The 72,089-nt window shown below is 37.8% G+C and overlaps 4 protein-coding genes across 5 annotated transcripts in view; 2 read left to right on the forward strand and 2 right to left on the reverse strand.

Moving 5' to 3' along the window:
• taco1 (translational activator of mitochondrially encoded cytochrome c oxidase I) overlaps window positions 1–1,107 on the forward strand; it is a 3,921-nt gene extending 2,814 nt beyond the window's left edge. The window contains exon 5 of the mRNA XM_082151113.1: window positions 704–1,107. Within this exon, the coding sequence (XP_082007239.1) occupies window positions 704–913 (210 nt within the window). The 3' untranslated portion in view covers window positions 914–1,107. The remainder of the gene's footprint in view (window positions 1–703) is intronic.
• A 146-nt stretch (window positions 1,108–1,253) lies between these two features.
• On the forward strand, window positions 1,254–17,031 carry kcnh6b (potassium voltage-gated channel, subfamily H (eag-related), member 6b). 2 transcript variants are annotated; one of them, XM_082151111.1, is made up of 12 exons: window positions 1,254–2,878; window positions 4,330–4,511; window positions 5,542–5,967; window positions 6,383–6,779; window positions 9,819–10,018; window positions 10,130–10,382; window positions 10,472–10,728; window positions 11,759–11,855; window positions 12,173–12,451; window positions 13,476–13,650; window positions 14,827–15,034; window positions 15,896–17,031. In XM_082151111.1, the coding sequence occupies exons 1-12, from the start codon at window positions 2,863–2,865 to the stop codon at window positions 16,163–16,165; spliced, it is 2,760 nt and encodes a 919-aa protein (XP_082007237.1). In that variant the 5' UTR covers window positions 1,254–2,862; the 3' UTR covers window positions 16,166–17,031. The 2 variants fall into 2 exon arrangements, with proteins under 2 accessions (XP_082007237.1, XP_082007238.1); XM_082151112.1 differs by having other exon boundaries at window positions 10,472–10,665.
• Window positions 17,032–22,637: 5,606 nt separating this feature from the next.
• On the reverse strand, window positions 22,638–56,203 carry erbb2 (erb-b2 receptor tyrosine kinase 2). The gene is made up of 27 exons (XM_082152319.1): window positions 55,916–56,203; window positions 46,132–46,283; window positions 45,234–45,423; window positions 44,366–44,494; window positions 44,214–44,282; window positions 43,759–43,874; window positions 43,529–43,670; window positions 43,283–43,411; window positions 42,592–42,718; window positions 41,600–41,673; window positions 41,347–41,437; window positions 40,660–40,862; window positions 38,461–38,593; window positions 37,499–37,589; window positions 36,277–36,431; window positions 36,125–36,169; window positions 35,503–35,641; window positions 34,129–34,251; window positions 33,607–33,705; window positions 33,246–33,431; window positions 29,379–29,534; window positions 29,182–29,257; window positions 28,943–29,089; window positions 28,482–28,579; window positions 27,888–28,076; window positions 27,427–27,799; window positions 22,638–26,045 (listed from the first exon to the last, which is right to left on the reverse strand). Exons 1-27 carry the CDS (start codon window positions 55,992–55,994, stop codon window positions 25,717–25,719), a joined length of 3,840 nt encoding a protein of 1,279 aa, XP_082008445.1. The 5' UTR covers window positions 55,995–56,203; the 3' UTR covers window positions 22,638–25,716.
• Window positions 56,204–67,043: 10,840 nt separating this feature from the next.
• The window catches only part of pgap3 (post-GPI attachment to proteins phospholipase 3), a 13,163-nt gene continuing 8,117 nt past the window's right edge, over window positions 67,044–72,089 (reverse strand). Inside the window, exon 8 of the mRNA XM_082152281.1 lies at window positions 67,044–71,060. Within this exon, the coding sequence (XP_082008407.1) occupies window positions 70,997–71,060 (64 nt within the window). The 3' untranslated portion in view covers window positions 67,044–70,996. The remainder of the gene's footprint in view (window positions 71,061–72,089) is intronic.

The following is a 72,089-nucleotide window of genomic DNA, read 5'->3' on the forward strand; positions in this document are numbered from 1 at the left end:
TTGAAAATTAAATTCAAATCACTATTTGTGGCATATTATACATTGATTACTAAAGACCCCCTGTGGTGAAAATCAAGTTTTTAACATTATTTATGTCTATGGGGTGACAAATCATGTGCAAATTCATAAGTCAACACCATTGCTGAGTGTTTTCTCCTTAAAACTGCAGTGAACCAAAGAAACCCTGTTGCGGGGCTTTTCCAAAGTGAGCACAAAAACACCTTTAAGAAGGGACAGGACAAATAGGGCACATATAGCAATATAGCGGGTGAATTATGTATATTATGTTACAATGTTGTAATGACCTATTATGCCTTTCTCTACTGAATTTCTATGATGTTCAAAGTGTTTCTAAGGATGCTGATTATTAGAAGGCAGCTGATTGACTCTGAGATGGTGAACTGGGACATCTGATAAATAGGCAACCCTGTATAATTCACTCTTCCTCTTCTTCTGAATCAATTTCTGGTTCAAACATGTATGGCTGAATTAAACCAATATTTCCACTTGCCATTGTGTCGAGTAGTTTACAACAGCTGACCCATTGAGTGGAGGCTGGGACTAATTTGTATATTCCGAGATTTTTATTTCAGTGACGTTATACTGTATACCTCCTGTTTACATATTGCCAGTAATTAGAGGATTGTGTAGAATTTGTCAGGAGAAATTGTCTCACTTATTAATAACCATCTGTCCCTTTCAGTTTGTCTGTGACATGACGTCTATGAAGGCTGTGCGGAATGCTCTAGAAAGTCTGGGCATTCACACACTGTCATCCGGACTGGAGTTTGTTCCTCACACACCCTCTATCCTGACTCAGACTCAGCTAGAGACAGCGTTCACCCTGCTGGAGGCTGTCAATGACTGCCCTGATGTGGTCCGGGTATGGGATAACATCCACACACAGAACTAGTGTTCACCGTACTGTAAGCCACAGATAGATGGACTAATTAATGCTCTACATGCCTTAAGAGCAACTGGAACAAAATGACCTGATTGGCCAAATTTGATTGGACTTTACTTGGATTTATTGTGTGATGATTAAATGCTTGATTGACCTTGTTGATATATCTTCATCATGGCAATAAAGAAGACATATTAGTCATAGATGTGCATCATTTTGAGTAGCATATACTGAATTTTGTGATCATAAAACTTTTGTTATAAGTTAAGATTAGGCACTAATCACAATTGAATATCGGAAAATAATTTACTGTATTTTTTGAAAATCAGTTGTGTATAAAAAGAGATAGAAAGGCAACTTGCAATGACTTTTTCCCAGAATCTGAAGAAAAAAAAGGAAAAACAAAGCTGCTCTATGCAAATGTTTATTGAACAGTGAGAATCAGGGTCAGGAATTAATCGTGGCTTGGGGCAAAAATGACAGTGAATGAAAGTGAAAAAAAACGGCCCCAGATATTTAAAATTTCTCATTTAAACATTTGATAGTTTTCATAATATTCTTGGCCTGTCTAGTTATGGGTTTAGTACCTCGGCAAAGACACTGTATTAATATCTGTATTCACTGTTTCAGAGGCGAATGTTGTCGAATGTATTACTACTATGGATTGGTTTTTGATGAGCTAATGGGGAAAATATCCAAATAATTCCAAAACCTGACAACACGTGTTTTGAAATTACATTAAAACCTACAACACTGGAACCAGACAATTATTTCAAATGTATTCTAGCAGAGCGTTTACCATGTTATGGTATCATATTTTCAGCAACTTTTGTATTTGATGATAATTGAATTTTTTGTGTTTTTGATAAGGTTAGGATTTATTTTCATAAAATTCAAATCCAGAGGCCATATATTGCTCCTTATTAAAAAACAAACAAAATATTACGTACAAGCTGTGTTTTAAATGGTAATGGTGTGTTCAAGTCATGTCGGAGAGACTGTATTTGCGAGTTGAAAACACATGAAAGGCACCACAATGTCGTAATTACGAGTCAGAAACTCTGAATTTTGCGTTGGAACCGTGGCAGTGAGAAAATATGGGGGATGCAATAGCATGTGTATTAATGGTTAATTAGTTGAAATTAATGAAATTATTTTTTGTGTAATTTAAAATAAAACTATCTTAAGTTTCATGTACAAAATATGACAGTATTGTACAACTACGATTTACGACCTTCAAAACCTCGAAAACATAGAGATTCTTTATTCATAATTTTATAAAAGTTTTGCAGAAAATATTTATTGTGATTGTGCTCCGACTTAAGTGACACACCAGATGTCATAAATACGAAATTCCCTGGATAACTTGAACGAAACTTAAGTTCTTCCATCTATGAAGATTTTAGACTTTGTATCATAATTAATGGCCTTCGTTTGGGACCTCATTATCAGACATAACTATGAATATAGCAATAAATATGCATATACAGTAGTAATACAGACTTGGCGTCCTGTGCGTAACCCAAATCATGGTCAGAAAATCCTGTTTCACTAATCAAGGCCACTTCCTGTCTTTAGTGATTGAATAATGATGAATTATCAATAGGTCAATGTAAAGCCCCATCAAAGACCTAGGGTTCAATCTATATGTGATGTGAATATTGATCCAACACAGAGTCTCTTCCCATTCGAATATTCATTTTTTTCTGGTAAGAGGTTGGTCCTGAAGGCAAAAACACTCTGTTGATTCAACACCGCAGCATGCAGCTAACTGGTTCACACTGACAGGTTTTTGTCCATGTGAGGGTTTGTTTGTCGATGTTCTGGGTCGAGTCACGAGAGGACGACCCTATCAGAGATTTCAATGTGTTTGTACAGGAAGGGCATGTGGATTATGTACCATATGAAGCTGGGTCTGTAACAGATTGCCCTGGCGGGTAACGGCGAGAACTGACAAAATGCAACACTTCCACGGTAAGAGAGAGTTTATTATATAACTTTACTGTACAGTGGAATGTCTCTCAGTTAAGGTCAGATGTAGAACGGAGACCCCAACAGTGACGTAGGAGGAGCTTCCACTCGTGAAGACACAGTTTCTTTGAAGGATTTACAACTGATTTTAGGTATGTTTTGTAAACTCATAGCAAAAAAAAAAAAAAACCTAGATCATTCATACGATGACCACAAATAGAAAATCTGCTTGTCATTCCAATAAATGGACATAATAACTGATTAATAAAAGCAACAGGCACTTTAATTCAGGCACAGATTTGCATCAGAACATCAGGAGAGCTGGTTTAGAACAAGACTACAGGAGGAACATTAATTGCACCAGAACGGGATATTAAAACTGTTAAATGTGATTTTGCTCTTTTTTTCTGGATGGATGTTCACATGAAGCTACTTCTCTGGAAACCAGGAATTTCTGATACAGAATTTGCTTTCATGAGTAATGATATTATTGTTCTATTATTATTTAATGTGAAGTTAACACTATTTGGGACAAACCGCAACTACTCTGGTTACAAAACAGTAGTAAGTAGATTTTCTTTTGTTAAGGGGGAGTAGCCTGGTTCTTCAAATACATATTTAAAAAAAAAAAAATGTTGTGGCTATAAGTCATTTCATATCTATAGAAAATAAAAATCACTAAGAGATCTCCTTAATATCTTAAATGTTTTTTTCTTGACACCAATGAAATTAAAAGTGCAAATGTAGTCTCCTGCTTCTTGTTCTTCCTGAGAAAAAGACCAATCTCATATTCTGTTGTGTTTAAGATGTTCTTAATAATTTTTTAACATGTGCTTAGATTTTCTAAGATACCAAAATCTAAGAACATCTAGCATCTCATCAAATCCTTCCAAGATAATTATCTGAGCCACGTTATCTACATTAATATACTACACCTGAATATCAGCAATTGACTTGTGCGTCGACTGTACTGTTTTTTTCTCCCAAGAGATTTCTGGGGAAATATCTGAGACAAAGTTGATACTGTGAACTCATTTTGTCTCCTGACCGAACTCATTTTAACTCTGCCTTGTTCTCACATTTTAATATAGTTCTTTATATAAAATGTATGTATCAAAATGTAATATTGGGGGCATTATCTTTCTTTGAATTGTATATAATATAAATTAAATATATTTAACTGATATTTATAAAACATTTTTTAATAATTTATAAATAAAACTACTGTATTTTCTGTTTACATATATATATATATATATAATTAAATTAAATTATATGTATATACTATATATATATATATATATATATATATATATATATATATATTTTTTTTTTTACTAAATTATATATATATATATATATATATATATACTATATATCTTTAGTAAAATGTCATCCATTAAATCACTGCTCTGAATTCAATCAAATTTTTTTTTTTTTTTTTTATCATAAAGGCTTGAAGACAAGTTTGTGGAACTCTACCTCCAGCTCTGAGCGGATGAAAGCTTTAAACCGATTCCCTTCATTCAATCTAAACTTGCGTCGATCCAATCACTCCACGGCAAACTGCAACATTGAGCTTGTTACGCCAAAGGTGAAGGAGCGCACACAGTACGTGACAGAGAAGTTCACGCAGGTAGGATGCATTGTTGGGCTTACTTTATATCTTAGATAAAGATCTTGATATTGAAACTGTTTTTGTAAAAACTTCTGGCTATTGTGCTGCTGTACATATTCAGATCCTCTCACATCAAAGTAGTCGAGCACTTGATAGTTGATGTCTGAATAATAAAAGCACTTGGCACATGGAAAACAATGTGGCAAAAAACCACTCGTGGAAAGATCGTTAGGACAGACACATGAACCTTTAGTGCAAGAGAAATGGCTCTTTGCCATGGCAAAAATCCATAACCCCTGTGGCCCCTGTTCCAAAACTGTAGAGTATCATCATGTAGTTGAAGATATATGGTCTCACACCACATATTGTTTAGAAATGAAAACCTTAATGTATCAGTCTGCCCAAATTCTGAGTGCCTTTTCCCCTAATTCTCCCTTCATTTCCTCTTTCTATTTCCGAAGAGAACACACACCTTTGGTGCTTCTACATCCATGTTATTCACATATCATTTCACTCTGTTTTTAGGGATATGTTATGGGTGATATATATATCTGAGTGAAATGGCTTCTCAAACGAGAAAAAAAATTAGGATGAGACTTGATTTTGTCCATCGGGAATTGAATGGATTGTTGGATGGTTGTGGTTTGCTATTGGTCGATTTCATTTGAGTGACAGGTTTTCCCAGCCTCACGCCAGTAAACACATCATCAAAAAAGAGAAAAAGATGATGCTGCAAGAAGTTAATTTGATTAAAGGTTACAAGGGCACATGAATGAAAATAAATTATAAATAAATAAGTAATGACATGCATGGATAAATAAATCATTTATGATAAACACTAATATTCCATAAAAAATAAGAACTGTCAATGTTTTTATGGTGACTTTAAGTTGAGCTTGCATTAAACCCAAAATATTCATTTTAGAACATCAGCTTAGGCTCAATGAAATCCCATCTTATTATTTCTTGTTTAGCTTTGAGCAATAGCACCTGACTTCAATTTGTTAAGACATTCTTGCTAAAACTGATGATCTCTTTCCATGCACAGGTATTGTCTCTTGGTGCTGATGTCTTGCCCGAGTACAAGCTCCAGGCTCCAGACGTCCACAAGTGGATCATGTTGCACTACAGTCCTTTTAAAGCCATCTGGGACTGGATCATCCTCCTGCTAGTGCTCTACACAGCGGTCTTTACTCCGTACTCTGCTGCTTTCCTCCTCAATGAGCTTGAGGAGGAGAGGAGACACACCTGTGGTTACACCTGTAACCCTTTAAATGTTGTGGACGGGATAGTGGACATTCTGTTCATCATAGACATTGTGATTACCTTCAGGACGACGTATGTGAATCATAATAACGAGGTGGTGACCCATCCCAAGCGCATCGCTATCCATTATATCAAAGGCTGGTTTCTCATTGACATGGTGGCCGCAATTCCATTTGATCTGCTCATCTTCAGATCTGGATCAGATGAGGTATGAACTTCTACTGAATGTTTTAGTTGTGTCTTATTTGTGAAACCGATATAAATATAGATATAAATGTATAAGGGATATTTCAAAGCAGTTACCTTTATATCAACATCATTCAAAACAAGAGATCCGCCTATGGGAAGGGCATCTGTCTCTGACCTAAGTCTGATTAACAGTAGTGTGTTATTCAATATTACATTTACAAACTAAATATATATTAAACAAACTAAATTTCAACTCAATGCCCTGTAAACATTGCATTGAGTTTGCAATTAACTTCTTTTAAAGTATATTATTTCTGTAATAGGCACTCATTTTAAAAGTATTTCGGTTTCACAAGGGATATCAGACTGGGACTCACTATTTGTGTCATGATGCTCACTATTCTTTCTTTGACCTCCCATCATCCAATTTGCAGACGACAGCCACTCTCATTGGCCTGTTGAAGACAGCTCGTCTGCTGCGGTTGGTTCGTGTGGCCAGAAAATTAGATCGATACTCAGAGTATGGAGCTGCAGTCCTCTTTTTGCTCATGTGCACCTTTTTGCTGATTGCTCATTGGTTGGCTTGTATCTGGTATGCCATTGGCCATGTGGAGAGGCCTTACATGAAGACGGGTTGGCTGGATAACCTGGCCGATCAACTGGGAAAGCTTTACAACGACAGCGATGCCAGCTCAGGACCCTCCAATCAGGATAAATACATCACTGCACTCTATTTCACCATCAGTAGTCTGACCAGTGTGGGCTTTGGGAACGTCTCTCCAAACACCAACTCTGAGAAGATTTTCTCAATCTGTGTCATGCTCATTGGCTGTAAGTAACTGTAAAAAGCTCTCTATTTCACACAGAAATATGCCATTTCTTTCCCACTGTCCTGAACACTTTTTCAATCCCTTCTTTAGACTACTTGGCTAGTAACATTTAGACCTAAAAAGCTAATGTTGGTTAACTACACTCTATAAAAGGTCTTTATTGGCATATTTGGTTCTATGAAGAACCTTAAACATCCATGGAACCTTTCCATTGCACAAGTTCTACAGATTATAAAAAAAGTTCTTCACACTAAGAAAAAAAATGGATCTTATAAGACCTGTTCCTTGAAAGGTTCTTTTGGGAACCCAAAATGTTTTTTTTAATGACATTGCTGCTGCTTTTGGAACCTTTATTTTTAAGAGTGTAACCAGAGTTAAAAGATTGACAGTTTTCATCTGTCAGTAAAATATTGAAACACTTGCTATTTTGAGTCTTAGTCCTTTAGCTTTTAAGCACAGTGGGAATGTATATGATGTGGGAAATGCTATATACCAGATGGTTATGGTTTTACTTTTAGTTACAGTTTTAAAGTTGCAGTAAGCAATTTCTGAGAAACACTGTTGATATTTGAAATCGACACCCAAGCAAACACACCCCTACTCAAAAGAAACACAACCCTCCCTTCATTGCTCCGCCCCCAAAAATAAGGAACACGCTATGCAATACAGGCAACTACAGCTGGCACATCAGCCAGCTCGCTTAAGTATGGATGAATCAGCTGTGATTCAACATCAACCGCATACTGGATCTTAGTTACGTGAAACAGCAAAAAACAATATTACTCATATCATATCGAGTTGAAACAAAGAAAGAAACCAAAGAAACCTCGGCATCCGTTTTCAGGCCTTCCCACTCTCTAACATCACTCCAGCACTGGAAAGCTTTTCCAATTTTAACGCGGGTCCTAGCTCTTGCCTAATTGTAACCATTAATTTTTCCAGTTATAACTGACTGTAACGCAGTTAGATGTTGTGGGAAGGAGGAGGCAGGAACCGGCGAATATTCAACAAACTTTAATATAAAAAATAAAACAAATACAAAATGAAAGTAAAAGACAGCAGCCCCTCACGGACGACTGCTGTCACATATAACAAAACCTAAATAAAATCCAGGCCTGGCCTCTCTCATGCTTCCGCTCCTCCGTGAGAGATACGAGACCGGTGCGTCTCACTGGTGTCGCTCATTAGCAATCACGCCACCGGCCTCGCGCCGTTCTCCCACGGCCCTCAGCCTGGTCCTGCTCGCCACACTGACCTTATCCTCTTTTGGAATATCTTAGCCATCTTTCTTTTTTTGGTTGCATTTAACTCCACTTTTACACATACATTCACAAACTTCACTAAGCACTTCCCCTCGGGGAATCCCCTTTGCCATTTTGAAGTGCCTTCATCTTCGTCAAGTGGGTGAGAGAAGTTTATTTGGATAGACCCCTCGATTTTGACAGAGGGAGCTACTCAACGTACACTTCAGGCAGATCCATAGAATACAATGCAACATAATTGTGACGTCAGCAAATCACTCTTACCCCCACCCCACACAATAACCACAAAGTTATTTTGACATTTAAGAGCATAATACTTGTAGCTACCTTAAGCTGACTGTTATAGTTTATTGTATTGTTTTCATTTTTGTTTGTGTCATTTTTATTTATTTACTTCAACAGCCCAAGCATACATTCAGGCCTATAGAATGATGAGTAAAACAAATTAATATGGGGGAAAAAAAACTGTAAATAATAAATCGGCTCCATAGAGGATTCCAAGAGCTTAGGGTGTTCCATTTAAACACATTGCAAGGGTTCCGCCAGTAGTGGGCACTCGTGCATCGGATGTACGAGACAAAGAGAAGGGTATAAAAAAGTATTTTAAGTATCTTGAAGTTTTTTGGCTTTTGGTATAAATATGTTAGTCTTACTGTTATCTATAAGCTAGTGTGCTACAAAACAATGACAAAATTCTCATTTAGAAGATATCGGCATTCAAAACTTACAGTCTCTCACTACCGCCAATATGGCTCAATGGTTTTGGTGACATCACACTGCACTTCTGCTTCTCATCAGATTTTCTGTCCAATCAAAGGCTCTCTAGAATCTACAGCGTCCTGCCACCAAATAGACACTGAAGCTGCAGCTAAAATTGGTCACTTGTTCACACATTTACTATTATTTACACATAGTGCACTATATAGGGTATAGGGGATGATTAAGACAGTTAAAATAAGTTAAACTTTTAAACGACATGTCTCGAGACCTTGCGGTTTTCCCCCATCCCACTGCCCGTGTCTGGCATTTTTCAAGGCAACAACACATTCTGTGTGAACGGCCCCTAAATATGCTGTGATACGTGAAACGCCACAGTGCCCACACAGTTTGCTCAAATCCAGAGACATAATAGCACAGAGCAGATCATTTGCGCGAGTCGGCACAGACTACAAAACGTATCGGACCCATTTGAATTCTGCACAGAATGCTAAATAAGTGATATGGAGGAGATTAGTTGGAGAAACTGTTGGATGTTAGGAGGAAACTGCGGCTTTATCGAGCTCAATGGCTCTGGTCGAGCTGTAATATAAACAAAACACTATTGGCTATTTAAAAAAAGGAGAGGATCTGATAGACATGTCCCGCCCTATCTTCCTTTTTCAGTGAAAATTACGTCAACACATTGAATAATCCTGCACGTTTCAAGACATTTCAATGGGCCTTTAAACACAGCCGTAGAAATGTCCCACTTGCTCACTCTTTCTCCTTCCCCATCAGGAGCACAATTGGCTACAAGGGTGTTTTGTTCTGTCCGATCCACTTTTTTTCAACTATTTTTACTGCCAGTACTTTGTACAAACAATATTTTTTTCAGCACACACACATAACAGACATCTAGCAAATATTCACTATATAGTTTGTTTGGGTGTTGATTTAAATTTTCAACAGCATTTTTTAGAAATTGTTTAATGCACCTTTAATAACCCTTATAACTTTGCTTAATGTAAAAAAAATTGGCACTGTTGACTTAATATTCTCCTATTGACTTTTTGTTTTAGCTCTCATGTATGCCAGCATATTTGGGAATGTCTCAGCAATAATTCAGAGGCTTTATTCTGGAACGACACGCTATCACACTCAGTTGCTGCGGGTTAAAGAGTTCATCCGCTTCCATCAGATACCTGGAGATCTGAGGCAGAGACTGGAGGAATATTTCCAACATGCCTGGTCCTACACCAATGGCATTAATATGAATGGAGTAGGTTATACTGATCTGGAATCAATAACCCAAATATCATTGTTGTCTACTCCTGTATAGGTTAATCTATATAATAAAAACCCAATCATACCGCTTATTTTCTAATTATAGGTCCTGAGAGGTTTTCCAGAGTGTTTGCAAGCTGACATTTGCCTGCATCTTAATCGTAGTCTGCTGCAGAGCTGTAAAGCGTTTCGTGGGGCAAGTAAAGCGTGTCTGAGAGCTCTCGCCATGCACTTCAAAACCACCCACTCCCCACCTGGAGACACACTCTATCATCACGGCGACATGCTCAAAGCTCTCCACTTCATCTCCCGGGGTTCCATTCAAGTGTCGCAACATAACACTGTGCTGGCCATACTGGGTGAGATTTATATTACACCTGAGCAAACAGCTTTCTGATCCATTGTTGGTTTGAGTCATAATAAAAACTTCTTCCTGTTTCATGTACAGGAAAGAATGACATCTTTGGCGAGCCCATAAATCTGTATGCAGATCCTGGTCGCTGTAATGCTGATGTTACCGCACTTACCTACTGTGACCTTCACCGTATCCAAAGAGACGACCTTATAGAGGTGCTGGACATGTACCCTGCTTTTGGAGAGAGCTTTTGGAGGAAACTAGAAATCACCTTTAACCTACGAGACGTGTGTAAACTCAACGTCCCAAACACATTTATACATACCCCTCACTGGTTATTGAGTACTGAGGTAAAAAAAAAACAAAAAAAAAAACATAAAGCATAAACATTTATCTTCCAAGGAAATAATTATTAATTGGATTAATTAATGTTAATAAAAAAATTCTCACAAAAGTAAATATATATTATAAACATTGATAAATCTAGCATTCACAGTTAAGAATGAATGAATTGAGAATATAGGATGGATTCAAACCAGTTTTCTAAACAATTTCTTTACAGTTTGTGTGATGGATTTGAAGTCATTATTATGACTGAAATAATAAGCACAATTATTTTTATTATTTTATATGCCTTTTGAAAAGAGTACACTACTTTCATGACTGTTTTTTAGCTCACTTTTAAGTCTTGTGTTAATAATCTTTTAGTGTTTTATTTGATTAAACTTTTAAAGTTAATACATTTTAAATGTATTACATTGCATCTTCATTACAAATGTGCAATTACAAATATATTTAAATACATGACATACAATACTAAGTTTCAATAGAGATTACATTACCATATTTCAAAGCCAATAAAAGTAAATGACATGTCCGGTTTCACAGACAAGGCTTAAGCTAGTCCCAGACTAAAATGCATGTTTTAACTGTTTTAACTGAAAGCAACTTGCACTGGCATGTCTTAAAATATTTCAGTGACACTGTTTTGTCTCAAGATGCACATCAGTATTGTTTTTTAATCGAAGCCCTGTCTGTGAAACCAGGCCATAAAGATGTCATTTAGTCCTACTTGAGTGAAAAATCACTCTATAGTTCAGCTAATTGCATTTAATATAAATTTAAACTATAAAGCATTTTGATTTAATTACAATTAACGTGCAATTACGGTAACTGTCCGAAAACATCACATTCATTTTGCACTGAAGTCTATTCTTTTATAGTATATTATTTCTGTAATAATAACGCTTTTGAAAAGTATGCTAAAGTGTAGTTTTTCCACAACGCATAACACATTATTAATATAATATAAATGAATCTAAAACATTGAGACAAATCCTCTCTGTACAGTAATCATTGTTTTAATTGGTATGTAACCAGGCTGAACAGATGATGGAAAGTGAAAATTTGGACTGCGGTTACCATGAAAGCCAAATACGACACAGACAAAACTCAATAGACAGGCGCAACCGGCCAGGTGAGTAGAACACTCACAAACAAACACTAAAATACCCATTGTGAAGTTGTGTCCAGAAGTAAAAATGTTTTAACTGTAGCAAACAAACTAAAACTTGACATATTCACCACAGTTCACAATTCACATCTACCCTCATTTTAGAGCCAGACATTTGACTATCGACAGAAATCAGAAGACAAGAGAAGAATTTAGTAGATTGTGTAAAAAAATATTTTAATCACATAACTAAAAAAAAACTACTGTATAATTACAAATTCAGCAAATAGATTGTAAAAGTACACTTCTTTTTTTTTATTGCTCTTGTCTTGCTACTCTAGATGGAATGGACCAGAATGACTCTTACCCATCTCGGACGTGTTCGGCGCTGGGTCATCACCATTCTCTAACTGCTCACATGCACTGGGAGGAGCTGTGCAGCTGTGCAAGCTCCACATTGCAGTCCAGTGAAAGCCTCAGCAAGTCTCCCATCAGCCATTGTGAGCTGTATACCTCTGAGGTAGACCATCTGGACTACCCCTCTCCTGTTGTGAGACTAATACCAGCGAGTGGTGCCTCTGGAATCAGCAGAGAGCCTGGCATGGATATGGGGCAGTTGGGTGGGTATACATACAATATTTATTTGACTTTATACTGATATCTTACAGGTGTGGATACAGCATTACAAAAATTTAAAATCTGGGTCCTGAAGCCAAACCATAGAGTGCTGTAGGGATGACATATATTTGTAGGCCAAAACCCGGAAACGGGTTAGCATTTTAGCCCTTCCAGTTCCATTTTCTTGAGGTTTTGGTTAAATGCCTGAAATAAGCTCTGTGGTTAACAGAAGCTCAAGATATTAGAAGCTCAAGTCTTATTCTTTGACATAAAATACAGTAATACTCCCTTGTGATTTTTTTAAAGCTTTTACTTGTCTTGAAAAAGCGGTTGCTAACAAGTGGTTAAGTAGGACTACAGTCTACAGAGGTTGTTGGGGACATTAAACGGCATCACGCCGAACTGGAAAACTCATCTATTCACTAGTTAAAGTCGTGCGAGCGTGGTGTAGTTTGTTTAAAGCATAGGTTTAGTTTTTTGTTTCTGGACATTCTATTTAGAATTTATTCAAAATTCATAAAAGTTGTTTTCATTTGTGAAGATTATTATGATGAATAAAATGTGTAAGTATCATAAACTTTGGTTATCACAGAGCTTATTTTCTGCAATAATCCAAAAGCCGATGGAAAAATCCTATTGGGTTTTTATCAAGGGAACGAGGGTGATGCTTAAGGTCCTTGCACACTGAATCCAAAATTCTCGTCCAAAATTTTTGCATGTTAACAAATAAATACGACCTCACATTATGTCAATCACGCTTACACACTGCCTCCGAAACTTTCATCCATCCTTAAAAAATTCTTCCGGGTTTGCCTACAAAAATATGTCATCACTGAAGGAATTTATTGAAAAATTTGGGGTCATTTTAGGTCATTGACTATTTTAGTGCTAAACTTTTTCACCGTTGAAAAATTACTGCACCCTTAAAATTTCTCAAATTTGAACTTTAAATGACATATTGTAAATATGAATGTTTTTCTTGAATTGTTGGATTTGTTAATATTAAAAATCTCCTCCTAACACAAGCTCCTCCTCCATCTGGATTGTACCATTACTGGACTGACCACCAGGCAGCTCATTTTGCTGAAACGTCTCAGTGCCTCCCCTCTGCCTGGACCTCATGTCCTCCACCACTCTTTGCAGATCATCATCCCAGTGAACTTGACTCCAGACTGGAGCTCCTGCAAACTCAGCTTATGAGGTATGTGATGCATCTTATAGGAACAGTTAAGGCTGAAGTACGTAGTTTCTGCAACACTAGTGGCACTTAGCGGAAATTACAGAAATAAAGCTTGCACGTGGCGCCTCCTCCAAGTCAAACAAAGCTCTAACGGTGCTTCTGAAGGCATGTTTCAACAGGTAAGAGTAGGCAACTTTCAATAAAAGCTCCAACATATTAGGAATACTTTTAGCTGTGTTGCTATGTGGCATGAGTAAGCAACTGAGTAGACTTAACACTCTGTACAGCGAACGTGAGCGTCTCGCTTATAATAAACCCAACCCTGAAAGCACGCGTACATCATGGAGTCGTCTATTTGATGTGCGTGTTTACATCTGGAAGACTCATCTCCAATACATCTATAGGATGTTTCCTGTCAGATGTCAAATAGACGTTTAGAAAATGTCTTTAAGATGTTTATGATTTAGAATGTATAAAATTGAAAATCTTAAAGACGTCTATCAGATGTTATAGCAACAGATGCTTTCCAGATGAACAGACGTACGTGTGCTATCTGGGAACCAATGTATCTGCACGGGCGCATTTTTTGATATGATGCACCAAAATGTTTTGAGGCTGTCTACACTGGACACATCAAAGTATGCATTATAAACTGGTACATTTGTCTTTCTGTATGGGTGTATGATGATGCTGTATAGTACTGAAACGTCCATTGTAGCGTGTTGCATCGCAATGCCCCGTTCACTTTGACGTGTTCATGACCTGTACTCTAAAGGTATAAATACAGCGATTTTTGGCTTGCATTTCTCTTACCGAAGCTGAACGTCTTTTTGTAGTAAGAGCCGTGCCGGTAAAACCTCACTCGCCTGGCTTCAAGTGGTGCACTAGCAACTGACCCTTTAGCGCCTCCCATGTCAGTTCGAATCCCACTTGGAGCAGAGTAGAGTAGAACCGGAGGGGTTACATTTTCCTGTGCATCAGCCATGGTCCCACAGCGACTAAACACCCTCTGTCTCAGCCTGTTACAGTAGCCAAGCTCCAAACCGCTCTCTTTGTTACAATGACACGCATACATCGACCAGGGGCTGTCAAGCTCTTGGTTCTCGCCACTGATTCTCACGTGTCACAAAACTTGATATTTGAATGGTTTAAGGTAAGATGTCCAGCAAATGCCGTTTTCTGCTCCCTTTCTCTTAGGCTAGAGACCAGAATGACAGCAGACATCAATGTGATTCTTCAGCTTCTCCAGAGACAGATTGCACCCGTGCCTCCAGCATATAGCTCTGTTTTACCTGACAACCACATTCCTGACCCCGCGACACTGTATGGAAGCAGCACACCGGTACTTCACAGCATGTTCCCCATTACAAATATTCAACTGGACAGTAGAAGCACTACCATTCAGGTAAAAGTGCTGTCCAATATTATTCTTTTTTTTATGTATATATATATATATTTTTTTTCAATGCCAGACTTCCGTTGTGAAAACAAAGTGTGCTTAATTGTATTGAATGTCCACTGTTTGTTTACTTCATGCCTTACAAGTATATTTAAAAAAGAAATAACTGTTCTTGCAGATGATATAATATTAATGGCCACTTAAGTAATTAATTATACTATTACATACTTTTAAAGGTATGTTCAAGTGTACTACTTTTTCACAAGTCAAGTCACCTTTATTTTTTTGCGTTTTATACAATACAGATTGTTTCAAAGCAGCTTTACAGTAATAACAGGACAATGTTTCAATGATGCAAACAGAGTTTAATTCGGCTGTACAGCAGCTCTAAAAAGAAAATGGTTTCACTGATTAGCTGGAGTCAGTTCAGAGTCATCGTCCATCACTGTTTTTGCAGAGCTGCTTTATAGCCGAATTGAACTAATTAATATAGCCGAATTGAACTAATAATTGAACTAATAACTAATGTTCTTTACAACGGAACTGTATCAACACTCAACTGACTTCAGCTGAACAATGACAACATTTTCTTTTTAGAGCTGCTGTACAGGAAAATTGAACTCTGTTTGCATCATTCACAAGGGTTAATTACTCAGAACTTTTAATTTTCCCTGATCTGAATGTTTAAAATTCTCCTTCCCTCTCTTACTCACACCTCCATGTTGTTCCAAAACCATCCTGATCCTAAATACTAACCTTTAGCTAAGCAATATTCACAACAAGCTGAAGTAAACGTTATGTGTTTTTGTTTTTTTTACAAGAATGAACAATAGACCAAATGAACAATCTTTAAAACTGTGTTTCCAGAGTTCAACCCAGCCAGAATCCATGTTCAAGTCAAATTCCCAGGGTTCTCTGTCCAGTGGCGTTCACATGGGAGCTGCGTCAGATGACTGTGAACCTGATAAACTAGAAGCGAATGCTGTTTCAACTCCAGCACTAAAGCCCATTTTTATAGATGCACCGCGGCTCTTTGCGTCTCTCCGCTTCCCCTCATTGCCTGGCAACCTGGACACTTCATCACACCCAGAAGACATTCAAAAACACATGTCTGATCCTTCCTTGCCAGTCAGCTAAAATCACAACACGCCATCAATCAGCTTTCATTACAGAACAATGAGCACACATCAAAACTCAATCGATAAAATCCCTGCTGATGTCACCAGTTTATGTTGTATTGTGGATGCTAGGAAGACCATGCGGTTCCATCATCTTGGTTAACTAAATGTTGCTGCCCACCAGATAGGAAGGCTCCAAACTAGCACTAGTAACTAGCATGAAAACTCAAACTGGTACTTTCAGCAGAGTACAAAAGCACAAGAAACACTAATGGACAAAATCCATCATAAGCCTCAGTCGTTTAAAGAGTTAGACTGGTAACCTGAAGGTTGCGGGTTCGATTCTCAATACCGGCAGGAAATGACTGAGGTGCCTTTGAGCAATTGTGTGTGTGTGTGTCCATGGTTTGTGGCTTGTGTGTGTGTGTGTGTGTGTGTGTGTGTGTGTGTGTTCACTATTCAATGGGCCAGATTTACTAACAGCTTGAGCCAGTACAAACCCTCTTTTAGTGTTAAAAAAGGCGACCTTTTTGAGAAAAATCTTTTTGTTGTAGACGGACATCAATGTCATGTTCTTCAGGCAGTGTGACTCAGGAAACAGTCACACTTGTCGACAAACCTTTGGAAAGACCTAACCAAAGAATGTCTCTGTATGACTGGGATTGAACTCTGTATATTCTGTGTATTTACTTTATGTAATTAAAACAATGTTCAATAAAAATAAAAATTCTTGGGACAGTTCTTTGAAGACCCACCACCAGATATATATTGGCTGATCGGATAATAAAAAATAAAAAAAAATGCTAAGTTATTGTTCTTGCTAAGTGTAACTATCAAAAATCTGGGTAAATCAATATATCAGTCGATCTCTGTTGTAGATTCACATCATTTAAAATATAAAATTGTGAAAAATATGACAATTAACATTGATGATGTGATGGAGATAATAACGGTCGAAATTAATTTGGAAAAAAAGAAAAATGTAGTTGTAGGCTGTGTATACAGAGCCCCGGGTTCAAATATCGAAATGTTCATGAACAGTATGGAAAGTCTGTTTACTAAGAATGATCAAAAAGCAGTGTTCGTTTGTGGGGATTTTAATATAGATCTTTTAAATCCCAATAAGCATAAACTGACAGATGAATTTATCGATTTAATGTTTAAATAAATAAGAAAGATTATTATAATAAAATATTAAATGATAATAAAAATGATATCAAGGGTATATGGAAAGTGCTAAATAATATTATAAGGAATGGACCAATGAATAAAAAATACCCTCAGTATTTTATAGATAATGAGAGGACTTTAAGCAACATGAAAGATGTAGTCAATGGGTTTAATAATTTCTTTGTAAGTGTGGGAGCAAAGCTGGCTGATGTAATTAAAAATCCACAGACTGAAGGTGAGGTGAAGGCAGTGGATTATTTAGACAGTAACCCTAACTCTATGTTTTTGAAACCAGCTGAGGAAATTGAGATTATTGAAATTGTAAACAATTGTAAGAATAAAAAGTCAACAGACGTGAATGATATTGATATGGTTTTAATTAAGGATGTTATTGGTGAAATTGTTAAACCATTAACTCATATTTATAATTTGTCTTTCAAAACAGGTGTATTCCCAAGCAATATGAAAATTGCTAAAATCATTCCACTATATAAATCTGGAGAGAGAAATCAATTCACGAATTATAGGCCATTGTCTTTACTCTCTCAGTTCTCTAAAATATTAGAAAAATTGTATGTAATTAGAATGGATAATTTTATTGAGAAGCATGAATTATTGGTTGATAGTCAGTATGGATTTAGGTCAAACAGATCTACATCAATGGCATTAATGGAGTTAATTGAAAACATTACCAGTGCTATAGATAACAAACAATATGCAGTGGGAGTATTTATTGATTTAAAAAAAGCTTTCGATACAATCGATCATCGTTTGTTAATCAATAAATTGGAAAAGTATGGTATCAGAGGAGTTGCATTAGATTGGATGAAAAGTTACATAACTAACAGACTACAATTTGTTCAAATGGGGGAGTACAGATCGGAGTGCTTGGGTATCACCTGTGGAGTACCACAGGGGTCAATATTGGGTCCAAAATTATTTATTATGTACACAAATGACATATATAGGGTGACTAACCTCTTAAAATTTGTGATTTTTGCTGATGATACTAATATATTCTGTTCAGGGGAAAATCTGAAGCAACTTTTGGAGGTGGTCACATCAGAAGTTAATAAGTTAAAAATATGGTTTGACTTAAATAAATTATCGTTAAATCTAGATAAAACAAAATTTATGCTGTTTGGTAATCGTAAAACCGACACACAAGTAAAAGTTATGATTAATAATGTTAAAATTGAAAGAGTGTATGAAAATAAATTTTTGGGTGTGATTCTTGATCATAAAATTTGTTGGAAACCCCATATCAAATATGTTAGAACAAAAGTAGCGCAGAGTACTGGAGTAATGGGGAAAGCAAGGCATGTATTGAGTAAAAAAGCACTTTTTATTTTGTATTGTTCACTTGTGTTGCCTTATTTAAATTATTGTGTTGAAGTATGGGGCAACACCTACAAAACCACCTTACAAACATTAAGCACAATACAAAAAAGAGCAATTAGGATAGTAAATAAGGTAGGATATCATGAGCATACTAATTTACTATATTTAAAATTGCACACTCTAAAGTTTAATGATCTTGTTAAATTTAAGACCGCTCAATTAATTTATAAAGCAATAAATAAACAGTTGCCTGGAAACATACAACAGTTATTTACAGATAGGGTTGGGGGTTATAACTTGAGAGGGGATTTAAATTTGAGTCAACATAGGACTCGGACAAAACTCCAAAGTATGTGTATTTCGATTTGTGGGGTGCTTTTGTGGAATGGTCTGAGCAGTTCGATCAAACAAAGTGTTAATATGTTGCAATTTAAAAAAAGGTACAAAAGTTTTATTTTTGATAAGTACAGAAGTGGAGAGGGTGAATGATAATTCATTATGGTTGTAAATGCTGCTTGATAATGGTTTTTTATTTATGCTTTTTTTCTTTGTCTTAATATTAAGATAAAGCATTATTTTAATTTAGTAGTTTTTTTTGTTTTGTTTTTGTATTATTTAAAACGTTATGTTTGATTTATCTTGTTCGATTGTGAATTGGTTTGGGTAGTTACTGGGGGTAGGTCTTGATAAGCCTAGGGCTTCTACCTATCCCTTTTCGAACAGGTTGATTATTAAGCTTAAAAAAAAAAAAAACTTGTTTATTTATTTGTATGGATATATTTCATACGCATTGCTGTCTTGTTTAATTTTTATTATTATTTTATTAATTGTTCGAAATAAAGATTTCATTCATTCATTCATTCATTCATTTGGAGAAAATCAGTGTATCAAACATCTTAACATCTGAGACCCTATTTTTATATATAGGCTACTTTAAAATAAAATCATCTTATTTCATTTAGTGGAAAGTTCAGTCTGGCAGTGGCTAGTATATCTGCTCTTTCTAATATTAAAAATGCAACTATTTTAATGCTGGAAAAGAATATATGTTGAAAATGGAAAACACAGTTTATGATCTACGTGACCTGACCACACCATTTGGAGATTAATCATGATAAACATGCTGCAACAATAAAACCAGTAACATCAAATAAAAACAGCGTATTGTATTCCAAATATTCCTCCCGCAGTAACTTAAGCAGCTTTCAGCCCCAGTTTAGCTATGAAACAACATAAATAGAAGTATGAGATTTATATAGTGACCAAAAATGAAATCAAAAATCAAAACTCTTACTGTATGTCTTTGTGTTTCCGCTAACATTCTCTCAGCCAATTTCATTACAGCCTGCATGAGATTCTTCTAAAAAGTAATTAGGAATGTTTATATAATGTATTGCATATTTTTCACTATCCAGTCCAATGTTATTTTTGTAAAGAAATTCATATGAACGCACAATTTAAATTTGTCTACATATGTTTTTGGTTTTTTTGTGTGCATTTTTTAAGCTTATTTTTTAAGCACTTCTATATTAAAAACTCATTTCAGTAAAGTGTTTCTGCTGGACCTTCACTGACCTCTGTGTGGCACTGTCTCCATAAGATCACAATATTTCCTGAACTGCTGATGACATGCAGCCAAACAGCACAGCATTTTCCCAACTTCCTCTTATCTTTAGTATGAACGTTATCTATCTTCTTCTGGTGTTTAGGAACAGTCTCTACTTCATCATTACCTCACTGTGACTAGATGACCGTGTTTATGAATTCTTCATTTGAACGTCACAAGGCCACAGATTTTTAGGGAAGTTTGTTTCTGCCACTGAATAAAAATAAAAAGGTAACCTATCTCGCAATTCAGACTTTTTTTCTCACAGTTGTGAGTTTATATTGCAGTTCTGACTTTATAACATGCACTTGTTTTGCAACGAGTTTCTATCTCGTAATTCTTAGAAAAAAGGCAGAATTGTGAGACGTAAACTTGCAATTGCGAGAAAAGTCAGAATTGTGAGATATAAATTCACAATTGCGAGAAAAGATTTAACTCGCAATTCTGACTTTATAACTCGCAATTCCAACATAACTCGCAATTGCAAGTTTACGTCTTGCAATTGTGAAAAAAAATTCAGAATTGTGAGAAAAAGTTGCAATTATCTTTTACATTTTTTTTATTCCGGGAACAAGCTTCTATAAAAACTTGCAATTGCAAGTTTGTATCTCAAAATTAGGAGAAAAGAAGTCCGATTTGTGAGATATAAACCAGCAATTTGCGAGAAAAAAAGTCAGAATTGCAAGAAAAAAGTCAGAATTGTGAGATGAAAAGTTTTGATACAGCATGTTTTCATGGAATATCTAACTTCTGTATATTTATCTATATATAAAAAATACATTAAAATAAAAATGTTCATAAAATGACCCCTTTCATTGTGAAAGTAAACAGTAACAAAGCATAATTTATACGTATTCCTGACAAATTATAAACATTAATCTTATGAAAACAAGCTTATTCTCACTAAGAATATGTATAACACAAACAAAAGTATGAATAGGTTATGCTGATGTTGCTTCGTAACCTTTGTGGGGCGTCCAGTCCAGTCATACTTCATATTCCTCAGCCAAATGTCAACATTACATAAATGAAGATGGATTGGTGCTTTAGATCCCTTGAAATCACATGAATTGGAGTTTTCTCTGATTTAATTTCTTTTTATTTTCTCACAACATACTTTTGTTTTGTAGAATAACAGAAAGAGCAGATGATTGTTCGACCTAATTTTAGGCATCAAGTAACTTTTTACCAAACTGAGTTAAAATAAGCCACTTGGCACTAGTCTGGTTACTCAGAAGCACTGTTAAAAAATATATCTAAGATGATTTTTGCACACTAGTACCATTAGAGTTCTCAAAGTTGAGTGTACAGATCACAGTGCATCCAGTCGATTACTATACAGTATATTTACAATTAAATTTGTTGGCTCACAAGAAGAAAAGCAAAATTACATCAAACTCAAGTCAACAATTACCATTCAACCACTAACAGATCTGGACAATATGCATATAAAAAGTACAACATTCAATTTTAAACATTCAGAATGTATATTTTCGTTAAAATCAAGGCAATAACAGATTTTACAATTCCTTCAGTGTGCTTGCATAGACTTTATATATCATTGGATCCTGAAATAATTTCGGTTGGCATCAATGCTGGTTTATGGCATTACAAATGGGCCCTGAAACTAAAACTGAAATGCTTGGTGCCTAATTCCATTGTCAAACTTTCTGACTTAGGCCTGGATACACTACACAACCTTTGCACAAATTCTTGCCTCGATTTGCAGTCTGAACAAGATGACATTTTGGCCAGTCCAACTTGAAATATTTCATAGAAGAACATGTAGGGTATGATTTTTAAGCTTCAGACTTTGATTCCGTGCAGTGGATATCAAACATATTTTCAGCTGATTTTAGAACACACTGTTTTTCGTTTGTCATGTGTTTCCTAGCAACGAGTCACGTTTCTGCAGTTTGTTGTGTTCGGAATGGAGTCTGGTAGTGTGTGATACTCAGGCGTTTAGTGTGTGATGCAGAGTTTTTCTCTGTAGCCATTTACAAAGTCAACAAGTGTGTGATCTCTAGTGTTTGAAAATCTGTTCAGATTTTAAAAGTTGTGTAGTGTAGTCCAGCCTTAACTGTAAATGCTGGAATTTACATCTTGCGCATCTAGGGAAGGGTAATAAAGTAAACATGCAAGAATAGCCAAGAAAGGCAACTAAAAGAATGGACAGGTCAAAGGGGAAGTGTCTTATTTCTGTATCAGAAGTGGCATCAAACAAAATTGCTAAAAGAATACATTTTATAGACAGGAAAGATATTGCCACAAGCTTCAATAAGATATATAAGACTAAATTAAATATAAAAGACAATTGCGACTTTTTAATCGCACAATTCTGACTTTTTTTCTTCAATTCCGAGTTATGTCCGAATTGCGAGAAAGAAACTTGCAATTGTAAAAAAGGTCAGAATTTTGATGAAAAACGTTTCGAGTTTATATCTCACAATTCAGACTTTTTTTCTTGCAATTCCAAGTTTATTTCTCACAATTCTGAGACAAAAACAATTGTGAGAAATAAAGTCAGAATTGTACGGAGCCCCTAAGGGGACATGGTGGTGGGGAAAAAAAATGTCAATGCTTTTGCATTCGCTAGCAAAACTTTTGTGTTCCTTGCGAGTGAACGCAAAGTGTCTCGGGGGAATGCAAAACATTTGTGAGAGAATGCAAAATCATAGCCAAATATTGTTTCCTCACATATCATTTTTTTTCCCCACCACCATGTCCCCTTAGGGGCTCCGTAGAATTTGCGAGGGAAAATAGTCCGAAATTTTTTTTTGTGCAATTCCAGGTTTTTATCTCTCAATTCTTTCTTTTGCACAATTGCGAGCTATAAATTCCGAATTACGAGGTATAAACTCACAATTCTAAGTGAAAAAGTAAGAATGGAGAGATATAAACTGTCAATTGCGAGAAAAAAACATTTGAATTGTGAGATAAAAATTCGCAATTACCTTTTTACATTTTTATTCTGTGGCAGAAACAAACTTCCATAATATCCTGTTGGTCGAAAAACTAGTGAAAATGTAGTCTGACCCTACATTTATATCGGGAATGCTCAAGAAGCCCGAACAGATTTTATTTTGATTTATTTTCATTTGTCAACTGGACCAATAGCCTGGACCAAAAAACTCTGTAGACTGTGTTGGCTATGCAGAGACGAGGCAGAAATTCAACAAAGCGTTTTTCCCCATCCCTTATTCTGAAACACAATCATGTCATTGTTTGGGCTGACGTGGAAACGCACTGGAGTGCCATTAGCACACATAATATCACTCTCTCACTTCACTCACAGTTCATCATCTGTGACTGCTGATTCACACACTCCCAAAGCTAAATTTCTCACTTCACAATCAGGAAAATCGACATCTGATTTTCAAACATCTGGAATTTGAGATGTGGTTTAGTGAAAAGGACTGCATAATGTATGCAATGGCACCACAGCATGCGTATTGACACGGCAAGGACAAAACATGCACTTCTTTCCTCAAAGAAGTGACATATTAACTGGACGCTGGAGTCGGGTATAACAAAAGGCACACGTTGTAATTTGGAACAATGGAGGCATTGAACGGGTGTTCGTCCACCCAGAGGCCACAGCTGCTAATATATGGAAATTAGACCACATTCTTAAACGTGAAGTATTTACTCCACAACACTGTGTTTAGTGTTAGCTGCCTTTCTGCGTATATGTGAGGCAAATTTAAATGAGTAGGAGGTGTCGTGCCTTAAAAAAGTCCTTATAAAATAATAATAATGGGCATTATGAACATGAATGATCACATTAAACATTGATTTCAAAACTAATGCATAATGATCTAAAATCATCTTCTCTCTTGCTTGCAACATCATTTTACAAATAAACCTGCCAGTCTGATAATAAGGGCCCCTTCACATCAATTCATACCAAATTGAATACACCACTGCACAGGAGCAACTCGGTTAGATAACATTAGAAAGTACAACACAAATATACAAGGAGATAAATGTTTTTCACCTTGAATGAATCTCTCTGTCCAGGTCATATTTTTGCTTAAAGAAAATCAATTTTACCAGTATCAGTAAGACTTTTGTCGTTATATATTGTATATATATATGTATCAAAAGTTCAAACGTTTATAAAAGTTTGGGACAACTTCTGCTCACTAAGACTGCATTTATTTTATCAAAAATACAAAAAATACAAAAAAATAAGTAATATTGTGAAATATTCTAACAATTTAAAAGAACTGTTTTCTAATATATTTTAAAATGTAATTTATTCCTCTGATGGCAAAGCTGAATTTTCAGCATTACTCCATTCTTCGGCGTCACATGATCCTTTAGAAATCATTCTAATGTGCTGATTTGCAGACCAAGAAACATTTCTGATGAATATCAATGTTGAAAACAGTTGTGCTGCTTGACATTTTTGTGGAAACCGTGACACATTTTTTCCATGATTTTTTGGATGACAAATCTTTCACAAAGTAAAAGTCTACTGTCCCTTTTGACCAATATTATGCATCTCTGCTTAAAGCTGCAGTCCGTCATTTTTTTGTTCAAAATTTACAAAATGTATATAATAAGCGAGTACATAATGAATCCATTTTCCAAATCGTGTTTTTGTCTTATCCTGAATCCCTACGCCACACCTATTTGTGAGTTTAAGCAAAAATCTTAACATAGGTATTATAATTTTCTTTATGTGCAATATTTCAATTTAGGGGGCAATGTGACCTGGACAGTATTTGAGATTCACCTCTTGCTCTACATACATCTGTAAAACTGTTACCCATCATATAATGAAGATAGTCATTGCTCAAACATAAGGAATTAAAAAATACCCAAACAAATGTGAAAACCTGTATATACCACAGATAAGAAATGTTGATGAATCTTCAGAGCCAGTTGCATGGCTGAACACACCACATCCGTTTGGTACGGCAATAATGTCAGTCTTTCATTCACTGGCACTGTAGCTGCTCACCCAGGGCCTTTACACACAGAACAGAGCAGCTTTGATTGTGTCCAGCTCTCACGCAGCGCTCTGTAAAACAGTGTGCACGGTCCTGGCTTGGAATTGAATTGAACCTCCGGAAAGAAAAGTTTTTGCGAGATGACCAAAAGTAAAAATTCAAATGAAAATCCTTAGTGTATTACATATATCCACAGACATCATCCAGTGTTAAAATCATTCAAGCAGTCTTGAAAAACGTACCATGTTTTTGTCAGATGCAAAAAAAAAGCTGATTTTTGGCAAAGACTGGAAGTGCATCCATCTTCAAGTTCAAACTCCACAGAATGCTACATAGGTTTTTGTTGTAATTTAATAGAAAGCCATTAGAAACCATTCCCATTGGGAACGTCCTTCACAAAATATGTCTTTTGCTCACTCGTTCGCTCACGCACACAACCTCACCAAAACATTCATCTCCACACGCTTGCACACAAACTGTACCGAATGATTCCTCTCAAGTATACTCCATTTGACCACTCCATGTCTCTGCTAAGCCCAGGTATTCTGGGTTTTCTGCTGTGGGGGTCATGTAGCCATTGGGCTGCCTGTGATTCGTACCTCCGTTTATGGACGCCCTGGCGACTGCCTGAGCTTTAGCTGCGATATCATGATAGTAGGGGTTGTCGAAGGCGGGAGAAGTGGGTGAGATGCTGCCCATAGGCACCAGGTACTCTGGATTCTCCACACTGTTCCCTGTACAAAGACCGTTAATGAATCTCCTCTCGCTCGCTTTGCGTGGAAGCGTGCTGGGACGCTCTGATGGGACGTCCTGGTTCACATACTCTGAGAACAAAGAAAACATTTAAAGATATTGTGTTGTAATCATGTTGTTAAGGTGATAAAGTCCGTGTGAAATGGATTTTGCACCTTTTTTTGTATTTACAAGGGAAACAGGATATTCAATATAAAGATAATAATTTATAATTGTTAGCGAATATTGCACAATATATTGGTACCAAATCTATACCAATATATCACAATGTATTGGTACCAAATATATACCAATATATTATTGGTACTAATATATTAGTACCAAAAAAAAAAACTTCTATGATTTCACTTTTTCTTAAAGGGGTCATCGGATGCAAAATTCACTTTTATATTGTGTTTGCATATAAATGTGTCTTTGCAGTGTGTGGACACAACCACCATACATTGAAAAAAATCCATTCACTTTTTTTTAATCCTCAAAAAGTCTAAACACTCTCAATAATCAAGCCATTTGGATTTTCTGAGCAATATGATGCCATATTGCTCATGCTCCGCCCACGACAACTGACAGACTGTCCCGTATTGGCATATATCCGCCCTCAGCCATTTGTATACTGTCCCCCAACGCAGTCTTGTGGCGACACCCCCCATGGAAGAGAGGGGTGAGCAGTTGCTCATTATCATTTAAAGAGACATGCACCGAAACAGGGTGCTGTGAACAGAGCTGTTTTTGAGGTAAAAAGGGTGTTGTTTTACACAACCATTGAGGAATTTTAACCAAAGAATGTTACAAACTTTACACAAAGACCCTAAAGAATCATACCAACTTGTGGAAAATGGGCATCCGATGACCCCTTTAATCCCTCCCTGTTCTAGCTTGTACTATTCTGGACGATATTTGAAACTTTGTATTGCTAGCACCGTAGCACGAAAATATGAATGAATAAATGTAAATGTGGTACCATGGCCAATATTAGACATTTTTTATAATGTCTAAAACAGCTATTTGGCTATTGGTTAACATATTCTCATTGTTGCAATACACTCTCATATCCCAGCTTGCGATGAAACCAAAGTAACAAAATATATTTTCTTCTGTATTGTGACGTATGTATTATTGAAAAAGAAAAAATTCAGGGCGGGGAACAGATGGTGATTGGATTTGGAGATGTGTCTGTTGCCCTCAAGCAGATGAACATGAGCTTGCAGGGGAGGGGGTTTAAGTTGAAAAATGTCCTGAATACGTCACCAGAGTCTTGACTGCATGGCATGTCTATATATATTTATGTCTTTGTCATATTTCATTAAAACTTGATCTGCCTTGGAAAATAATCTTTCTTTTGGATGACATCATAAAAAATTTGCCAAATACCATTTCAACCAGAAATAGGCCTATGTCACATTCCGGTAGTAAAATGGGTTGCCTTTACTGCAAATTATATGTTTCACTCACCAGGTTGTGTGTGTGCTCCACGTGGCAGTGTGTTTGAAAGGAAGCCAATAGGGCCATCCGCTCCAGCTCTCCAGGTCTCCAGCTCTCCATCTATGCCGTTAGGGACGGTGGGGTCTTTAGAATAACGACCAGGACTGGATGGAGGGCCGTTGTCCTCCACGTAACCGTCCAGAAACACAGAGTCCGATTGGCCTCCAGCGGAAAGGTGTGATATGCTCCGTACTAAAGTTGGGTACTGTGTCCCAGACCACATGGCATTGCCTGTTGCCCCGACAGGAAGAGTTGGGTACTGACTCTGCCCCAGCGTGCTGACGGAGGAGTACAAATCCCTCCCGTTTGGCATACCATCCACCTCTAAACCTTGGTCTGTACTCTAAAGAAGAAAAACAAAAAAAGTTACATGATTTTTAAAATGGGACAAGCATTATAGTAGCATTTGAGGGACTGAAATCATCACTGACCCGGTGAGAGTGGTGTCTGCTGGGTCCATTGGCTCTCATTTCTCCTTGTGAGCTGAAGATGCCGCCGGGCTGAGGCACCAGGTATTCTTCCGCATCCAGTAACTCTTTCACATTTCCCCCCTCCTCTGCCATCAGCATTCGGAAGAACTCACTATCAACTGGATTCGACAGACTCATCTGATCGTCATTCTGAAAAAAGCAGGAAAAAAATAGGAATATATTATTTTAGGGCTGCAACAACTCATTGATAAACTCAATAATGTAAATGGTTGACAACATATCTCATAATTGCTCAGTTTGTACTATGCACAAGAACATTGGCACTTTAAAGTAGAGAAACATTTTAATTTCCCATATTTATTTATATTTTGCTGTTATATTCTTATACATATTCCCATTTTGCAGATCATCTTATCTAAACAGGAAGTTAATGAACTTTCACAAAACTTTTATATACCAAACATTTCGAAGAAATAGATTATTTGTAACTACATACAGATTATATTTAATTGCTTATCAATGTAGTTGATAGATGCAGCCCTATATTATTCCTTACAAGTTACTAATGAAAAAAAAATATATATATTTACGCACTTGGATGACTACAAAACGTGGGGGATCACGTGACATGATGGTAAAATCCTCCACCAGGTCCTTAAATCGCGGTCGACTGTCAGGATCGATCATCCAACCTGGCATAAGGTCATATGGTCAAAAAAGTATTCTACATATTCAATACAAATGAATCCCCATGGACAGCTGCTGTGACATTGTGTTGATTGCCAGAGAAAATCATTTTGATTTGTCTCTTGTTTGTAAAACAAGCAAAATTCACTATACAGAAGTCAAGACAATCTATCAAACAACCAACAGCAATGTCCTGAAAGTGCCACAAAGCCACAGTATTTACTGTACACTTTTTGGGGAAAGTGTAAACTGAAAGATGATACTTTTTTTGTGATAGTCAGACTTAATTTTAATGTTTGAGATCCATATTTGAATCAAATAAGCACTCAAATGACTATGCAAATTCATCATTAGAAATGAACACTAACAATTGACCATGATCATGTAGACGTCCGTGGTACAGATTAACGGCTGGGGGAGTCTGTCTCCCCCCTCCAGTAGTTCTGGAATGTCCCGCGCTGGTATGAGGTCATATGGCTTCATGCCAAAGGTCATCAACTCCCATACAGTCACCCCTGAGATGGAAAGAGCCAAGCCTCAAAGGTTATTTTAAACCAGAGGGTTATCAATTACAGCAGAGCAACTGTAAACCCATGCAGATACTGACCGTAGCTCCATACATCACTTTGGTGAGTAAACTTCCTGTGTAATATGGACTCCAGCGCCATCCATTTGATTGGCACCTACTCAACACACAAATAGACTTATTCTCAATACATACAGGATAGTAGATTTAACCACATTCGAGCTCTTTTTCCAAATCTGTTTCGGCAGTTCAACCAAAGCAACATGTGAAACACACACCTTTCCCCCATCAGCGTGGTACTCCTTCTCATCTATGTCCAGCAGTCTGGCAAGCCCAAAGTCTGTAATCTTCACATGGTTTGGGTTTTTGACTAGAACATTCCTAGCAGCAAGGTCTCTGTGAACCAGCCTCACTTCTTCAAGGTAACTCATTCCCTGGGTACACAAAGAACCAAACATGAGAACATGAGCACAAGTGGCTTAGCCTGGTAATACCAAACTCTGCTACTTTGCTTTGCTTCGTAGACAGAGTCTGGAAGGGCATAATAGAAAAGCGTTTTCTTTCTCGCGGGGGGGCGCTTGTCTGAAGTTTAAAATCATTGGTTACCCGTAAGCCAATCACATAACGTTTGGTTATGACGTGTGTTATGCGCTGGCTCAGCCGCATCTAACTTCCACTGTAAACACATGTATGATGCGAAAACAAAACCATCGAGCGAAATACCGGAGTGAACATGGCTGTGAACGACTTTTGCAGATTATGTGAAGTAAATCTACGCATCCACGGTACAATCAGCGTCTACGTCACGACTCTCAGCCCGCCCTCTGTTCGTTGATTGGCCGGCTGTTTTCAGGCCGGAGGAAAACTGAGAGATAGGTCGCTATCTCAGACTGAGTACAGAAGCGAACTGAAATTGAGCGGGAGTACGAAGTCTGACGTAGTCAGGCTACAAGTGGCTGGGGAATAGCGAAAAGAATAGCGAATAGCGATTGTTAATCCTGGGTCATTCTAAACCCCGGGTAAATGGAATCCTGTGTTAACTTGCTTCATGTTTCACACTATATAATTGATCATTTAATTATAATATCATAATTTGCATAAATACAAAGTTCTGTCATTAAACTCTATATGGCACAGGCTGATGGGTCATTAACTCAATTTGTTAGCGATCACATCGTTATCTACATAGCGCAGCTGATTGGTTGCTGTGGCATCAGCAGCCAATGAGCTTGCTGCTCAACATTAAAATACTTGGCATTGTTTGCTGTTAGCAGTCTGCAGCGCGCTTTCAGAAACCCTCCACCTTCCCCAGCTCCCCCTGTATAGATCTGCTACGGGGTTTATTTCATGTATGTTTAGTTATATGTCTTACATGCTCACAGCAGCAAGTCTGTGAATGTATTGGCAGTACCAAGTCTCTATACTTGCTCTGCAGCAGCAGCAGAAGCAATAATCAACAGGAGCAGCAGTGTTAGCCACAACCATTACCATGCCATACCATGCCAATCTCAGTTGTCATGACAGAATAAACATTTTCATAATTTACCTGGGGTTAACAATTAATCCTGGGTATTCATAAGATGACATTTCACATTCTTAATCCCTGCGTTTAAGGTTCCTAAACCTTGGGTTAATGTCAGTTTCATTGATTAGCCCCGCTTCTAAATTACAATTGTGGAATATTTCTTTATCCAGGGTAAAAAGTAAGGTTTAGAAGAACCATATCCTGGGTTAAAGTGCAGTGTGAAAAGCCCTAATGTGAGTAACTGCAGTGTTTCCCTTTAATTACCTAGACTGTGTATTTTTACACTTCTCATAACATAAAATATCTCAAACATTGTTTTGCACCATTGCTTTAGCAAAGCATCTTTCAATCCATCTAAAATCGAAATCGAGATCTGGCTTTGTGTGCTTATTAAATTGCTTATTAAATGTCTCCGTTCCCTCCTCAGGGAACGAGGGTTACATACGTAACCGAGACGTTCCCTTTTGTTCAGTCACTCCGAGTTACGTCAGTGACTGACGAATGGGATCCCAGTTCAATCACGCCACAGCGGCTATCTTCCAGTGTCCTGCACAAGTCTGAGTCCTTTGTTCGTGAGACTAGCACGAACGAAGGACTCCTACTTAACATAGGAATACCAAGGAACACTGGGAAGCATATCTCAGTGGAAATATGCAACACAATGCCTGCCCGAAGGGAGGACTTACAGAATACACATATGACCCGCGAGCGGGCTGCATATGGAGAACACTGGGGTGTCCAGCCCGCAGGGTGGAACCTTTCAACCCCCAGGGGTGGCAAGGTGGCTTGCCAAGGGAAAGACACATGCTCAGAGAGGCTTACAGTGGAAATACACATGTGGGGGTCGCCCAAGGGGGCAACCATGCACATGGAGGCACTAGCCAACACGAAAGCTGCCGCAGGCATAACTCTGGTGTTGACGTCAACAGTGCTGGAGAAGGCAACATTCTTCCCGGAGAAACTCACCTGAGGAGAATATCGCATGTATCCAGTCCGAGGAGTGGAATGGAGAGCAAGCGAAGACACCTGAGCAGATCTTAGTTACCAGCTACTTGAAGCGAGTACACGAGAGGACACTGGCTCCACTCGGAGATTGTAGAATCTTGCGAATGTGTTAGGTGTCGCCCAGCCTGCAGCTCTGCAGATGTCTGTTAGCGAGGCGTACTGGACAGAGCAGTGCCAAGGCTGGGTCTGCCTCCTCCAAGGGCAGCGCTTGCAGGTTCACCACCTGAACTTGAAAGGGAGTGGTGGGAACCTTGGGCACGTATCAAGGCCGGGGTCTCAGGATCACACGAGAATTAGCCGGCCCGAATTCTAGGCACGCTTCGTCAACCGAAAATGCCTGCAGGTCCCCTACCCTCTTGATGGAGGCCAATGCAACCAAGAGCACTGTCTACATAGACAGGAACTTAAGCTCAACTGATTGCAAAGGCTCAAAGGGAGCTCTCTGCAGGGCAGATAAGACCACTCAGAGGTCCCAAGAGGGTACAAGAGGAGAGCGAGGAGGATTTAGTCTCCTCGCTCGTCTAAGGAACCTGATGACCAGCTCATGCTTCCCCAAGGACTTACCTTCAACTGCATCGTGATGTGCGGCAATAGCGGCAACATACACTTTGAGGGTGGAGGAAGACAGCCTTCGGTCCAACCCATCTTGCAGGAAGGAAAGCACAGCACTGATCCGGCATTTTCTAGGGTCTTCTCGGCGAGAAGAGCACCAGGTGACGAAGAGGTTCCACTTCAACACATAGGAGTGTCAAGTTGACAAGGCCCTAGTGGAAGTGATGGTAGCCACCACCTGAGGTGGTAGGGTACTCAAACCGTCCAGAAGCCACACATGTAGGTTCCATAGATCGGGACGAGGGTGCCAGAGGGTGCTCCGTCTCTGAAAAAGGTGGGGTTTCCTCAGAAGAATTGGTCAAGGAGGGGCTGTCGCGAGGAGTACTAGTTCGGAGAACCAGGTCTGGGTGGGCCAGAGAGGCGCAACCAAAATGACCTGCTCCTCGCCCTCCCTAATCTTGCACATAGTCTTTGTAAGAAGGCTCACTGGGGGAAACGCATACTTGCGGAAGCCCCACGGCCAGAGTAAAACAGGCTGCAAAGGGAAAGAGTCGTGGGAGGCAAACAGATCTACCTGTGCGTTGCCGAACTGTTCCCAAATCAGCTGAACTGACTGGGGATGGAGTCTCCATTCCCCCGGGAGTGGCTGAAACCGTGAGAGCTCGTCGGCTGCAAGGTTCAGTTCTCCCGGAAAGAGAACGGCACGAAGCGACCGCATGTGCTTCTGACTCCATATGAGGAGATGGCGAGCGAGTTGCGACATACGGCGGGAGCGTAGACCACCTTGTCGATTGATGTACACTACTGTGGCTGTGTTGTCTGTCCAGACCAGGGCATGGCACGTAACTCGGAGTGACTGAACGAAAGGGAACGGTGTTCTAGTGAGCAGCTTATGATCTGGTGACTTCAGCATTTCGTTTCACAGTGATCAAACTCAAATATCTGCATAACTCTTGTAAGAAATGTAATAGTCTCACAAAATCCTGTGTGAAACACTAAACTGCAACAACATACCACAAAGTCTTCCACCATCAGTGCATGTCACATTCTGTAGATGGCTTACCTTTGCAATCTGTACACACCAGCTGAGGAGGTACTGAGAGCCGATTCGGTCATTGTTTTCTCTGACATAGTCCAACAAGCATCCGTATGGCATAAGCTGAGTAACCAGCTGAACCGTTGATGTCAGACAGATGCCTAGCAAGCGGCACACATATGGGCTCGCTACACCCGCCATCACATATGCCTCCTGTGGATAGCATATAGATAAAACACATAGACACACATAGACAAAACACTTTAAAGTCACACATATCCACATACAAAATATACACTTACCATCATTAGGAAGAAGAGTCTTCTGAATGTTTATAACAGGAAATTAATATTGCAACAAAATATAGGAATGTAATCAACACACTCACATCCAAGATCTCTTTGTTGGCTTTAGGCGAGGTGTTCTCACGCAAAACTTTGATGGCCACTGGGATCTTGACGTTCTCCCCATCAGGAGCCCATATACCCTGGTGAGATGAGATAAACTCTGCATGAATAGGGTTAAACTACATCAAGAACAACAATGTAGAACAGGGTTTCTCAAACAGGGTTTGCAAAGGGAACTGTAGGGGGTTCATGAGTTGATGAAAAGCTAATAATTATATCAAATGTACATGTGGCTGTGCGATAATCTTGATATAGCTTAGTGCGATTATCAAATAAAAGGCTGCCTTTATAATCACTAGTGAAGGGTTTGAGATTTTGTGGTGCCATCAGCCAGTCTACGAAGTCATTTTCCAGCAGCTCAGGTCACTGGCAATTTTTTTGCAAAGATGGCAGAATGCTAGTCACATTTCTGAGGCTGCATGTGCCAGCTAAAAAAACGAACATTGATATGATGAGGAAGGGTAACAGATATCTCTCTTTTCTTACTGTGTGCAGTGTCTGACCTTATAGACTGTGCCGAAGGCTCCAGAGCCCAGCACTCTGAGTTTCTTCAGCTCTGTCTCCTTGAGAATACGCATCTGAGCCTGGTTCGGCATCGCTCCGCTCGGGGTCAGTGGCTCCACCAGCTTCAGGGAAAATTGAGATGCCATAAGACTACAAAACTAAATGTGAAGTAGTCAAACCAAACAGACTGCATAAAAAGAAGAAATGCATTAGCATGACCAACCGATATTCGATACAATTAAAGGGGCCAGGAACAGCACAAAGTCTAGCAGACTTTCCTATATTTTTCTCTTATTATTAGTTCTTATTTACTGTATGTTTAGGAACAGTAGACTCAGATCCACAACCTAGTTTGCTGCCTACATAGGCTTTTATGGAATCATAGGCACTCTGCAGACGCAAAATCTGTTCCAAAACATAAGTGTGAAAGTGATGTGGAATGAGACACTATCACAAGTAAAAAGAGGCTTGAGTTCATTTAAAAGTCCAGCTACAAAGTCAAAATAAAACACTTAAAAACTATTAAATACTCTATCTATTTATTTGCATGTCATGTGACAATCGACCAACATCAGAGAACCGTGACCATGTTAATATGTTGTTAAATTATTCAAATATTAACTTCAAATGTAAATATTTAGTAAAATGTAAATTATAAAAAAACTGATCAAGTACCAAAAAAATCTAATTCTAATTAAAATGCACTATCCTACCCAGTATTTGCATGTGCTATGTATTTGTATGATTATTAGAAGAATGAGTTGATAGCTTGCAACATGCTAACGTCAATTTCAAAATCAGCTGATTTTCAAGAAAGAATAGGGGCCCTATTTGAACGATCTAAAACGCAAGTATCAAACGCGAAACGCAAGTAAATTTGTGGGCGGATCCGACGCAAATCTAAAATGGGTTGGTCTGAAGTAGCTACATTACTCATAGGTGTGGTTTGGGCGTAACATGCAATAAACCAATCAGAGCGTCATCTCACATTCCCTTTAAAAGCAGGCACGCTTGTTCCATGGCGGATGCTATTATAACGGCGGATTTGCCAGGCGCAAGATCATTCCCTAATTTACCGACGTGCGTCTGTGGAGGAAAAGATCCGCTGTGCGTCGGGTGCAAAATAGGAATGATACATGCGTCGGTGTACAAATTAAATTACGCTGGGTGCAAGATAGTGCCCTAGATGTGTAAATGTTGGCAGACAAACCCTAATGCATACATCTAGCCGACATAAGAAAGTTGCAGAAGTTCAAAATTAGATTTTTGCCTCTTAGTATCAATAAATGCTCCATTTAGACTGATTCTGAGTTAATAAAGTGTCAGTATTTTTAAAACAAATTCTACATGCAAATGAAACACTCTGTTCTGACCTCATGTTCCTGTAGAATTCTCCTCATGGTTTCTTTCTTTTTCTGGTGTTTCTGTCGTCGCAGGTAAAACACCAGCAGCGCCAGCAAAATTATAAAGAGAAACACTCCACCAATTGTGATTGCGACTGTTGTCCCAGCCCTGCAGGATTTTCATAACAAAAAATTAGATTTAAGCAGGACTGTGCTGTCTATAGTTAAAGCTTTACTCTATAGCTATGATTAATAACTAGATTTCTAAATAAAAAAAATGTTGTGGTGTTTGCCAACTTAGTCTAAATAGCCCACCCCACATTTCATGAAACCACATTTCAGAACCTATTACATTCAGATCGCTAGATTTTCTCAAGTCCCTCTTTTGAAGTAAATAAAAAATGTCTGCCTTGTTTTAATGCCCACCAGACGAATAGCATAATTTCAACCACTTAGAAAAGTAACAGTCCACCTCTCACTTAAACACATTTGAGGATTCACAAGTTGCACGTTACACAGTTTAAAACTTGAAATTATAAGTTTGGTCAAATCCCTAACCCTAAGTATGAGCAGTATATGTGATACTTGCTTTGGGAAACACTACTAATGAATATGAGTATTCTGCATACATACACATTTAATAACGTCTTACCCAGTTTTCTGTTGGATAGGGCAGCCCCTTTCATCCAATGGACACCTGACAGTAAATACAAAACAAAAAATTAATTCCAAATCCTAAATTGTTGCTCATGGCCTGATATAAAAAAGTGGGATAACAATCCATGAACTAATTGAAGGACTTACGAGACGCTGCAGTTGGTCTCACAGGGCAGACAGTGTCCCGTATTATTGAAGTATTTCCACACTGTGTGCTGGTCCTCTTTCACCCCACTGGGACAGCGCTCAACACATACGTTTCCATCTTGAAAGTGCATACACTCCTTACACTGATCTGGACCCTGCACAAGAAACACAGTTAAAACCTTAAAAGGGACCTAATTATGCTTTCTTTACATGTTCAACTTTCTTTAGAGTGTATGTTGCTGTTTGAGCATGAAAAATGTCACTCAGAAAAGAAATGACTCTCTATATCAGTAAAGCACTGTTTCTGAACATCCTGAAATTCCTCGATTGTAGTCTTCATTTTTCTTCCAGGAACGTACACGGTACAATATTCCTCATTTAAATAATTCCTCGCCAAGGCATGAGCAAAAAAAATGGCGAGGCCTGGTTGAGCTGCGTCAGTAGTGTTGAAACTACCAGTTATGGTAAAGGGGGGTAACATTTCCAAAACACATTCGAACCGGTTGACCAATCACAACACACTGGTCCTGCCAACCAGAGTGCACTGCACTTTTCGGAAGGAGGGGCTTCATAGAGACAGGAACTAAGCAAAGTAGTTTAGTTAAAGTTAGGTGCTGCAATTATGTAAAATAGGTGAAAAATAATGTGTTTTTGAAAATTATTATTGTTAAATTATTATTAAAGCATGAAATCCTATTCTAGTAGAAAAACAAAATCAAGACTTTGTAAAAGGGCGAAATATGGCTTCTTTAATGTAAAAAATGTAAATTAAAAATGTACCTTGTATTACTTGCTTTCTTCCATTGAACACAAAAGGAAAAAAAATTGTTTTTGTTTTTGTAACACTTCTTGGAACTGAGGAACTGCGTTTATCTTTTATCAAGTACCATGTGATGTACTAAAAATAACAATAAAGTTGACTTTGACTTTTGGTGCTTTTATGGTGCATTTCTGTTCATTTTTCTTTCACTGTATGGAAAATAGCAGCGTGAACAACATTCAGATAAACTTATTTTGTGTTCCACAGAAAGAAAGTTGTACAGGTTTGAAACAACATAAAGGTGAGTAAATAAATTATTTTTTTTTTTTTTGACAATATAAAAAAAACGTTGAATATTTTATATATATATATATATATATATATATATATATATATATATATATATATATATATATATATATATATATATATTTGTTTTTGAATTTTGCATTTGCATCTTACTCGGCCTGTACAGGAGGCAGAGCCGTTGACTGGTCGACACTCTGGATGGCAAGGACCACAGTTAAATCCATCCACAAACTCCCGGAATGATCTGTGGAAAATGCATTTGATGTAGAGATAAACATTAAGAGTTTAAAACCAACTTCTATAACAACAGCATATAAATCTGCATTCTTTATTGTATTTCATTAAAGGTAGGGTAGGCAATTTTTGGTAATACTGGTTAAAAAACTCTCTTCAAATCCTAAAAGCAATCAATAATAGAAGTGGTCTAAATATAAAAAAATTTACATATATCTGCTGTGGAAGTCTCAGGACCAAAAAATGTTTGTCCAATCGTTGCGCAATGATATGATGCCCACGCAGACATCACACATCATCAGCACATTCCGTAAGGCTATGCAGAGTTGTGGACAGACAGTCACCGGGAGCCGTAAACAAATAGCAGCCGCCATTTACAGTTCCTCCTAAACCAAAACAACAAGCTTATGCTGCGTTCACGCCATGTTGTAACCATAATTACGAGATGGCAACCCATGGCGTTCTAAGGAGTTGTTCATGTCCTCAGACTCAGATTTTTTGCGTTTCTGTCTACACTATCAACGCCGAAATTAATCTGCAGCAATCAGGTAGTACAAGTAAGAGCTCTGTAAGTTGTTCATTATCATTGTAATGTTATGTGCTTTGAGACATTAAGTAAACTTTGTTCATGTCTTTTGGAGGAGGTGTGTCTATGGAGAACGCTCTGAAGGGAGGGTGGGATCTTATGCTTTCAAAGCTTGCTATTGTTAGCCTCTCCGAAATTGCCTACCCTACCTTCAACAGATATTGACATAGTGGAAAAGCCCTGTGCACAAAATTCAACATTCAATAATCGATATGAACTCTACTTGTATTTATGTAAGTAAACATAACAAAGCACAACAACAAATTAAAAATCTGCTTATTTATACTGTACTCACCCCTGCAGGACATTACACTGCTCCACACACTCCGTCCCACGTTTGTAATTCACACACGACACACACTGACTTGGTCCCGGCCCCCAGCAGCCTGCATTCGTACATAGGGGGTCACAGATTCTTCCCTCTGAAGCTACACAAGAGAGAGAAGAATGTCCAGTTTGATTCCATAATCAAGCATGTAATGGAATATTATTCATTATGGGAAACTAAAAAGTGTGAACAAAAACATTTTTTTAACAAAAGGAAATAAATCCAAATTTAGTTTCTAGTTTAATAGACAACTGTGACTGGATTTTTCCACCAGTGTTACAGTTTATTTTGATTGTCCACTTCAGATATTCTACTAAAAAATAAGTAACTTTCCAACTACATTTGTGTAAGTGGACTGTTAAATTAGGGTTAGGTGTTAGGGTTCGGGTTAGTAGAATAAGTTGCAAAGTAACTTATAGTTAGTAGAATGTCTTAAGTGGGTCATCAAAATAAAGCGTTTTCTAAATTAGTTGTAAATACTAAATAATCTTTGAAATCAAGTTTTACACAATGACTACTGCAAGGATGCCATTAAGAATGTGTCTACATAATATTTCAAATATGTTGTGACTGTTTTAAAAACAACAAGACACTCAAGGCTATGCTCTGCATATAGTCGCTCTACTGCATGCCATGCTTAGCCACACACTGTTTTTTGGATTTTGTATTGCGATTTTTTTTTAAACACTAGACCATGGGGACAAGCTATATCATACACTAATACAGACTGTACAAGATGTATAAGATGAGTCATATTTACAAAAACAATTCATAACATCTTTCTGAGTTTTATTTCAGAAGCATCATACAGTACTACATTCTCTTGAATTAATGATTCAATAACAAATACATTTTTTAACAGTCACTTGTTGATGTAATCGATAAATGCGTTATTTTAAGCACAGAGTTTCTATCAAAAGCTGATTTACTCTATTTTGATCGCTACCGTAGACATCAGGTTGTATATTTGAACTTTAAACTTTCATCCCAGTGCTTATAATAATTTGAACTCTTGTATCACAGAAATAATGATACTATGAGGTAGAACACACTGTTTGTAAAGCTGTTTCCTGAGTTTCTCTGGGTCAGCGGCAACACAGATTTGAATGTTGCGATATGATTTTGTCAAAAGTTTAATAGACAGACGAATTGGAAGAAGATCGCGTGGGTGTTTGAATCGAGATTACAGTCTTTTAAAGATGAATCGTGCAGCTCTACTGTCTTATATCTCTCTCAGCATGAGTACCGCGAGGGCTTTTCAGTCCATTCAGTCTCGCGTCGCTTTCACGCGCCCACTTGGGATATTATTTCACTAAACCCTCATAGATAACAACATATTTTATCCTCTGTTGGAACAAAAGTGGCTAACTTCTGTCAACCTCGTCTATAAGCAAGGACAAAAATAAAGCAAAAATTCTATTTTAAACTCGTAAAACCAAAAAATTGCGATAGTTAGGTGAATAGTTTTTTTCTCCCTTTTCTTGTTATTGCTTGGACAATTAATAAATTCTTATTTAATTTAATCATATTTATGTAAATAATTAAATTATTTATATTTCCTATTGAAAAATAGGTCAAATGACGTGCTGTAGTTTAAATAGTTTTCTGTTTTTTCATCTCTTAAAATTCTGAATGTCATTTTAAAAATGTGGAAATTAGCAGAAATAAGTTACCAAAACACTTATATGACCCGACAAGTGCTAATTTATATAAATGTGTATAATACATAACTAAAAAAAAACGTACTGCACACTATATTAACTGTAGTGGAACGGTGATGTTATATAATTCTTGTTAACAGTTTCCAGCATTTCTCTAATAAAAGTGTCCATATTTTAAATGTGTGCACATTACCGCAAAGTGCAACATTTACCGTACAATGATTGGCAGTGGTCAAAAAGGATTAGCAGAACAACTTTTGGATTGATCTCTTCTTGTAAACACAGAGATGTGGATTCAGACAGCAATTTAATTACCACACAACCTTAGTGGGAAAAAAAACTTAGTAAAAAAAAAAAATTGTCCTACCTCGCCCATTATTTTTTTTATGCGGGTGGTGGGAGAAAAACACTGACATTCTAGATTTAGACAGCAATAAAAAATTACACTACATCCCCTTGAGAAACAATCACCATCCGAACAGGGTTAAATATAATGGTCTTTTACCACATGTTTGCGGGTCTTGGTTGCCGCTGCTGATGAGGTTGGGTGCCTGTGTGGGGTGGAGCATATGGGACCAGGGCAAAGAGGAGGTGTAGCACAGTCTGGAGTTATTATGAAACAGTACTAAACCTCCGGTGACACTGCGCAAGGAACGCAACCCGAGAGACTCGATCTGCAAAGACTGAACTCCCAAAGACAAAACACCCCTGCAGAGAGATAAACCGAAAACTACATTATAAGGCAACAAGATACTAGAGTTATACATTTATGCAGAAAAAATGACCAGTTTGCATGTGCAAATGTCCTTGCTATGATGATGAATTGTTCTTGGTGGGTTTCAAATGTTAAAGCTACTAGTCTATCATACACCCATTTGTGTGCGTCAATCTTTATTTTGACTAAAGTGTGGAAAAATTACCAACAATTTTATAGATTAACTAGGCACATTCCTTTCTCACAGTCTGTCTAGTTAGAACTGGCTTGAGGGGTTGAAAGAAAAGTAAAAAGATACATCATGCAGCAGGTGTAGAGGATAATCATTAACCTTTACAACTAATAAGAAACTGCAGGTTTGATAAGTCTAACTAGACGTCAGACAAACAAGAAAGTGGGTAAACAGTCTAGCAAATAATGTGTTTAAAGACTGGATTAGGAAACGGGGAAAAGGGGAAAAAAGACAGATATACTTACTTGTAAAGCATTCTTCCTCTGATCACCTTCAAGTTTTCAAAAACACTCAGATTAAGCAAATAATCTGGCCATGCATCTATGTAGAGATATCCTAAAATACAAATATAATGTTATTTAAAATGCAAAATTAATTTAATTATACACTGGTACAGCTAGTAGCATATTGCTATATAGATTTTAGTTCACAAAGCACTGATCTTGGATCTATCGACTTGTATTTTCTTTAGAAATCCAGTTGAACTGAGATCTTCACCTGTGATTTCTTTTATCGACTTCAACTTCTCGAGGTCACTCAACTGCAGTCCAGATGAATTGGTAACTGCATTACTGTATTGACAAGAAAATATACTTTAACATTATAAGTGTAACAATAGGTATAACAATACCAATCAATCATGTATGAAAAACTTGAAATAAGAAGAAAGGTTTTAAGGTCAGTTAGTTATTCACCCTCAGGTTATTCTAAACCCATATGACTTTGACTCACACAGTCAAACTCTAAAAAGCTGTCAACTCTAAAAAGGGCCAAAAGCACCATAAAGTATTCTAAAAGCATACACAAATTCAAGCTTGGCATACCAAGACAATTTGTGTCAAGTTTGAAGTCAATAGCTAAGTTGCTAATTAAACTTGTGCAAAAAATAAATAAAAAATTGCATAAAACATTTAGGAATAAAGCAATGTTTCCATCCCATGTGTTCAAGAATAAAATCTTCACTTCCTGGGAAATTGGCTCAAAGTATCAGTAATAAAATAATAAATAGTTGCTGCAACCAGGGAAGCCTGTGAGCCTTTATTTCCTATATAATAAATTACATGCGCCTCAGAGGTTATGCAGATGAAACCGCAATAACAAATGCTGTCATGTTATCTTGCATTCAGAGGCGAACGTTTGGTTGGGAACGCAAACGTGTGAGGGAGGAAATTAAACCAAATCATTTTGATGACAGACTTTGGCTCAGTCATCTCAGAATGACTAAAACAAAGTCCACTGTTTAATCCAGTTATCCAATTACTTTTCAGGGAAAATCATCTTTTTCGTTGTACATCGAAAAATGTATTCAGTAAATGTGTTTCTATTGTAGTTTATGTGCATGTTTTCTTATAGAATAAAAAAATGAACCGCCTCATCTGTGCACATTTTTATGCTTTTTATTTTAAGATTTTGTTAGAGATCGAGCAACATAACGGCTGAGTAGATGATGACGGCATCGTAATTTGTAGGTGAAAGAGGTCCTTGCTTACGCTTTGAAGGAGTCTGAAAGAAAAGCCAAACTGCCGTAGATCTTCTCACAGCCAATGAACATGCCAATGTTGGTGGTATCCACCACTGTCACCCCCTGAAGGTTTCCCATTCCTAGCCCATAACACACTAACAGACAGAACATGCATAATTTAATACTACTATAAGAATAAAATAAATTATGCACACAGTATTTATACACTACCTGTCAAAAGTTTGGAATAATTTAGTTTTTTTTTGCTTTTGATCAATTGAATGCATTGTAGTGTATCACGGTTTTCACAAAAATGTTAAACAGCATATATTAGAATGATTTTTGAAGGATCATGTGACATGATCATATGGAGTACAGGCGTAATGACTGCTGAAAATTCAGCTTTGCCATCACAGGAATAAATTACATTTTAAAATATATTTATATAGAAAAGGGTTATTGTCTATATTACTGTTTTTACTGTAATTTTTATCAAATAAATGCCTTTTTGATATTAATTATTCCAAACTTTTGACAGGTAGTGAGTGTATTTATACACTATTTTGGAACAACTTTAAGAATACAACTTGTGTTATGAATAGCTTTCTCACAGATTTTGGAACTCAACAACACTTAAAATCAAGTTTGTGTAGCTAGCTAGAATCATGTATTAGCGTAAGCACAGTATGTTTCAGCCAAAAACATACACACATACAGACCTTTTGGACACTCTCCTTCACACTTTTCACATTTCTGTGATTCTTGTCCATCTGGGTCGACAGTGATGACTTCCTTGTTAGATTTAGGACAGACCATTGTACATGCCACTTCCATGGCCAAATAGTTATCTAAAGAAGTAGAAAGTACAGCATATATAATAAATACATATGAAGAGAAAGAAAAGGCAAGACCTTTGGACATACAGCAAGATATTGTATTGTTAGCTAATTAAACGTTTGACATACGGGGACACTGTTTAACACATGTGGCTCCAAAGCTGAACTTTTTGTCCTTGTTAGGTTTGGATTGGAAGGAGGTTGGGTCATAGATGGTGGGAGGGGGGCAATTGTCTTTACACGTCCCACTGTCATTAAAGTGACGACAGGCCTAAACATGCAAAAATAGGATGAAACAGATATTATTATATGTCAGTTAGACATGAATGATATAAATGCAATATTAATGATCTTTTTACCAGACAATCAGAGTCTTTCGGCCCTGTGCACCCGGCAGCACACTGCACATGACAGCAATCATTGGGATTCGGACCCTTACAGCGCGAACAGCCAGATGAGCATTGCACAGAGGTCACTGCAGAGAAAGAGGTACACGCAATGGTGTATCATACATGTCTGACAAGATTCAGAATTGTCTCAGAGGAACAATTCCATTACGTTTCACGACAAAACACAAATAGTTAGATATTTAATTGGTCAAACTGTGTCTATTTATTCTCTTATAGGGAATGCAGAATTGAACTGATCAGAAATGTTCTCTTGTATAAACTAGGTTAAATACTGTCATATAAATTTAGGGGCATGATAATGTATTTATTAAATATGAGATGGACTGGTAATCTTGATTCAATTCAACTGAATTCACGTATTTTTATTAAACACGAAAAAATACAAATCTGTCAATGACACTCACATGTTTGGCAGTCCTGATTTGTTTCTCCCCAACATCCACCGGACTCACAAGCAGAAGAACAAAGAGGACCTGAAAAAAGATCATTACTATTGAGCAATAACAAGTATATGATGCATCGAATAATGTAATGTGTAATGTGATAGTTCACTCACAGTTCTTTGGAATGTCTTGCAGGTGCAGCAGTTTGTTTTCAACTGTTGTAACAGTGTCTTTCCAAATAATATTCCGAGGAAAGCAAAGTTGAGGATTTCCCCAAATATAAACCCCGCCAAGCAGGATTTCTGTGAAACAGTCAATAATTTTACTCACAAGGTTCCGTTTTCATGACTGTACAACAATTTAAAAAAAATAATTTTATAGAGAATGCAAACACAAAGAGTAATTTCTAGTCAATAAAATATTTTGGACCTGAGCATAAAGAAGTCAATAAGAAGTCACGTGATTGAGAGTTTTGAGTCAGGGGAAAAAATGTCCCATTATAGAGGGTCGCCATCTCTTAATTATGGTAATTACCACATGGCGTGCCGTGAACGCAGCATAAGCTTGTTGTTTTGGCTCAGGAGGAACTGTAAAAGGCGGCTGCTGTTTGTTTGCAGCGCTCAGTGACTGTCTGTCAACTCTGCTTAGCCTCATGGAACGTGATGATGACATGTAAGTGAGTGATATCTGCGCATGCAGGGTGAGCGAAGGTATGGAAATACATAGCTTGACAGGCACGCAGGACATCCTCTCAGGACCAAATGCAATGATTGGACAAACATTTTTTTGGTCCTGAGACTTCCACAGAAGGTATATACATATTTTAATAATTATACCACTTCTATTATAAATTGCTATCAGGATGTGAAGATAGTTTCAACCAGTATAACAAAAAGTGTAAACTGAATCTTTAAATTAACATAGCTTTAACTGAAATAGACAAAAAAAAAAATGAGTAGCCAGTAATAAAACTTTCACTCTTAAATCTATAATAACCCAATATAAATTTGACTTAATGCTTGTAAGTCCCACACTCCTTACCTGTAAGACTCCTGAGACGTAGTTCTCTCAGGCCGATTCCCACCTGACTGTGGTTGATGTTGTTATGTACCGCGAGAGCATAGCTGGAGTTATACAGCTGACTGCCTCGTATGATCCGCAGATTGTCCAGAGGAACTGAACGCACTGAGACGTGAGCTATCAGCACATACCCCTGAACCTCCACAATCTCCTGCAGACAAACATGAGCATCCTTTCATTTTCATCATTATATTGACATTTGAGACTCATTATTAGTGAGTGACTTAAATTAATAGCAATTCTATTGTTCTTATCAGTTGTGTAAGAACTCGTGAACCTTACAAAAACCGAATTACATTTAAAGGCAAACTTTTACTTGAAATAGGATGTTAGGATGGGTCATTCCTGTTATGCAGTACCCTTTAAGCCGTGAACTTTTTAAAAATGATTATGCCTATGAAATTTAAACCCGAAGTATCTCTATAAAAGGGTATTGCAGACTTTCAGAAATATGCTCTGGTCAAACTCAGGCACACACACATTATTCATTACAATGTGAGTATTTACACAATGGCAAGAAAATGAACAGGAGTTTAGAAATGCTTGAGCACCAAAGAAATCTGCTGTATAATAAAGAGCTACCCTGACACAGTCAATTCAAGTCAAGTCAAGTCACGTCACCTTCATTTATATAGCGCTTTTAACAATATAGATTGTTTCAAAGCAGCTTTACAGTGATAATAGGAAATTAAAGTAACAGTGATTGATTTGGCTTTACAGCAGCTCTAGAATAAAGTTATTATCCAGCTAAAGTTAGTTTTGATTGATTCACTTCCGTCGCAACGAACATTAGTTATTAATTTAGGGGCTACTAACACGACACCGTTCTAACACACACAAACACATGACAGTCCCGTACCTGCAAAAAGGAGAGGTCTGGAGTTCCCTGCAGATGTGTGATCTCCAGGTTACCATGAACAACTTGACAGCCCGTGTACAGCAGCCTGAGCATCTCATAATGATTCTCAAGACTGGAGGGTAAAGCCAGCTTCATGTCTGTCCCGAGACATACTGAAAAGTAAAACACAGACACACACATCAGCAGGACTGTATAAAATGATGTCGTGAAGTTTCTGTGTGTATGTGATATGACGAATGATTTTATCAAATGAATAGGTGAAATGCTCATGAAGTGACTCTCAGAGCAGCTCTGCAGATGAAATTCATGCGTTCATGTCCTCATATAGTGACACCACAGGAGAATAAAGTTCAACACTTACTTCAGCAATAAAAAATAATTAAACATCTGTGTAAAGTCATTTTTGCTTATTGGTATGATTGAATTAGATCATTGCAGCAGCAAAGACCCTGGTTAATAAAGTGAGATTAAATATATAAAGTATATTTGTATTATTTAACATATTTAATTATTGCAGGTTTGTGTAATAATAAAGTTTGCATTTTACTATTTATTAATTTTGAGGAATACTGAATCTGTTTCTGTGCAAGCGATATGAGTAAATGCATGCTCACATTTAGTCTAGAACAATAACCATCATGTTAACACAGAACACACAACGACTCTGCATCTTACTCGCGATTCCTCTCGACATGGGGATAGGAGAGCTGCCAGTCAATAAATGGGAAAACAAAGTAACTTGCGATATTTATTTGAAAAAGTACCTCAGATATTTTGGTGTAAATTTAAAAGTCATGCATTATTTTACTTGTTACTCAAGTAATCTCATTATGTAACTCGTGTTACTTGTAATGTGTTTCCCCCAACACTGTTTATTGTTGCGTTATAAAGTTATAAACTTTAAAGGGTATGAATGTAATAGAAGTCCCCTCTCAAAACAATCTGCATGGCACTCTTCGTGGCCATTAAAAAGATTCAGCAGTTGTTTCAGCAACGCACCGGCATGGTGTTATTTGAAAAATACATCTCATACGCGGGCTAAAACCGTTATACCGCATGAACTAGTATACCACCCAGCACTACATAAAATAAATTAACATCATTTTAGAAATTAACATAATGGAAATTAAACTCAGAGTACTGCCTACAAAGTCTGTACAGTCTGAATGTATTATTCACATTGTCTTGTAGAGGAAAATAACACCTTAAAGGCATATACATGATTTGTTTCATTTACAGTCATGACTACTGTCCTCCTGTCTTGGCTTTATCACACTGCTACTCTGTGCAGGCCAGGAGACTGTAAATAGATGTGTTTGACACTCACTCTGAGTGTCCATGTCATGACGTGCAGTGCTGTACTGAGATTTGTGCATGTGTGTGTCAATTCACAGATGATTTATTGTAAATCCTCATTCACAGATGATTTATTGTAAGTCACTATATTCAGTGCACTGTAAACTGCAGGCTAGCATTTGACAATAGACTGACAATAGACCAAAATCATTTCTATTACACCTCTACGAGTTCAATGAGCACACATATTTCATGTAGCCTTTTTGTAGATTTTTTTATGTTTAATGTCAGTTAATTCCAGTGGCCGGTCGCAAACTGCTTAAACTAGTTGTACAAGTTAGTCATCTCATTTTTTTCTTCAAGACTGGTCATAACTTTTTTAAGTCAGTTACATAAAAACACAGATTGGTCTCATTTGAATCTTAAAAGTAAGACTGATTACCCCGTGGATAACTGCTGATCAGAATAGTTCTTAAGACACAGTCTTAACACAGTGGTTATGTTTATGCAACTGCTGCAAATGAAAATTTGCAAATACGGGTGATTAATTTTCTTTTTCTTTTTTGGGGGATAAGCTATTGTATGAGACATTATTGAAAGAGCTGTTTTGTGTAGTAACATAAGTAACATGTATGCATGCTGATGGGACTGAGATTGAATAATAAGTCACTATTTCCTCCTGTTCACACTTCCTTTCCAAGTTCCCTTCCTCCTCTTTCATCATCCTAACATTCCCTCGTCTCTGTGCATGTGTGTGTGTGTGTGTGTGTGTGTGTGTGTGTGTGTGTGTGTGTGTGTGTGTGTGTGTGTGTGTGTGTGTGTGTATAGGGACCTTGAATTGAAAACAACTCTATTCGTCCATGTCTCTGGCAGGCTCTGTTCTCTTTCTCTCTCATTGTACTTCTGTTTCTACATAATCATTTTTTACTCCTACTCAAACTTATTTTAAACTGGTTATTATACACCACAAATGTTTCACCAATGACATCCAAACCAACAGGTTTACACACACGCACACGCATGCTCTGAGTACCTCTGCAACCCTCTACAATGCGAGCATATGTGACCAAATTTCACGAGAGACAACTAAAAAATTTCTTTAATTAGCCCATGGCTAAATTGTACGATTACAGTTGCCTGTAATTGAGTTAGAGGCCAAAAATAAGTTTAGCACAGATATAATTTCACAAGTTTCACACAAATAATCAGATTAAAAGAAGTATGCTTATTTGGCGTGCTGTCTGAGATGTCCAAGAGATGGCTCCGAGCTCGGTATTTTGGCCTGAACCCAGAGTACTCCCCTCGTATCCCTCCCTGGCTCTGATAGAAAACAGACAAGAGTGAGGAGTCGGGGTGGCGGAGGGATGCTGAAAACTGTCATGGAACATAGGTCAGCAACGTAGGACTCCTCTCATGCTGATTGGATAAATAATTTGAACATGTTCCTCCCGAAACGTTAATAAAACATCATCTCATTGCCTGCTTCATTGTACGCGCACTCACCGTGAGAGAAAGAGAGAGCAGATGCAGGGCTCGTTGACAGAACTGTCAGACCGGAAATATTATTATTGTAACAATTATCTGTATTTAAGAAAGTAAAATGATAATGATAATTTAAATTACAATACTTGTGTGTTATTTTGGTGAAAAACATTAGAGCACTCAAATATGACACTCAACCGTACTTGTTTGGCGTGAAAATTGGTTCACGCTCATTGGTTCTTGCGTGTCAAGCAATTTACATTTTTGGATGAACTGTGCTTTTAATAACAGGTACACCAATAAAATGTCAGTAAAATTCATAATTGATGAAAAGATTAATGTGAACATTTATTTTAATGATGAAATAGAATACACTTTTTTTTTAAATCACAAATGCCAAGTGCATAGGCTTTCTAGCATTAATATTAGGCTACTATAGCAACATTTTAGTTAAGGACAGTCTGTTTCACAAAGTCACATATTGATTGCCACATTTGACAACGAACTTCCCACACCATGAAGAATGCAGCTCTACCAAGTAGGCTAAAGGTATGATGAAATATTGTTTTCAAGTTTAGAGGACGTAGTTAATTGATTTTTTTCTCTGTATTGTTATTGTTTGTCACCGGTTGCAGTTCTGGCTGTTCTAACTCACCATAAAAATATGCATCGGTTAGCGTTACGTGTTAGTGAAGCGGCGTGTTTTATAGAAAAGCAGACACAATTAATTACTTTTGGTGGTGGTGGTGGTATCATGGTAACTTTCTGTATTCATGGCAAAGCCGCTGAAATTGTGTATCTAAGACATATTTATATCTGGTGGTCAAAAACATGGTTATTTCATGGATATAGATAAGTAGAATTTTCTAATATGTTGGCCAAGGCAATTTTCCTTTTTGTTTTATGTAGCAATATTATTCAGTTCTCTACCATCGGTATTTACTGAGTAGTTTTTAGTTTCATAATTGTAGCGGCGACAGGTTTGTTTACAGTCTGAAAAAAAATTTAAAGGGGGTACTTTGCATTATGGCATCGCCCCCTTTCATTACTTGCCCCCCTCTTCAGTGCTCTGCAAGCTGAACCTCATTGGTTCTTGCGCGTCAAGCAAGCATGTTTGACTTTGAGCATGTTTGTTTACCAAATTTGAGTGCTCTATGTACGTTCGCTGAACGGTGTTCAATGTGAATAAAAGCCTAAATTAAATCTGTTTGTCAAAGTGTTCGGCATAGGGTGAACTATGCCTTTAATAACAGGTACTCCAATAAAATTTCAGTCAAATTCTGCTTACAATGTTGTGTTTGTGGTGAAATGTATATTTTGGAGGATCACATTTTTATTTATTCTGTGCTTTAAAACATGCAGTAACTGATATAGTAAGCGATGTATGTAATAGCAAAACAAGAGCTCATATAGACACATTCCTTGTCATTGGAAACTTGTTGTGTCACACGGTGTAAGAGCTGCTCTTGGTCTCTACAACAACAACACAAGAGAGACAGATTGAATTTAAATCAGTGCTCTTTACCTGTGCAGTGAGTAAATTCACCACACCTACTCTTGGTGTGCGGCCAGACAGGAAGTAGAGTGTGTACTTCACAAGCGTGTACTCAATAGGTTTTCAGCTGCCAAATTCTTTTAACCGCTGCTGTCACGGAGACTGATCTCACAGACAACAACAACAATACAGAAAACAGAGTGCAAGCTGACATTTACAGCGACCAAAGATCAACTGCTGTCTACTAGGTCCTGACCTTGGTTATAATAAGACAAACACCAAAGATCTTCCCAAGACAACCATTCCGACCCTTTATCACTGCCCACAAGAACAGGGTATCCAAACGGGGTATTATCACTTTGACCGTGTCCTCTGGGCATTGACCTCAAATACCACTGAATGGACAAGCAGTATTTGCATCAAAATCGATAACACTTTCAATAACACAGCGATGACAAAAACACTCAACTAAAGGGAACGTGCACAATGACAAATTAATTCAATATGTGAACCAAGGGCATAAACAAAATAGTTTCAAGTGTTGGTCACTAGTATAATACTGTATGCAAAAATACATTTTCCTTATTCATTCAAATACACATGTAACAGCTTTTTACAAAACATATCAGTGCTTTTCTACATGCATATTCTATTCTTGCTCTCTTGCACATAGTCAGTCATACAACAAACAAGAATTACTCAACCGACAGGAAGAACAGGATTTGGACGAGACCTTGTGTCTCTGTGTTTGTGAAGCGTGTATCACTCCGTTCTGACACACTGCTACACGCATACCAAAATACTGATGGGATGCACGTATGCCTATGCTGAACTAATGCATGCGAGCATTTCTGATGAGATAATGACCTTGAACATGCTTTACATATAGAAGCTTTCCTGCAGGTAATCTAACACAACGCACACCACAACAACAGCCTGCTTGCACGACAGTTGATGAGTGCATTAATCAGTTTGGCTAGTTTATCTAGATTCTTTCTTACATGGGTTTGATCTTTTTTGTGGCGAGGCTTTAGCTGTTCATTTTGCACAGTAAAAACCTCTTAAAAAATATTTTTAAACATTCAATATTTATCTAGTTTTGGATTTATAGCCTCTACAGAGACCATAGTGACCCAAAGCTGTGATTGTAAATACATCAAAACCATTATTTACAGCAACTTTTTTATTCATTCTTTAAGACCCTTTTTGTGCCGTTTGACAACTTCAGATGTCTTTTTTTGATATGCATCAAGGAATTTATTCAGTAAATGTGTTTCCATCGTTTTTTATGCAATTTTATTAATATATGTGCATTTTGGCGTGTCCATCCAGCATTTTTTGTCATTTTCATTGTGTTTTGAGACTTGGGTTACATCTACGTTAATCCGGATACATTTGAAATAGCGTTTTCGTATTGACATTTTTTTTTTAAGTGGTTTCCAAAAGTTTCTCGTCCACACTGAAGCGTCAGAAAATGCTCAATTCCCCTTACTGCACATGCGTAAGCCCTCATAAAAGCTCACTAGATGATACAGACGGAGCAAAAAGATCTCACGCAATTCTTTCGGCAGTATCATTTTATTTAGCAAGATATCTCACCATTCACTGATGTGTCCAGGTCGCACTCACTCACCATTATATGTTTGGTCTTAAACGCAACTGCTCTCATGTTTTGCAACAGGACAGCAAATGTGAGTAAATGATCTGTCATCTTTGCTGGACTGCGATATGAAGAGTGTACAAAGTAACATATTTTAGCAACTGTGTGAAATTGAACAGCACATAACAGACACAATACCTGTATAAACATGAAAACCAGGTTTTCAAATGTATACACTTTGGACAGCGTTTTCAAAAAGCTTTGTTTTCGTTCATAAAAACGCAGTCTCATTGTGGATGGAAGGCCAAAAAGAAGCATTTTCAAACAAAAACTATTAGTGTGGACAAAGCCTTGGAATGTAGGACACAAATTAAATGAACTACTTTGATGACACTTTTATGGAGCTTTTCTGCTATTTTTGGAGCTTAACAGCATTTTAATTACCATGCACTTTCATTGTATTGGGGAAAAAAAGAGCAGCACAAACATTCTGCTAACATCTATTTTTCTGTTCCTTAGAAGAACAAATTTAAATCTATTTGAAACAAAATGAGAAATTAAATGATGACAGAATTGTCATTTTTGGAAGAAATTTTTTCTTTAAGACGGATCTCAAAAATTGTATGCTATCTAAAACTGTGGGGGAAACAGAACCTAAGACAAAAATATAGCCTATAAAAGCACGACAATCACAAGACAAACTACTTCAGAAAATCAGTAATGTTCCATCTTTGCCATGTCAGTGAACAGTGAACAGTGTAAAACACATGCTGATACTATTTTCCAGTCTTATCATCCTTAATATTGAAGTCTTCATTTATCGTGACGTAACCCTTAACAAAACTCACAGACTTGTGTTTCATCAAAACACAGACAAGGAAATTTCCTCCTGGCTCTAATGAGTTACAAATCTGACTGCTACGGCCCGTTCACAAAAACTATAACGATATATAAGAGCACACCAACTGACAATAATGTGTTGTTTATTATAAGTGTGAGCTGCAGTTATGCCGTCTTCTACTTTAATGCTCTAGTCCGGTGGATTCTGATTGGCTGTCAATTATCATTCATCAGCTGAAACAAATCATTCTAAAAGTGATTCCAATTATATCAGAATGTCTGTGTCATTGACGTCTCTATTATTGTAGAATTATAAACCTTATAGTTATTGTCATCGTCCTTGGTGTGAAAGGGCCTTTACTCAGATAATAAGTGTTAAAGATAAAGATCCTGAAGACCAGTAAACGTGTGGTGACACTTTTAGCTAACAGCATTGCTAAAAGCCCCATTACAGGTTCTGGAACACTCAACAATGAAACACGTAAAGCATATCTAAGACAGCTCTGTACACCCGCAACAACTGATAACAAGGACAAGTCCACCGAGCACAGTAGTGAACCAACTCTTAGTTTAGTAACTGCACACACAACATGTACTTATGCATATGCAGAATCAGATGGCAAAAGTTTGACAGGGACAGGTTTTGCTAAGTTTTGAGAATTGGAGACGTGGTCACATTAGAAAAGGTCCCATGACAACAATGTCCCATGCAAATGTCCCAATGCCATTGTTTATGGATTCTGCTTGTCAACAAGACTGAATGCTTCTTGCGGGCTGTTGACAATCTGAGCACCTCAAGGATGTTTAACCCTTTAAAGCCTGACATATGAAAGAATAGTCAGAATTTTTTTTTTTTTTTTTAGGAAACAGTTTATCAAAAATCTTGAAAAAATTCGATTTTTGAGTACAATATTTGATAACCGAGGCCTTTGTGGCTCATTCAGTATATGAGAATATGGAGAGAAAAAAAAAAACCTTTTTATTCAGAGGACCAAACTGAGAAAAAGTATGCACTTTGTTGCAGTTGCTGATATTTATATAGCCAGAAAGTAAGATGAAATTAGCAAATTAATGTAAATAAATGAGATCGTATAACAGACTTAAAATGCATATAAATATCAGTTGTCACTCTCTCTCTATATATAAATGTTTAGTTTTATTATCAAAGATCATTTATTTTTATTTTATCGTTTATTTTATTATTTAAGATCAAAACTCTGTAGCTTTTATGGTGGGGGGCAAAAATATATAATGCAATGTAATAAAATGATAATTGAGAGATGTACAAATAAATGTTCCTCAAAAAAACAGATTTTTCAACAACAAAAAAACAAAAAACATTTATAATAATGATGTATGTATAATCAAGTAACTAAGAACTAAGTTGCTTTAGTCCATATCTTAAAATATCTAAAAATATTACTAACAATATAAAAGTTTTTATTGTTCTGTTTACTTTATAAAAATCCTTAAAGATTTCACAGGCAAAAAAAAACATGACCTGTGCATGACCTGAAGGGAATTTTTTTTTTTTTTTTTTTACTAAAAGGCACAACAAAACTTTTTTCAGCAAAGTCATTGATCATGTCGACAATTTAGATGCCTTAGATACATGAAAAATCGAACTGAAATGCAGAAACACATTTGTTTTGTTAAATGTGTAATCAGAAGCTGACAGTTACACAGAACTTTAAAGCAAACGACCTTTGGAATAACTTTCAGCGAGCAGGAAGGAGAGTATATGATTTCCTAAGAAAATATGAATTCTTCCACCACTGAGGTAGTACACGCAGAGAAATTAAAAGAAATTCAAAGTGTAGATATAGGTTAAAAAAAACAATAAGGGTTTATGACAGTGGTATTTTTGTGTTATGCAGAGAATGAGAACTACAAAGTTTAAACTGGTATTAAACCTCCCATCAATTCAGTTTTGTACACAATCCATTGCTGAATCCATTGTTTTACGGTCTGATGTATACTGGCCTTCTCTGTCATGTCATCTGTAGGCTACTATAATAATAACATGCACAAATAAGTACCAAAAAAAAAAAATACCATGGTTCTACTTTGGTGTCTATGACCTGTTTTATATCAATACCATGGTTTTAAGCATGTACCATGGCAATACCATAGCATTTTTCACATATAGTCCTATGTATATGGTTATTACTACCATGGATATCAAAGTACAATAGTAATACTATCTCAAATTACCATTGTACCATGGTACTACCACTGTACATCTACGTGTCTGCTACTACTATTTATTAATTCATTGCTATTTTTATTATTGATATTAGCAGCACCGCCATCATCATTATAATGTTGTTGTCCTGTGTTCATGACCCAATTGATTGCTTTTGTATTATTACCTATTGTTAAAATAATAACTTGTTGTGTGTCATTGTCATTATCATGTTGTTGTTCTGTGATTATGACACATTTAATTGTTATTCTATAATTATATTTTTACAAATGTTGTTTAGTATTAGCCTACATTTTGGTTAACAGGAGGGTGTCATTAATATTTCATAAATTCAAGATTTAAAAAAATAATAATGTTTTTACTTTTTGTATATTGGTTTAATTTTAAAATAAGGAGTTGTGCCCATTAAACTCATGAACTCTTGGCTGTCAGGTTTCAGCGCTATTGTCATGCAAAAGTTGCAAATCAAGTTTGTGCGACATACTTCACCTACGACTAATGCGAGAAAAAAAACACCGACGGGATTTTTTTGTTGTTGTTGTTAAACTTATCCACTTTAAATATGCCTAAATTAGTCAAATTAATACAAGTTTATATTGTAAAGTTTTTTACTCTAGTAAAACAACAAATCAAATTCCACACTGAAAGCAAGCGACGAACAGTCGCGTGAAAATGCAGTGGGCCCCGCGCGCCGGTCGCGTCGCGTCTTGAGCAGTGGATATGGGGTGTCAACCGCTTGAGTAGCAGTTTCAACACAAGAATGTCCCCCGCTGCTGTTTGTTTGTTCGTGTTAAACTCTATTTCTGCTCAGTAACTATAATATGGGAATTTGTGGATAGTTTGGGAATGTGTGGAGAGGACCCACCTTCTCTCCCTGTAGCGTCTGTAATTCCCAACAGCAGCAACAGGACCCAGACGAGCCCAAAACTTCCGTCCGCCTCCATCGATTAGTCCTCCATTAGTTAATAGTCCTCCAATTCATACCCAGATCTCGAATATGTTACACAGATCCACCTCGTGTAGTTTCGACGCTTTTAATAAACCTGTTTTCTTTTCTTTGTTATTTCCCGAAGACCAACAACTTCCTGGCAGGAGGGAGTGCGCCCGACTCTCCAGTCAGTGTGTGCATGTGTGCATGTGTGCGTGTGCCATAATGCGCGCGCTCCCGCGGAGGAGTGGCAGTACAGATTGACTCCAGCCCAGCAGTTCAGCAGCTCTACTGACACATTCAGAATCAGTCACAATGAGCTTTATTGCCGAGTACGATTACACAGAAGCTTCCAGTGCACAGACAGAATGACAGCGACAAGACAGATAATACAAATAGATATATTAAAATACAAAATAAACATTAGACAATGTATGTTATACAAATGCAAGGGAATGTGAATAAAAAGCATGGTATGCTGAATAAATAGGCTATAAGTAAAAAAAAGAGTGTTATGTATTGCACATGTCTATTGCCCAGTAGGGGCATTTAACTGTTCACGAGGTCCTGAGGAAAGAAACTTTTCTTGTGCCTGGCTTTAGTGTTCAGTGATCTGTAGGGGTCTGTGAGGGGTCCAGGGTGATTTTGCCAGACCTTTAACTCACTCTGGATGAGTACAGTTCTTGGAGAGTGGGAAGGGGTGTACCAATGATTCTCCCAGCAATCCAGACTATCCTCGGTTTGGTCTGAATTGGTTTGATTGGTTTGATTCATGCAGACTAATTATGGAGTCGGGATCAGTTTTAACAAGGCCATGGCAAGTGGTCATATTTTTTACTTGCCGACTTTAAATAAAAAGCATATTGTTTTCAACAAAATTAGAACAATTATAAAACAATAATAATAATAAAAAAAACGTAAATTTTTTTTTATTTTTATTTTATTTATCCTTTATTTAACCAGGAAAAGCCCATTGAGATTAAAAATCTCTTTTGCAAGGGAGACCTGGCCAAGATAGGCAGCAGAATTACATCACATCATTACATACGTACAAGACACACACAAAAAAACATGAAAATAAAAACAAATAAATTAATAGAAACAGTTTGAAAGCCAATTATGCACTTACAATGAAATCTCAATTAAAACATTGACATGTAAGGGAGTCCAACTCAAAACATCTCATTCTTAACTTAAAAACACTCAAAGGAATCATAATCGTAAAATATAAAACACAACACATAAAATCCATCCAACAACACTAAATTTCCAGCCATTGTAAGCCCAAAATGTGCCAACCTGTCCTTAGGCAAATGTCAACATTACATTTTATTATAACTTGACTCCTGTCTGAATGCATGTTAGCGTGTTACACAGCAGATGAGCCTGCATATCAAAATATGATACTGAAATTTTAGAGACAGAATTCATACAAATATTTTAATTTAAGACAGTTCTTGAATAAGGTGTTTGAAACCAACAACAACACATTTGTGTCAATGGACTTTTGACTTCAGTAAGCCTAATCGCATTTGTGACAACTTGCCCCACTCTGGTCAGTAGTCAGTTATGGCTAGCAACTAATTGTTTGTAATTAAATTCTATAGGACACTGTCATTCAGATATCAGAAACTATTTGCTTCTGAGTAGTATCTATTGCAATTTTATTAGTAAGACTTTTTATTTAACTTTCACCACTTAAGTAATTACAAAAGAGTTATTAGTAATTATAGTAGACCAAAATAATGAGCATTAGTATCTAATAAATAGTTACTGGAAAAACTGGAATGGTAATGTTAGGTTTCTGGTTGCAGCAACGAGGAAACAGGATTACTGTGCAGCAGACTTTACTAACAATAAACTTTAAACTTACAGAAACACTCGGGAGACTAAGAACCAGGACAGAACAACCAGCTTAACATTAACGTCGACAGACACTGAACATGACAAAAACACAGGGCTTATATACACAGAGCAAATGAGGGAAACGAGACACAGCTGGGACAAATGAACTCAATGACAGAAACCATAGTAACAAACAAGCTTGGGATGAACTAATGAAGGAGGAGTGGCTAGAAACTGAACACAATGAACAGAGGAAGTCCAAACACAAACAGAAATGTGACATTACCTCCCCCTCCTGGAAGGCGCGTCCTAGCGCCATAAACAATCAAGAGGGGTGGGTGCCCTGGAGGCTAACTAGGAGAGGCATAGGTAGGACAGGATGCCCCCAGCCCCAGGATGGTACCAGTGATACAGGAAGCCAGGGAGGTTCTGGCAGCTCAGGGGCCCAGGGCAGAGCTGGCAGTTCGGGGGCCCAGGGCGAAGATTGCAGTTCTGGGGACCAGGGCGGAGCCGGCCATCTTGGTCAAAGACTCTGGTTCGGGCGTGGCAGCGGCCATCTTAGCCAAAGGTTCTGGCTTGGGCGTGGCGGCGGCCATCTTGGCCAAAGGCTCTGGCTCGAGCGTGGCAGTGGCCATCTTGGCCAACGGCTCTGGCTTGGACGTGGCTGCGGTGAAGCTGCAGTAACAGCGGCCTGGTGAAGTGCCAAGGCTGCTTCTAAATTATCCCGGCTAGATAGTGGACAGAAGGCTTTAAAACGAGTGAAATAAATCTATAGTGCACGCATGAACTAATGAAGGAGGAGTGGCTAGAAACTGAACACAATGAACAGAGGAAGTCCAAACACAAACAGAAACGTGACAGGTAAACAATTAAAAAGTCCAATATTTAGTGAATAAGGACAACTTTTTTACAGTAGAGCTAAAATAGATATTATCACTACCGGATGAGCTATTAGTAAAAGGAAGAATTCATAACTTTGCTATTTTTTAATTTTTAGGAATAAATATTTGATCCTTGGGAAATGCAACTGTTCAAACTAGATTAACTGTTTAAACAAAAAGTGAACATTTATTAATTAATTAATTTCTTATTATCTTTTAAAAATTGTTTCCAAAATGTTAACACTATGCATTACTTGCAGTGGCTGCTTTTCTCAAAAGTCAATAGACATGGGGAATATTCCAGAGAATGGCATGTGTTGCCAAAAGTGATCTTTTTTTCTCACATTGATAGTGAGTGTTTGTACCCCAAGCTCAAACTCTGAGTAGGCAGAAAGAGGAGGAAGAAGAATAAACCTCTTTCATTCAAAACTATCAAGCGTCTTGTCACCTACATGACCCCTCGTAATATAGCCAGAGAGTGAGTAAACCTTACTTCAGTTTATCATATAGCTGTATATTTAGTGTGCATTTATCTATACCAAACTAGATTTCTTGAGACAAATGCTTTTACAGTCTTCTTCCAGTAGGCAATCAAGTGCTATTAGGCAGAGCATGAGTACATATTCAGAATAGCATAATATACATCTATTTTTGCAGTATGCATAGAATATATATATATATATATATATATATATATATATATATATATATATATATAATATTATTTAATACATGTGAAAATACATACTATTTAAATGTAATAGACATACTGTAAAAGTATCCTGTTCAATTTACTGTAAAAATATCTGGCAGAATCGGTTGCCAAAAATACTTTGACAATGTTTCCAGTATTACGGGATGGTATATTGGTGCTAATAAACTAATAACCATATATTTAATTAAGTGATATAATCTTATACAAAACCTGAACTACCAAAATCTGCTTTTTACCATAAAGGGGCTATATGTACGAATTTTCATGTGTTAATCGCTTTTTTATTGCCAATGTGTGAACAGCTTGTAACGAAACTTAAAAAACGAGACCTTAGAGTTCCTTGGTGGTCCATGAAAGCATGTAGACTGATTTTTATGTGAAGGACTCGTGACGTTTTTTCCGGGAAAATCTAAAAAGATGTGATTTTTAAGCGCACTCCCGAGAGCCTCACTTCCGTTCTGTGACACATAAAACTAATGCTTATACAATGTGCAGGATAATGCCTAAAGAGCTATTCTGTACTGTAATGTCTATGTGTCATGCAAAGAGAAGTGATTAATTTAAACTAAGTCTCACATAGTCAAATCTGTAGTCTTTAGTCTCAAATATACTTTATAATCAAACTATCATAACAGTGTAATTTTAATTAGCCTACCTTCTCTGTTGACATGATGCCGGTAAATTGCAGAGCTTGTGCACGTCGCTCTCAGGAGCATGGACGTCGTCTGGATGTTTGTTGACACTATATTGCTGCAAAGGTATTTCCAACTTCTTTTTACTTCTAAGCAAAGAACAAAAAAGAATTTCGCCGTGAGTATGTCAGGATTCGGGACCATAAATCTTGTTCAGTCTCTTCTAAACTATGTCCTCGAGCACGAGCAATAAGTTGCTGGCTACAGTTCAAATAACGGCCACCGGTGTCACTAATTACAAGAGTTTCAGAATTCTATATATAGCCCCTTTAAAATATACTGATAACCAGGTAATACAGGTAGCGCAACAGGAAGTCACATTAAGAATCAGATTTCTGTTTCATTCCTCCTGACCGCCAGAGACAGTGTTATAATATAAGCCAGCAGCCATATCACCCTGTAGCCCAAGACTAATTGCCCACTGAAGCTAAGCAAAGCTGAGCCTGGTTAGTACCTGGATGGGAGACCTCCAGGGAAAACTAGGTTGCTGTTGGTCGCTTTGTAAGTCGCTGTAAGTCGCTTTGGATAAAAGCGTCTGCTAAATGACTAAATGTAAATGTTGGAAGAGGTATTAGTAAAGCCAGCAAGGGGTGCTCACCCTGTGGTCTGTGTGGGTCCTAACGCCCCATTTAGTGATGGGGACACTATACTGTAACAAGCACCATGCTTCGGATGAGACGTTAAACCAAGGCCCTTTCCACCAATAAGCTGGTGTGTGGTGGACGTTCTGGCGCAATATGGCTGCCGTTGCATCATCCAGATGGATGCTGCACATTGGTGGTGGTCGAGGAGATTCCCCCCTTCTATGTAAAGTGCTTTGTGTGCAGAGAAAAGCACTACATGTAACGAATTATTGTTATTAGTGAATAATCGCAGTGCCAGCCAGAGTGCAGAGTGCCTGGACCAGCGAATTTGTCATCCTCCCAAGCTGTGACGATACACGGATTCAACGGTAAGTTTGTTTTATTTTATTTTGCTTACGGGTTGTTATTGTATGGTGTCAGTTACCTCACGTTCTATCCGGAGGCGTGTCACCACGCACCAAAGAGCGCTTGGGTTGAATTTGTTTACAGCAAAGATGGCTGCCACTGGAGAATTGAGACTTGTAGATTCCGCCATCGCGTCTGTTATAGAAGATATCGACAGCGCATTAATTTTAAAAGAGGAACAGAGAACCGCGATCAAGGCATTTGTCGATCGCAAAGAAGAATGAAGAACATACGTCACTTACTCCGTTGCTCTGATTGGTTGTAAGTCTATCCAATTGAGTGCAGAGGCATTTTCTTTCCTGGTTTGGTTGAAACACGCCCTATAATCACAGCCCAATGGAGCAGTATCAGACTCATATTCTGACTAGAATCTGAGGATGACGACGTCAGGCTAGCTAATTTCTTCTGCCTTCCTACTGAATTGCAAGCTCTGTTCTAATGAGCTTTTTCCTGACGATGGGCATGATCTCTGCCCATCAAGCCTGGGTGTTCAGCATCTGAAGGAAGCACTTATGGACTCGAGACTGCATTGTAGCTTACTGCCAATGTCAGAAAGACTGTTGCATTTGGTAAGACTGTAACACAAACCGGGACACTAGTGGTTGCAAGTAGATCTGGCTTTGCGGTAGAGAGCTCAGAAGCGCCGTGCCTCAGCAGCTGCTGGTGCTTCCCGGGCTAAGAAGAAATCTAGTTCTAGTGGCAGTCATTTGGCAGGGCAATTGTTGTCAAAGAAAGTTGCTTGCCTTTCTTCAGACATGGCGGAGATGAAACGTCTCTTGCAAAACCTCCAACCAAAACCATGGAGGATGCTCACTCACCATCGTCTAATGAAGAGCCTACCTTTTCACCATATACTCCTCATAGCCCCCACATTGACGTTATGTCTACATGTGCTTCCAACACACATTTCCGAGATCATCTTCCTAATAAAGATGATGAAGTGGGATCTAAGGTAGCTTGTGGTTCTGGTGAGTCCACACTTCATTATTCGGGGACTGCTCCACCCCCGGTGGATGACACACTGGAAGTGCTTCGAATGGCAATGGCCCGTCTTGGCCTTGATGAATGCCCTGCACATTCTGTTCAGTCCAGTGTGTTTTTTCTGCAGACCTTCACCTATGGTTTCCTTTGTTATGCCTGCATGTAAAGACTTCATAGCAGAATTTTTGAGTGCCCTCAGAGGACCAGCTATAGCCAAAAGGTATTCCAAAACTGCTTGCACTTTGACAATGACAGAAGCGGAGTCCCCCACATTGGAGTGCGGAGTGTACCTGAAGTCGAACAGTCTGCTGCTCCACTGGTAGTGTCACCGGATGAGGCACTTAGGGAGAACGTCTGATGCCCTAGTGCTCAGTGTGGCTGCACAGATTCCTTTCTGAAGAAAGCATATGAATCCGTTGCCTACATCACTTGTGCTGAAAATACTGTCTGCTAATTAATTTAGGCTTTTTTCTCTTCAGATTGTAAAAAGACCTTGAGGGATCTACCCATCCTTCCTGGAAATTTTTTTGGTCCTGAAGTATCTGAGGTTTTGGAAAGACGCATGAAGTTGTCTGCAACCCCTCACTGGCTAATAGGTGCAGCGTTCCCCAAATTTTAGAATGCCAACAGCACCTGCTCATCACTGTTACACGCCTGTGCAAACCACGTTTCTGCCATGTACCCTCTAATCGATCCACATCAGTGTCCTCCCAAAACCACAAAAGGCAGACATTTCAAGGCCTGAGACGCTAGGGCCGGTGGTCGGACGTTTTATGACACATCATCTGAGTTACTGAGTTGCAGTGTCAGACCCTTGGGTCTTGGTGACATTGCGTAATGCAGTGGTTCTCAACTCCAGTCCTCAGGACCCGCTGCTCTGCACATTTTGTATGTCTCCCTTATTAAACACACCTGAACCAGATCATCAGCTCGTTAGGAGAGACTCCATGAACTGAACTGAGTGTGTCAGATAAGAGAGACATACAAAATGTGAAGAGCAGCGGATCCCGAGGACTGGAATTGAGAACCACTGGCGTAATGGTTATACACTGCAGTTCCGACACCGGCCCCCCAAATTTTTCGGGGTCACATTTCAACTGTTGTGGTATACCCATTTCATTTAGCAGCTCTCTCTCAAGAAATTCTTTCCTTGTTGGAGAAGAGCGATAGAGCGATAAAGAGCAAACCTCCTCTTGCCCCTTAGTTCAGAGGGAGACATTTTCTGGTTCCAAAGCAAGACAGAGGTTTTCGTCCAATTTAGATTTGAGGAGAATCAACAGATAAAGAAGCTCCCATTTTGCATGTTGCGTGTGGCCGATGTTCTTTGGTCAATGGCAGAAAGTGATTTCTAAACAGCTGTGTCGCAGTTAAACTTAAAATCATGAGGTAGCTGTCAGTTCACCAAAAACTCTCAATGAGTCAAATTGGCTAACTCCATTTTTATAGACTCTACATTGTTATTATATTTAAATTCATTTTTGAAGTGACATTATAAAAATTGTAAGTTATTGTTGTCCCTGATTCAAGAGGATACATATTTTCAGCCGCATTTGCGCCTTTTCGGAGCACACTTAAGGTGTCTGGCAACGGTGGGAATCGAACCCACGCCCCCGAAGAGACTGGAGCCTAAATCCAGCCCCTCAGCAACGCTACCCTGACGTGACTCCTTTCGTGGGCTGTTTTCTGGCCATTTTTTTTTTCAGAAATAGAGAAAACGTTGGTATGCGGACCTTCATCGTCAGACATTATAATAATTGTAAGTTATTGTTTTCCCTGATTCAAGAGGGTGAAGATTTTCAGCCGCATTTGCGCCTTTTCGGAGCACACTTAAGGTGTCTGGCCCTCTTTAAAATCACTGCTGGTAGCGGTGGGAATTCCAAACCACGCCTGCGAAGAGACTGGACCCTTAATCCAGTGCCTTAGGCCGCTCGGCCACACTACCTTGTGAGAGCACCTTCCGTGGGCCATTTTCGCCAATTTTTTTCTTTTAATGTCTCACTTCTCCACAGTTAAATCCGTTGAAATTCTACGTGCCTTGAAGGAGCTCCTTGACAGGTGGAAAGGCCTCCTAAATACAGGGGGGAGGCAGTTACACTCCTGGAGGCCCCCCTCCCTGAACTGAATTACCTAATCAAAGCCTTTGGGCCATTTTCCAAAATGGCTCCTTTCGTAGGCCGTTTTCGTGTCGACCTGACGGATGCATATTTCCATGTTCTGATTGCCATGCATTACAGGAAGTTTCTGCGTTTCGGTTTCAGGAACAAGACCAGTTCAGGGTTCTACCATTTGGACTCTCCCTAGCTTCTTCTGTGTTTACAAGATGTATGAAGGCTGCCCTGTCTCCCCTGTTGGCCCAGGGGTTGCAGATTCTACCGAATCTAGATGACTCGTTGCTCTGCGCTCAGACGAGGGTCCAATCTGTACACAATACACAACATGCTGGACAACGTGGCCAATTGGGTCTCTCAGTGAACAGAGTAAAGAGTTCTCACGCATTGTCCATCACATTGTCTTCATCTCAGACAACAGATATCCTAAACCTTCTTGCCCAGTTTCGTCTGGGAACGGTCAATGGATCATATCAACCTATTGGAGATACGTGCAGTTTTTGGGCCTTAAGACACTTCTTTCCTGTTCTGGTGGGCCACCATGTCCTTGTACATTCGGACAACACATCAATGTTCTGAAATCTAAACCACCAGGAGGGCACAAGGCCGGAGAGCTTGTTGCGGCTCACTCACAATATCCTCACCTGGTCACTTCCACAGTTTGCATCATTGAGTGCTGTTTATATGCCAGAGGTAGTCAATCAGACTGCAGATTCTCTGTCCAGGAATTAGATACATCCTGGTGAGTGGAGGCACCACCTGGATGTAGTTCAGGACATTTGGCAGGAGTTCTGTATGGCAGAAGTAGATCTATTTGCTTTGGAAAACACACTCACTGCACATTGTGGTTTGCCCAGATGCACACGATTGACCAGACTGTCTTCTGTATGCTTTCCCTCCGATTCCTCTGTTGTGGGAGACACTTCACAGGATTTCTCAGGGCAGACACAGGGTAATTCTGATAGTGCCACTGTGGCTGTCCAAACTACAGATTCCTTTGCTCCTAACCTTGTTTGTGGGCAGACCAAAGCAGCTTTCTTTCAGGAGGGATCTGCTATTCCAACTAGACAGGGTAGCTAAGAAAGGCCCCCCTCTATCTAAGCAGTGGCTGTCACAATGGGTTGTTGAGGTTATTGCTTTGGTCTAAGGCTCTTCACTGGCCTTCCCAAAAAGACCATAAGACAGTTGCAGCTCATACAGAACGCTGCCGCCAGGATTCTGAGCAGAACCAGAAAATATGAACATATCACACCAGTCCTCAGGTCTTTACACTGGCTCCCAGTTAGATTTAGGATTGATTTCAAAGTATTATTACTGGTATATAAATCATTCAATGGCCTAGGACCTCAATACAGTGCAGATATGCTCACTGAATATAAACCCAACAGATCACTCAGATCATTAGGATCATATCAGCTAGAAATACCAAGGGTTCACTCTAAGCATGGTGAGTCTGCTTTTAGCTATTATGCCAGCCGCAGCTGGAACCAGCTTCCAGAAGAGATCAGATGTGCTCCTACAGTGGTCACATTCAAATCCAGACTCAAAACACTTCTGTTTAGCTATGCATTTACTGAATGAGCACTGTGCTGCTGTTCGTCCGACTGTACTGTATTGTATTTCATTTTATTTTTCTAAACTGTTTTAATTATTCTTGTTTCTTTTTATTATTTTAATTTCTTCTATGTAAAGCACTTTGAATTGCCATTGTGTATGAAATGTGCTATATAAATAAACTTGCCTTGCCTTGCCTTGCCTAAGGCTCTGGAACCCATGCCTGGGACCATCACTTGCCATTCCACCAGGGCTGTTTCCTATTCATGGGCTGTGTTTAGGGGTGTTTCACGTACTGCTTTCAGAGTAATCATTTTTTGTAGGAAGTTATTTTCCTAGTGACTCTTTTGGTATGGGTCATCCACTAATATAACACTGTCTCTGGCGGTCAGGAGGAATGAAATAGAACGCTGTTTACGTATGTTAACATGGTTCTGTGAATTCTTAGCACTTTATGACATTTGCTCTGAATGGTGCAATAAAAAATTGGTAACACTTTAGTTTAGGGTCCAACTCTCACTATTGACTTGTTGCTTATTAGCAACCTTGGTTTTTATTATAGTATTTGGTTACATTTTATTTCCGATGGTCCACTTTAGACAAGTAACTTTGCAACTACATGTCAACTAGCTCTCATTAGATTAGTTGGCACAGTAGAAGTCTGTTAGCTGACTGTTAGAGGGTTAGAGTTAGTAAAATAAGTTGACGTGTAGTTGCAAAGATACTTAAAAGTCTATTGAAAGTTTGTTGCGGACCATCACAAGTGTTAGCAGATATTATGCAGACAATCTACGCATACTCTGCTAGTTGACATTACTAGCATAACTAGTTACTTATAATTAGAATATCTAAAGTGGACTATCGAAATAAAGTGTTACCCAGTATCTTTTTTTACAGTGAGTACACTGTCAGTATCTGTGTTCCCTTAGTACAAGCTGAAAATTAAGCCTTTGGACTACTATAGAAAGGAAGAGATAGTGATTCTCACAGTGAAATTTTAATTCTGACATCTTTTTGTTGGATTGAAAGTTCCAGTCCTGAATGGGGATAAACCGTCTTTCAGTCATGCTAAAATACATAATATTGTAACAGCTATGACATGAAACACCTATGTGCCAGCCATTGTGTGTTACACCTTAGCATCCATAGGACCAACTATTATCCTTAGTTTACACATTATATGAATTTGCTATATACAAATTTTCATAACATTTTTATTATGTAGTAAACATTTCATAATGCACTACAATGCACCACAGCCTCTCATGGTGTTACTGAAATAAACATAGTACCAGTAAAATAATTAATACAGAACAATTTTATTAATTTCCTCAAGGTTCTTTTATACACATTTGGGCTTGTGTACAATTGGTGGAGAAAGGTGCATTACAATACCAAGACAAAGAAAGAGAGCAATAGAAAGGGACAGAAAGAGTGAGAAGAGAAAGTGAAGGTGGGGAGATATACAGGGCAAGTCCATGTTGAGCCTATAGATGGCCACAATCAAACTGGCCAATGAAAAAGAGGGAGAATTTGGAGCTCCTGTGGGACATTAACAATTAGAATACCCAGAAGACACCTCTCGTGTTTGGCATTGTGTTGCATTACATACAGACAACAGTGTCAAAAATGTATACAACTAATAAATGCTTTTCAGAAGGCAACCAATTACCAGTCTGGCCACACAGTAAATCTCATTTCTTTAATGTGAAAAAGGTCACGTTTACATTCAGCATGCAGGTTATCAGCATACCAAATGGTAAATTTTCATGTAATTGCAGAAAATATAACATACTACTACTGTTCTGCTTTAGAAATATATAGAACAAAATATGAAACATGTTTTAAGGGAAGCTGAAAAGGATTATATAAATGTTAGTATCACTTGTGTCCATAAACAATTATCTTGCTTTAACTTGGTCATCTCAATTAATGGAACATTCCAGGATCATCTGTGTGATGTGCTGTCAATCACCACAGAAAATTATTTGAACTTTGATTGTATAATAAAGAAAAAAGATGTGTTGAGTTTGATTCCTTAAAACTGAAGTCTAGGGGTTCAACTGTACACTTTTAGAAGAAAAGATTCTATATAGAACCTTAAAGGTTTCTGTCAGGTGCTTCATTTACAACCTTTTAGGGGTTCATATCAAGGGATCATTTTATGGATTTAGATTTAATTTTGTTTTCATTAATTTAGAAGTTGAATCAAATGTTATGACTTAAACAGCTCATAAACATACTTTATCACTACAAAGAAAATTAAATAGCCTGTTAAACATGAAAGTATGCAATCATTTAAGACATTTATCCTTATAGAACATTTTTGGCACAAAGTGTTCTTTAAAATTAAGTAAAAAAACCCTATAGGGTTCTATATAGAAACCCACTGAACCTTTTTGCAATTGATTTCCATCAACCTTTCCATCATACAAACACATTTTGAAAATTCTGTGATGCTGGTTATAGAGCTTAAGTTGTAGCTGGAATTTTCCTTTAATTTTGTCCAAATAATGTTTAATCAAAATGTCAAACTGGACCTTCTGGTGACAACTTCTTTGCAACTTAAAAAGTAGTAGATAGTGGTAAAACTCCCTTAGAAATACTGTAGCATTGACTTTCTAATTATTAACACACTCAAAAGACAGATGCGATGAATGGTTGAGTCTGATCAGCGGTCCCACCATCACTGTTCTGGATACCCTTGTTGTCCCCTCCCCCTCTATACTGCTTTTAGCCTTTCTAAACGGCTATATTTACCCTCCAGGCCGATCATGCTTGCACTCTTGTTCTGACACACACACACACACACACACACACACACACACACACACACACACACACACACACACACACACACACACACACACACACACACACACACACACACACACACACACACACACACACACACACACACACACACACACACACACACACACACACACACACACACACACACACACACACACACGTCTGGTTCACTATCTTTGTAAGGGACTCTCCATAGACGTAATGGTTTTTATACTGTACAAACAGTATATTCTGTCCCATTACACTAACCCTACCCCTAAACCTACAATAAAAGAAAACATTCTGCAGTTTTACATTTTCAAAAAAGAATTATTCTGTATGATTTATAAGCTTGTTTCGTTATGGGGACCTCAATTTAGGTCCCCACGGTGACACAAGTCCCCATGAGTCTGTGTGCATTCAGGTTGAAGTCCCCACCGGGATAGAAAAACATGCGCGCACACACACACACACACACACACACACACAAAGTGCACAAGTGACAATTTGGAACAAAGATATGTCAGGCAATCAAATGTGGTTTTGGCTCCAGTTACAATATCACTAGAATCTGTGCCAATTCATTTTAAGATGATACAAGAATTAGAGAAATAGTCTGGCACAAGCGAGTAAGAGTATGGTGGATGGTGAGAGATTTGTGGAGAAGTGATGACTTGTATGAAACATAAAAAGATAAAAATGTAAGGCATAGTGTGACAAGTGTTCTGAAAGAAAGGAGCTTACTAACATAAGGATATAAGCTGTGGTAGCCACCAGGTTGCTATAGTAATAAATGTGTGTAAATTTAATGCACTACAAGCTCAAATTGCACAGCAACTACACCCCCACACACACACACACACACACACACACACACAAATCCTTCTTTGTCCCTTTTCCATTACTTTCTGTGGAAAACCAATTCTAAGTAATATTTTCATAGCAAAGGCATTCTTGGTGAAAATAAATGAAAGTCACTCAAAAATCTAACAATCAAAATGAAAATGTGTCAACAAAATAAAGCACAGAGTGATCGGATATATAAAAAAAGTGTAAGGAAATGAAAAACAAAGATAAAGCAGCAACACAGAAAAAAACCATAATATGTCAAAGGAAAAGTAATTTCTTTGCTATCTCATATCATGCCACTCTTTAAATCTTCCTGCCATAAAGTCAGTCTTTTATATTCAGGCAACAAGTAGCTCTGTGGTGGTGATATTAGACACTCTCCTTAAAATGATTAAAGGAGTAGCTGACTCAAAAATTTACTCAAGACTTTCCTCCATAGAACATAAAAGGAGACGTTTAGTAGAATGTTTTTGCACTGCTTTTTTCAGTTCAAAAGAAGCATACTGTGACCAGCAACCTCCAAAATGGGCAAAGAAATCACCATCATAATACTATCAGTATCACAATACTTTGCATATCATGATAGTTAAGAACTACAGTGAAATATTATCAGCAAATAATGACCTAAATTTTGGTCCGTTACTCACATAAAGAGTCAAGTCATACTAGATACTTTTAATTGTGCTTTTTGTCATTTTTGAAGCGTGATAGTCCCTGGTCACCTTTCACTTTCATTGTACAACCATTCTGCTAAACTTCTCCTTATGTGTTCCACTGAAAATCATCATGAATAAACATCAACAGTATTTTCATGTGTGCGTGGACTATCCATTAAAAATCTAGTGATTAAAGTGATTACTATAGAAAAAGTGGGTAACTTGATATGCACTGCTACAAGAACAAACCGTCCAATCCATCACAAGTCTATGCTGGGAAAGTTCCCGCAGTGTGGAAACTAATCAGCATTGCGCTATCTGCTGGTAGCTCATGGTATTGCACCCTAGTGATTTAACCGTCCCGCGTCTCAGAAACAGAGCACACTGCTCACTCATAACCCCTTCTGAGTGCTGGTGTTCAGCACATTTATAGTGAACGGATGTTTCAAAGTAAAACTTAGTCTACCTCTGTATATCTCTGAAATATATATACACTGCAGGGTCATTAAATCACGCAACACAAATGTAGACGGATATGAATGGGAGATATGAATAACTTATGTGAAGATATTTATCAGCAAATGTGGTGTTATTAATCAGTGCACCTTTTTAAAAGAATGCTGTGTTGATAAAGTGGCGTAGAAAGGCTAATTCACTTCTTAATTGAAGGCAAAGCTCAGTGAATGCAAACATCAATCAGGTTTCAGTTCTACAGTACTGTGGCACATCTTTAAAACCTGACCAAACGACAACCCTTTCAGTCCAATGCAAAAATAAAATAAAAAGTTATGGTAAAAAGAAAGTGTAAACACAAGAAAAACATTCGAATTCGAAACTTCAGCCCCAGGACACGTGCCGGAAGCCACTGCGGTTGAGGCCTGGCTCAGTCCGGCTCGCAGTTGCCCTGATGGGAAGGATATCAGAGGAGGGGTTGGGGTTCTGAGACTGTTTCCTCCTAGTCCAGTTTCACTCCAGGCTTCTCTGTGTTGAGGAGGTGAAGGCTGTCGTCTATGAGAAAACTACGAGAATGAAAAAAAAAAAAAAGGAAAACATACACTGTAAAAAAGATTTTCAAAGTTGTAAATATAACAAAGATTATTGGAACAAATTTTACAAGAAAATACTTTTTCAGTCTTTCATGTTTAATTCAATGCGCTACTCTGCATTTCTTTATGGAAGCTTGTTTCTGCCACGGAATAAAACAATTTAAAAGATAATTGCGACTTTTTCTCTCACAATTCTGACTTCTTGTCTCTTAATTGCAAAACATAAACTCGCAATTGCGAGTTATAAAGTCAGAATTGTGTGATATAAACTCAGAATGGCGAGTTATAAGTCAGAATAGCGTGATATAAACTCTGAATTTGGACTTTTTCTCTCAATTGGGAGTATATATTTTGCAATTCTGACTTTATAATTTGCAATTGTGAGTTTATATCTCGCAATTCTGACTTTATAACTCGTAATTGCAAGTTTATATCTCACAATTCTGACTTCTTTTCTTGGAATTGTGAGATATAAAATAAACTCACAATTGTGAGTCATAAAGTCCAATTCTGAGAGAAAAGTCAGAATTGTGAGATAACAATTTTGAGTCGCAATTGCCCTTTTTATTTTTTATTCAGTAGCGGAAACAAGCTTTCATACTTTGAAATTGTTAGTAAAATTTACAAGCAAGTGAAAACTGTTTCAAAGTAAATCCTATACCAAAATTGTTCAGTAGATATGTTTCCATCCAAAGCGAATAAAGCACCATTTCCATCCCATGTGTTCAAGAGAACAAAATCATCACACTGTGGCTCTTTTATCCTACATCATAAATGAATTTTGCCTCAGAGAGCGCAGACAAAACCAATCAACACTGTCAAGTTGTCTTGCGTTTGGATGCCTGGTGTTTGTGAACACAATCATATGAGACAGTTCTGGGAGGTCATTATACCAAATCATTTTGATGACAGACTTTGGCAACATTTGAGATGCTGTGCAATGAAACTGATCCACCGGTTAGTCCAGTTATTCAATCACATCCTGTATTGAGGCAAAGTTGC

This window comes from Leuciscus leuciscus, assembly GCF_965113295.1.
Source record: "Leuciscus leuciscus genome assembly, chromosome: 21".
NCBI lineage: Eukaryota > Metazoa > Chordata > Actinopteri > Cypriniformes > Leuciscidae > Leuciscus > Leuciscus leuciscus.

Bases quoted from the DNA above. Each gene is read 5' to 3' on its own strand.
- kcnh6b (XM_082151111.1), top strand. The intron at 5,968-6,382 runs GTATGAACTTCT...TCCAATTTGCAG, and splicing joins TCAGATCTGGATCAGATGAG to ACGACAGCCACTCTCATTGG. The intron at 6,780-9,818 runs GTAAGTAACTGT...TTTTTGTTTTAG, and splicing joins CTGTGTCATGCTCATTGGCT to CTCTCATGTATGCCAGCATA.
- erbb2 (XM_082152319.1), bottom strand. From the start codon at position 55,994: ATGGAGGCGGACGGAAGTTTTGGGCTCGTCTGGGTCCTGTTGCTGCTG. The intron at 41,674-42,591 runs GTAAGCAAGGAC...TTGTCAATACAG, and splicing joins CTTTCAGACTCCTTCAAAGC to TAATGCAGTTACCAATTCAT. The intron at 27,800-27,887 runs GTCAGTGATGAT...TTTCTTCTTTAG, and splicing joins GCAGACACCACTCTCACCGG to AGTACAGACCAAGGTTTAGA.